The sequence below is a fragment of the Zootoca vivipara genome, chromosome 4, assembly GCF_965207765.1.
Source record: "Zootoca vivipara chromosome 4, rZooViv2.hap1.1, whole genome shotgun sequence".
Taxonomy (NCBI): domain Eukaryota; kingdom Metazoa; phylum Chordata; class Lepidosauria; order Squamata; family Lacertidae; genus Zootoca; species Zootoca vivipara.
The window spans coordinates 14036879-14108967 of NC_142587.1; the positions used below are offsets into that span (position 1 = coordinate 14036879).

The 72089-nt window shown below is 44.2% G+C and overlaps 1 long non-coding RNA gene across 5 annotated transcripts; it reads right to left on the bottom strand.

Moving 5' to 3' along the window:
* Positions 1–21413: 21413 nt before the first annotated feature.
* On the bottom strand, positions 21414–51388 carry LOC118085668 (uncharacterized). 5 transcript variants are annotated; one of them, XR_015949457.1, is made up of 7 exons: positions 49305–51388; positions 33357–33417; positions 32383–32470; positions 27388–28050; positions 25992–26094; positions 25606–25711; positions 21414–22823 (listed from the first exon to the last, which is right to left on the bottom strand). It is a non-coding gene; the product is annotated as an uncharacterized LOC118085668 (long non-coding RNA). The 5 variants fall into 5 exon arrangements; XR_015949455.1 differs by having other exon boundaries at positions 32324–32470; XR_015949456.1 differs by lacking the exon at positions 49305–51388 and adding an exon at positions 46011–48382 and having other exon boundaries at positions 32324–32470.
* Positions 51389–72089: the final 20701 nt, after the last annotated feature.

Consider the following 72089-nt stretch of genomic DNA (forward strand, 5'->3'; position numbering starts at 1 on the left):
GCAGCACAGCTAGTATTTATTTGGGAAGCAACGGAATTAAAGTGGGTTTATGTCAAAGACACAGCCCTGGTCTTTAAAATCATGATGTGTAAAAAGTCACAGGACCAATGTGAGAGAGCTGACAATAGCTGCCCGGAATAGCAACTAATTAAATTTTATCTCTATCGAGCCACTAATATGAGCACATATCAGTTCACATTTAATATTGGAAAAATGTACTCCATTCCATTTTTGCAGAGGCAGCTGTTTAATGATTTGATACATCAAAGTGGTGGTTGGGCAAAATGAGAGAAGTGGGAATTTCCATAAACCGAGAGGAAAGCAATTCTTAGAATCAGGTTGGATGGTCCAAAGCTGTAGGATGACTGTACTTGCATATGCATGGATTCCAACAACCAGGTTTCTTTCAAAGGAAAAGATTTCACAGATCATCATTAGTATCTTTTTATTTGATTGCTAAAAGCCTGCATGATGAGGATTACATAACGCAGCAATTTACTGTGTAACAATTAGTATGAATGTAGGAATGCTCAAAACATTGGTTCATGCATGCAGTTAAAAGCTTTTATAGCTGAATCATTTACCATAAATGACCACTATTAAAATCAGTCTATACTATCTACTTAAAAATGGGACAATTTAATATTACAGGCCCTGTTCCAATGGCGAGCTTCCACATTTGCTTTTGCCACTAAGAATGTAAGACGGTATAAATTTCCGTCCATCCCCATATTTGTCACATACAGGGCTGTTTCGGTTCTGCTGCAGTTCGGCTTCAGACAAAATTTACATTATTCATCTCACTGTCCACTTGGGTGAATTTTACATAAATAATGGCACAATTAATTATGTGATCATTACATTATTCCAAACCATTCATTTCGATGCAAGGGTTTCTGGTGACTTCAGTGACCAAGGCTTTCAGGTCTCATCCACAAAGTGCCTCCTGTTCTATTTAAAAAGAGGCACCCCAAATTCAGGGAGAGATGAGAGCTGCTTCCAGCACAGAACTGGACTAATAACAGCTAACATCTGTCTCGTGCTAGCCTAAAACAGCTTCTGTGAATCACACACAGTGCCTGATATAAACTGGAGTACAAGTTGACTGGTCTTATTTTTGTTGATTTCAGAACTCATGTAGACCCAGCATTATTAAGTTCACTTGTGGTGTCTCAGCCGTGCGTCCGCAATGGGTTGCAACCTCCCCTTTCTTTTCCAGAACTGGCCTGAGACATTTTGCTACCTGGGGCAGAGCACAAAATGCCCTCTGGCTAAGACCCTACCTGCCTGCTCATTGTCTCATCAGGGTGCTACAAGCTGGAGTTATCTCCCTCTTGGACTACTGCAATACTTTCTACGTGGGGCTACCTTTGAAGGTGACTTGGAAACTACATGTGGCAGCTAAACTGGTGGCTGGTAGTAGCTGTGGAACCATATAACACTGGTCCTGAAAGATCTACATTGGTTCCCAGTACATTTTGGAGCAGAGTTCAAAGTGTTGGTGCTGACCTTTAAAGCCCTAAGCGGCTTCGGCTCAGTATACTTGAAGGAGCGTCTCCACCCCATTGTTCAGCCTAGACACTGAGGTCCAGTTCCGAGGGCTCTCTGGTGGTTCCCTCACTGCAAGAAGTAAGGTTACAGGGAACCAGGCAGAGGGCCTTCTCAGTAGTGGCGCTGCCCTGTGGAACGCCCTCCCGTCAGATGTCAAGGAAATAAATAACTATGCAACCTTTCGAAGACATCTGAAGGCAGCTCTGTGTAGAGAAGTTTTAATGCTTAATGTTCTATTACCTTGTATATGTTGGAAGCCGCCCAGAGTGGCTGGGGAAATCCAGTCAGATGGGTGCAGTATAATAATAATAATAATAATAATAATAATAATAATAATAATAATAATAGTTGCAATGGTGCAATTCAAGATTTTCCCAGTAGTGATGTATGGAAGTGAGAGCTGGACCATAAAGAAGGCTGATCGCTGAAGAATTGATGCTTTTGAATTATGGTGCTGGAGGAGACTCTTGAGAGTCCCATGGACTTCAAGAAGATCAAACCTATCCATTCTGAAGGAAATCAGCCCTGAGTGCTCACTGGAAGGACAGATCTTGAAGCTGAGGCTCCAATACTTTGGCCACCTCATGAGAAGAGAAAACTCCCTGGAAAAGACCCTGATGCTGGGAAAGATTGAGGGCACAAGGAAAAGGGGACGACAGAGGACGAGATGGTTGGACAGTGTTCTCGAAGCTACAAACATGAGTTTGACCAAGCTGCGGGAGGCAGTGGAAGACAGGAGTGCCTGGCGTGCTCTGGTCTATGGGGTCACGAAGAGTCGGACATGACTAAACCACTAAACAACAACAACAATTCAAGATGTGTGATTTGCTTTACTTGCTGACACTTTTTGTGGTCAGATCCTATCCACTGGCCATTCCTGATTTGCAAAGTGCAATAAGCAGGGTTAAATGCTGGGAATGTTTAACTTGAAGCAAGCCAGAGCCTAGCAGCGGAAAGGAGGGCTCTTTGAACAGCAGTTTGCTTCAAGTAAATAAGGCTATTGTTTGCCAACCTAAAGGTTGCTTGTGAATAATTAATGTGCTGAGAAACCAAGGTTTGTAAATAGAAGCTCACAAGGTGGAAAGGTTTTGCTGAAATATGAAACTGAGCAACTGAACTATTCCCTTAAATGCTTTTATTAAAGATATTTCTTGGCCTTTGAGCTGTCCCATTGTTGTCTCGGGTTAGCTGGAAATCTGTTTGTTTGTTGTTTCTCTGACAGTTGTTGAGCGTGTTCCCCCCCCCCCCCAGTTAGGCTGCAATCCTCCAAGGCACAGTTTCTTGCAAGTAAGCCCCTCAGAACTCATTGAGACCCCTATGCAAACATGGTTTAGAACTGTGCTGTCTCACACACACACACACACATAGACACACAAATATTTTGATTCTTTCTGCTCTGTAACAGTTTCACAGAAACACATCACATGCAGATAGACTGAGGCTCGAGTCCTAGCTTTTCTTTTGTGAAAGCTGCACTTAAAACATAATGTTGCTTCTGCTATCTCCTTGCTTCCCTGTACAACCCCCCCAACACCCACTGAAAATCTGCTTTTGGAGGGTGCGGGATCCTTGGGAATAGGGAAGAGGAAGAAATTCGCATTCAGTTTGCATTTAAAAATGAAACAAGCCAATTTGGAGTCTCCAAATTATGTAAAGCGTGTATAGGAATTAGGGCTGTACACAGGCCCACCCTCCATGGACCTGATTTGTGGACCCCGGATCTCAAATCCGACAAGTATGCAGGGGGGGAAGACATCCTGTTTTTTTTACTCAAGAGCACAGTGGCCATTGTGGGTGCCACGATTTCGTGCCAAGATCTTACCCACCAAAAGCACCTTTTCAGTGCCCCAAATGCACCTTTATTGTGCAAGAGCATGCCCCCCCCCGAAAAATACATCTATTGAGCTACGTGACATCACACTGGTCACATGATTCACACAGGAGCATGACCCGGAACACACACATCCCAGTTTTGGGAGTCAAGATGTTGGAAGGTATGGGGTACCGATTCAGGGGTGGTTCACCCCAATTTAGTAAGTGGAGCTAAGAGCTTTTAAACCCTTATCTTTAGATGCACACTCATGACCCCAGACAACACACACACACACACACACACACACACACACACACACACACACACACGTGTTCTCAAACCTCTCTCTGCTCTTCATAGGCAGTTTCCATAGCTGTAGCTGCAAATCTTTAATCCAGCATTTAGGAAATCAAAGTGCATAGAGGAATATACCATAGTAAACAAATATGCATAATCAATAGGTTGTTAAAACTCCCCTCTCTACGCATACTGCTGGATGAAAACTGCTGATATGACTGATAAGGAATAGGTTGCCGTTTATTTTGAAAGAGAGAGAGAAAAGATATACAAGCAGTATTTCCTTTCTTGCGATGACCTGCTGTCCTGTTTCAGAAAACTGATACCAAAGATGGGGAAGCAGATTCTTAATACACAGGATTGATTATTAAAGGAAGTAAATCTTAGCAGCATAACTAATCGCCCTCTCCTCATGTACGGAACACTGGTGCCATCTACAGATAGCATACAAGCATAGATTAAATGTTATGTATTCTTACCATGTGGTCCCACCAACTGTGTTTGTGCTTTAAAAGGAAAGAATTGGATGCAAATAACATTTTACAGTACTTGCAAATGTCCCATTTTGTATGTATACTGAGGAGCTGATCCGATCCTTAGTGAAATTAGTAGACAGGGATTAATGCTGGGTGTATTTATGCAAATCTTGTAGTCCACTTAGTTGATTATGTGCTTTTGGATTAAGCTTTACTAATAGATTAGCGGATGACTAAAATACATATTGAACATTTGCAATACAAACAGCCATATCCAATATAGCAAAAAGCTTCATCTTCCCGTGAGATTTCAACAAACAAGGAATCAAATGCATGCAGCTTATGAGAAATGCTTTTGTAACCGAAGTAATAGGTAACATAGTAGTAGTTAAAATCTTTTGGTTGATCAATAAACTGAACATAATAGCAAGGTTTCCATATACCCTTTTTTTCAAGACTGTGCCCAAATTTCAGACATGCCACCCAGCCCTGGGTTGAGACATTAGCTGGCCTAGATTTTCAGCTATCCTTGGACAAAAAGAAGAAGTCTGAGGTCCTTGCAGAATCAGTTTTTGTTTAGCTTTCAGTAGCTTGACAATGCATTTACTGAGAAAAAAGCCTAATATTCTACTATTCTAGCTCATGTTTATTTACAAAAAAATAATGTGGGCTATGTGATCAAAGATTTATTGTTATTATGCATTGTTTAGCTCTAAGGCACACTGCAGAGATACATTTTGAACTCTCCCTAACACATTGTTATGAGCTTGTGGGTACCAGACTCCCCTAAATTTCTGGGTCCAGTAAATGTTGATTTCTCTCACTTTCGATTCCATATCATAATTGCAGAGCCCCTCTAAGAACCTCAAATCCTATATATGACTGACAACCTTCTTTGGAAATTAAACCCATGTCCAGACATTTACGATGGTTACGAACGCTTCAGGTTATGTTTTTCCGGGTTAGAAATATTTTTAACCCGGAAGTGAGTGTTCCGAGCTTTTCGAGGCCTTCACAACTGCCCGGAGCCAGGCCCCGACATCCTCAGGATGCCCAGCAGGTCGCATCCCAGCCCCAAAGTTAGGTAAGGAACATTTCCCTAAAGAAGACCAAGAGCAGCGAAGCTGTTAAGAAATCAAAGATGACTTGGACCAAAAAGCCCTTTACCAACCCTTGTCCCAATCCCCAGCTGTAGAAAGATGGGTGGCACCTAGCCAGGTAAGCCCACCTACCCTGTGGGAGGGGGGAAGTGGAAGGTTTTGGGATTCTGCAAGGGATTTGTGGATATATTTTTATGTGAGTCTGCCCTGTGCCTTTGTTTCTGCTTTGCTCCTTCGTTTGGGGGACTTCTGGGGGACTCTGCCTTCTGTCATTGCTTTGGGGATAGTGTGGAGCACAGTTCAGCTACTGGTTGATTGTGTGACTGCAGAAATGGATAAAAGCACCCCATCCAAACAGTGACTATCATCAGTACATGTAAGAGAAAAAATAAATGTTAATTTTTTCATCTACAATGCTGTCTTATTTAATAGTACAGTACATTGATTATTGCCTTCATTTTGTGGATCAATGGTCTCGTTAGACAGTAAAATTCATGTTAAATTGCTGTTCTAAGGGGTGTTTTTCATCGTCTGGAATGGATCAATCCACTTTTCCATTACTTTCAATGGGAAAGTTTGCTTCAGGTTAAGAAGGCTTCAGGTTAAGAATGGACTTCCGGAACCAATTAAGTACTTAACCTGGGGTACCACTGTACTTGCAGAAACTTATAGATGAATTAAAACATAATATTTGCAGTCACTTTCTTCTCCAAGCATGGGTTTGCAGTCTCTGCTTCTAACTTCCAAACAACTGTATTTTCCTTTTGTTCCAGACTTCGGCACTCAGCCTTCTGTATCTCAGTTAGGCTATGCCTTGCAGCTCCTGTGGGAGATTTCCACTTTTACCTTCTCGTGCATCCTTGCTGTATTTCAAGCAGAGAAGAAGCACTCCAACACTATTCACTGTGTTCACAGCGGATTCTAAAACACAGTCATCTTGCTTCACATAAAATGGAATCTCTCCTTCACTAGATACCTCCCACAGGGCCATCTCTAGGCCCGCGTTCGGTGGCACGGTGCACCAGGGCACCAGGCCACCAGGGGCGCCGCTGCGTCCGCTGAGAGGCGTGCCGGATGCAGCCCTAGGCGTGCCTCTCAGCTGTTTCAGCGGCTTCAGGCCGCTCTCTGGAGGCACGCGGGCCTGGGGCCACCTCCGCCGCGCGCAGGGGCGTTGCAATAGGGGGGTGGGCAGCACCCCCTAACCCAGGGCCAGCCCATGCTGGGAAACGGGGCGGGGGGGCGCCGGAGGGATCTGTCATGCCAGGGCACCAGGAATGCTTAAGACGGCCCTGACCTCCCATGTGACCAGTGGTAGCCGATTACATGAGAACAACTAGAAAACTCTTTGGAATTCAGTTCCCAACCTATCATATTTAAACACATAGTAATGCATATAAGCAATTACAATTTCAGTGAATTAAATTACTATACTTAATAAGGCCAGCATGGCCAATGGTCAGGAATGATGGGAGTTGTATTCCAGCTACATTTATTATGCAATATTATTTTCAAAACTCATCTGTAATTTACATTCTTTCCTCCACTGAGATGCTGCAAATGACCATAATTTAGCAGTTGATTTGAGATTTTATATATATATATATTCATCCAGGGAAGTACACTCATTTTGAATCAGCTTTGTACTTAACAACACACTTTGCTCCAAGGACATTTGTTAAGCGCTGTGGGTTAAACCACAGAGTCTAGGGCTTGCTGATCAGAAGGTTGACGGTTCAAATCCCTGCCACGGGGTGAGCTCCCGTTGCTCGGTCCCAGCTCCTGCCCACCTAGCAGTTTGAAAGCACATCAAAGTGCAAGTAGATAAATAGGGACCGCTCCGGCGGGAAGGTAAACGGTGTTTCCGTGCGCTGCTCTGGTTCGCCAGAAGTAGCTTTGTCATGCTGGCCACATGACTCGGAAGCTGTCTGCGGACAAACGCCGGCTCCCTCGGCCTATAGAGTGAGATAAGCCCCACAACCCCAGAGTCGGACACGACTGGACCTGATGGTCAGGGCCCCTTTACCTTTACCTATTTAGCATGGGTGACAACATACAGACTGCAGGTCCCATATGCAGCCTTCACGACTGCAAGGATAATCTTGCAAACCTGATTAATGAACATTTGACAGAAGAAGAATGCACTGAAACAGACACACCATTTCTCTGCAGCCTTATGGTTCTTCCAGGTGGGAACTTAGGATGCATCTGTGTTGCCCACACAACAAGTGATATGAAGGTTTACAATCAGGATGCTGCAGGTTTAAGGCCTTCCGGAAGCTGAGTAACAAGATTAGACAAGATCCGGTTTCCTTCTTCTTAGCAAATGATATTTAAGTTTGGAAAAGAGGGAGTCTTGAGACTCTTTGAATGCCATCTTATTCCCCTTAAAATACTAACTTTCCTAATACAAGATGAGCACGGCTTTGGGCTAGAGCTATAGTGCTTTTCAGCTTGTGCCACTGTGTCCCTAACAAGAGGTTAAAACACAGAAATTGAGCACTTTGAGCTTTTCTCATCACTTTCTCATTAGTAGGAAAAGCTTCAGATTTTAATTTCTGCATGTCGGATTGTTGGGAAAGGCAGAATACTGCTCTGAAAATATGAGATATTGGTCCCCATTTTAAGTACTAGCCCTTTTCAGGTGTTCAGTGAAGATAATGGAAGCTTCAAGGACATAACAGATGACTTGTAGCCTTTTTATCCTCTTATAACTGTATTTTAATTTGACAATTCTCCCCCCCCCCCAAAAAAATAAACTTCCCAGAGAGAAATATTAAGGATGTTTGTTCAGTTGTAAATAACACTGAATTCAATAGAACTTACATGCAGGCAAGTATACATAAAATCGCAGCTTCAATCTTCCATTGGTCCTACACTTGAGATGGATCTTGTGATCCCATTGAAGTCAGAGTAGATAAAGAAATGATTCAAGTACATGGGCTACAATTTATACAGATTTCAGCTGAATGGCTCCCTGCAAGGATTAATGAGAAGCTTTTAAAACGTACTTTATAGTATACGATCAAAAAGCTAGGAATTGTGTAGGGAAAATTGGGTAGAAAAAAATGTATACATTCCAGATGATATTCAACTAACTCATCGGCATGTTTTCTCTTTGTACCATGGAATTTTCCCCTCTCCTCCCCATGTGCACCCCTTAAATCAGTTCTGGGGGTTCCCCCCAACCATACAGAACAGATCTGAGGAGAGTGCAAGATAACTGTAGTTTGTTAAGGGTCCTGAGAGTTATAGGGACACCAGACCTTCCAAGTGTCCCTATTTTCCAGGGACAGTCCTGGATTTACAGATGCCATCCTGGTTTCTGATTTGATCCCGGAATGTCCCATGTTTTCTTAGTCCCTATTTTCATCGGAGAAATGTTGGCAGGTATGGGAGACCCTATTCTCCTCACAGAGCTTCAGTTCTCAGAGTGTTTTAGCAGTCAATCTCCTCTACCCAGTTCCCTGGATTCTTCGGAGGAAACCAAGACTGTTTAAAGTACTATGATTCGGCTTCAAATGTATAGTACAGGCGAGACCAAAACTGCACAGATAACATGTTTGATTATTAGCGCCAGGAGATATTCTGCTTTCAGTCTTCAACCATAGGGCAATATGCAGCGATGTCACTTCTTTATGGCTACAGTGGCAGAGTCCCTGACGAAAGCTAATGAAAATTTCAAGCTGCAAAGCTCTTCTTTAGGCCTTGTGGAAAGTGATGGGCCTGTCAGAAACAGGATCATAAACAGGTGTAGCTAAGTAAACCCCGAGAGGGGAAATGAAAGATGCTCCCTCCGCAGCTGAAATAAACTAGCTTAAAAGCCAAGCTTTAGAAAACAAAAGAAAACCTCTGTTTATTTAAAATGAAGCCATCTTCTCCTGCACTCAGAACATGTCTTCCCTGTGAAAGAAACGGCAAACGGCAGCAAAGTGAAAAACTTTCTGAAGGTCGGAAGGAAAGCCTTTCACATTAAAGATTTAAAAGTCTGTCAGGCTTGAAGAGAAAACATACAAATATAGATGGCATTCTGTGTCATGCAGCATAAATGCCTCCAAACCGGAGACATTTAGTTATTATACCAATTGGCCTCAAAAAGAAAGGGAAAAAGAAACCAGAGGTATAAGGAAGGAGAAGGGTTTAATTTTCATTCTGGTGATATGAAAGGGTTTAAATCTGAAATCCACATTAACAAGAAGAGTTAGGAATTTGAATCCCTAAAGCAGGGCTTTGAAATATTATCACACACACACAAAATGCCAGGGACTCCGGTAGCTCCAGTAATTGATTTCAACTATTGGGGCTCATGCCTTTAATATATTACACTCAAAGGCCTAGTCTTGGTTTTGCTTGAGAAAAAGAAAAACAATCACTGTGTTATATGGTACAGGACAGTTGCAGTTTTCAGCAGGGAATAGCTCACAGAAGTTATACATCCTCATATTTTTAGAACTGTTACTTATGTGTCCATCAGAGAGTCATGCCCAGAGCAAGGAAGGTTTATCACTGCACGAATTAAATCATGGATTATTGCACTACAAAACATTACTCTGCATATTCTGGATGTACAATAAAGATACAACAGTTGTGCTAATACCAGCCAAAGGAAGTGAAGGGGTTTGCTTCTCTTGTCTCCTTAAGAGATTAGAACAGAGGATAAGTTGTTTCCCAACTTCATGTGGCATCATATGCAATAGGAAGGTGACATTTATTTATAAATGTTTATTTAAAATTGGAAATGTTCACCGAAGAAGAAAAAAAGTACACAATTTAAAAGGGTTTTCCAAAATATATCTAGAATGTCCACTCAGTATCATACTTCAAATTACTTCTCACTGAAACAAACTTGAAAAATATGTATCTATGGATTTGATATACCACTTGCAATATGAATCAACTCCCAACATCTTCGAATTCTAGCATCTTTAGAAGTATACAATTTGAGAAATTTGGAGAGCAAACTGGCACATGAAGAATTTATGCTTTTGCCGCAGGGATTCCCAAAAGTAACAACATACCCCAGTCCCTCCTAAAGACAAATTTCTTGCTAGCCAGCTGCAAAAATAATATGGTTTATGTTGTTGTGCAGAACATTCACCTCCACCTCCATTCAGATCAAGCCCAAAGCTCTTTCAGCTTCTTTCCTTCCATCCAGGCAGGTGGGTATGCCACCCCCATCTAGCCTTGATTGTAATTGATTATTGACTGTTTGTGAACATATGCAATTGAAGTGCTTCATCACTTAAACGCTGGCGCTTTCCATAAATAAGAGCTGTGTGTCACAAAATATGGATTAGCATAGCCACGCCAAATTAAGGAGAGAGGCTAAACGACAGAAATCTGGGATTAGGAGAAACTAGAAACACTGTTGTCTTCAAATGTGATTTTAAGTAAATGTTGCCCTTTGGTCATTCATCAAAGATGATTAACTTCAGAGTCACTGACCCATGAAAATACAGGCAATTTAATAGGCTGATAGTTTAAGAGCAAGATTCACCCCCCCTTCCAACCTTCTTTGTTGTTTGCTCATCAGTGGAAATCACCAGTTCAAAGACAAGAAAAAAACAGTCTTCCACCATGGGATGCTTACTATATATTTTCTCTATTCTGCACAGCCAACAACAACAACAACAACAGCTTCTTCTTATTTATACCCCATCCAACAACGACAACAATTTATTATTTATACCCCGCCCATCTGGCTGGGTTTCCCCAGTCACTCTGGGCGGCTCCCAACAGAATATTAAAAGCACCATAAAACATCAAATACAGTGGTACCTCGGTTTATGAACACAATTGGTTCCGGAAGTCTGTTCATAAACTGAAGCGTTCATAAACTGAAGCAAACTTTCCCATTGAAAGTAATGGAAAGTGGATTAATCTGTTCCAGACGGTCCGCGGAGTACTTAAACTGAAGCGTTCATAAACTGAAGCGAACTTTCCCATTGAAAGTAATGGAAAGTGGATTATTCTGTTTCAGACAAGTCCACGGAGTACTCAACCTGAAGCGTACTTAACCCGAAGCATGGGTGTAATTGGTTCCGGAAGTCTGTTCATAAACTGAAGCGTTCATAAACTGAAGCGAACTTTCCCATTGAAAGTAATGGAAAGTGAATTAATCCGTTCCAGATGGGTCCGTGGCGTTCGTAAACCAAAAATTCGTAAACCGAGGTGTTCATAAACCGAGGTTCCACTGTATTAAAAACTTCCCTAAACAGGGTTGCCTTCAAATGTCTTCTAAAAGTCAGATAGTTGATTATTTCCTTGACATCTGATGGGAGGGTGTTTCACAGGGTGGACGCCACTACTGAGAAGGCCCTCTACCTGGTTAAATAAATCGGATCCCTTGTAACCAGAATGCTCTAATATACATTTTGTATCAGTCTTCATGAACTAGTAATCATTCCTCATTCTCTTTTATTGGATTCTTCCTTCCAAAGAGCTTGAGACACCATACAGATTCCCTCTGCACATCATTTTTATCTTACAATGAACCCCGCAAGGTAGGCTGGGTTGACAGATAATGGCTGGTTGAGTCATCTTCATAAGTGTGTATGGACATTAACCTAGCAAGGCTAAAGCTCATCCAAGATTTCCGTGTGTACTCTCTTTGGTATTTTAATCTTGCCCATGTCCTGAGAAGACTCTTAACTTGGTAATTCAAAAGGGTAAACACAAAATAGTTTAAAAGTAATGCAGATATAGATATATGGCTATAGATCAGCATTGTCCAACAAGTCGATCTGGATCGACTTGTAGATCATGTGATTGTTTCTCGTCTATCTTTCTCGATCCCTCTCTTCCCAAACAGCCCTTTCTGTCGAGGAGCCAGCGCGCAGGGCAGAGAAGCCTTGTGCACTGGCTCCTCGAGAGAAAGGGCTGGTGTTTTGTTTTGGAGAGGGAGAGGGGGAGAGAGAGAGAGAGAGAGAGAGAGAGAGAGAGAGAGAGAGAGAGAGAGAGAGAGAGAGAGAGAGAGAGGGTGCTGGACATTCCAGGATCCAGCCCTCGAGGAGAGGACTGCCTTGCCCCCTTCCTGGCTGCTGCCATCGTACCCACACCGGGAGTGTGTGAGTGTGTGTGTGAGTGTGTGAGTGAGTGTGTGAGTGTGTGAGTGAGTGTGTGAGTGAGTGAGTGTGTGTGTGTGTGTGTGTGTGTGTGTAGCCCTGCGCGCTAGCTCCTCAGAGAGAGAAAGGGCTGGTTTAGGTTTACTCGAAAGGAAGGGGTGGGTTGGATCCAGGGGAAAGCGCTTCTACAGGTTCTTAAGGTAGTGCTTGAAGGCTGTCAACTCTGCAGTTCAGTTTACCCAATTTCTGTTTCGAACTATGGAAGAAACCCTGACTCACCTGAAAAATAGCAAGAGTCCTGGGGTACTTCAGAGACTTGACACATTTGTGAACAACCATCTGTGCATCATGTTCTGATTATGTAGGACCCTATCCTCAATGTTATTTTCTTATGTTATTACTGTACAAGTATACGAAGTATGTAATTTTTTTTGAAAAATATTGATTTATGACAAACTTTGCAGGTTTTATGGAAGCGACTATCATTTGTTATTATTTTTATCATAAATATGCGATATAGGGTGCGGGTGGCGCTGTGGGTTAAACCACAGAGCCTAGGGCTTGCCGATCAGAAGGTTGGCGGTTCGAATCCCTGTGACGAGGTGAGCTCCTGTTGCTCAGTCCCAGCTCCTGCCAACCTAGCAGTTTGAAAGCACAAAATGCAATTAGATAAATAGGTACCGCTCCAACGGGAAGGTAAACGGCGTTTTCCGTGTGCTGCTCTGGTTCACCAGAAGCCCAGAGTCGTCCGCAACTAGACCTAATGGTCAGGGGTCCCTTTACCTTTAAGCCAAATATAATATGTTTAAATTGAAGAATGACAATGGGAGAGTGTGGGAGATCACTGCCAGTTTTTGGTATTGGATGGTAGATCTCAGGCTACTTATGGTTGGACATGCCTGCTATAGATAGTCCACTTTGCAGAAATAACGCTCAAAAACCGAGCTGAAAGATGCTGAGAAAATGTGTCTTATTTAGCAACAGCCCCACTGTGTGGCCTATGTGAGGAAATGCTTCAGAAAATATAATAAATAAGGTATGATCCAACAGCCTGTAATCATGTTTTCAGACCCAGCTTTTAACATCAACCCCAATCTAAGGCACATTTTCACTATTTTACTCTGTAAAATTTCCACTATTTCACTTTCTCCATTGCTGTCTAGAATGATCAGATGCAAAGACAGCTAGGCCTCTTTCTGTATCTTTAGCAGTTGAATTTTTTTAAAAAAAGGATTTTGGAAGGTCCTTCTACCTGAAATTTCTATGGAAAGTATTAGAACTTTGTCTATTGAAAGTAATAGAACTCTGTAAATCCTTTGCATCTAAGTTACCATTTCTATTTGCCTCTCTCTTTCTAAGAAGTATCTGGGGGGGGGGGGCAGTGCTCCAGCATATCTATGTGTACTAAAATATATGTGCAAGGTAGAGCGTGCATTAAAATGCATATTTTTGAGAAAACAAGATACAGAATTGTATTACGTTGAGGAAAGTATAAACACTGAGGGAAATATGCTTTTAAAAATGTGTAAGGCAAAATTTCATCCACAGATATGTGTCTCAGGAGAAATTCACACTGAAAGGACTATAAATTTTCTTGCCGGCTTGGAAACGTGGAGAACTGAATTTAAGATTGGAAAACTGGGAAGCTGAAATTGACAGTCACCCATCTTCACTTACACCATGTATTTTATACCGAGTTCCTGTTCTTTTCATACATCTGCAAACCTATTTACAGTATAAGCCTGTTGCTTCAATGGAACCAGTACTGTTACAGTGGTGCCTCGCTAGACGGATTTAATTCGTTCCACGGGTCTTTTCTTATAACAAAAAATTCGTCTAGTGAATCCCATAGGAATGCATTGAAATTTTTTTGAAATGTTTTTGCCCATAGGAACGCATTAATTGAATTTCAATGCATTCCTATGGGAAACTGTGATTCGCTAGACGAATTTTTCATAAAACGAATTCGTCTAGCGAGGCAACCTCCGTTCGAAAAATCCTTTCGTTAAGCGGAAATTTCGTTAAGCAGGGCATTCGTTAAGCGAGGCACCACTGTATTAGCATTAGTTTATTCATTAACATGGAGGCAGACATGTTTTTATTTGCACGTCTCTCTAGAGCAGCAGTACATCACGTTCATTTGCTCTTGGTGAACATTGCTGTGTTGCTTTTCAACATGCACCACTAGCTAGCCACTCACCTAAGGTGACTGTAATTACTTTGGAGGGGGTGCAGCCTTAGCACCACCTCATGAATAGTTAAATAACAACAATCCATTCCACCCCATTTGTTCCTGTGTGGATTTCCCAACGACGACAAAAATCCACACAGAAAATGGGACAGAGTAAAGCTTTCCCTTCAGTCCCATCCAAACCATTTGGGAGGATGTGCTCATCTCTAGCTGACAGTAAGAGAAAATGGTTTGCATGCGGCCACCTAGTGAACTGATGGGGACATTAAATCAGTTCTCATTGCATATGTAATGTGTAGCACAAGAGACCTCTAGCAACCTGTAGAGTCAAGAATGCAATGAATATATGAAGCAATAGTTTAAATCCAGGACAGGGGGAAAAAAGGTGCCCAGCACACATAACCCTTGAATATCTGCAAATATAATTCACCTGCTAGCATGACAAAATTAGACCTAGAAGGTCAATAATAATACTTTGTGTTTTGGAATCTCGCCAAGGAGCCTTTGACACTGTTTGCTAAAAGTAACAACAAAACATAACACTTGCAATGGGGTGGGGTAGTGAGTGGCGTGCCAAGTTTAAATACAGCAATGTCCCAGCAGAAATGATCGCTTCAACTATAGCGGGTCACAAAAATAAGTTGCGATGTTCCCGTGAGAAAAAACGGCAGTGCTGGGAATCTAGACAGGAGCAATCATATCAACAAGAGAGCTTGTTTCTCCTGCTGTCCTTTCCCAATAAGCAGAAATCAACCAAGGGTTGAAACAACAAATAATCTGGAGACACTTCACACTTATATTACAACTGACAGTGCAATTAAATCCACACAATTAACTGCACTATTGACAAGACAATTAAAGCTGATTTCTTTTTATATATATAAAAAATCCAAACCACAAACATCCTGTTCTATTAAGAGACAAATCACTTAAAAATCCTGCTTTGTTAGTGTCCTGCCAAAGAGGATCTCTGTTTACTATGCAATCAACTCGAGTGCCAGTCCAGAAATCAGGGCACGAAAGGGAAGGCTTTGTGATTTCAGTAATACCATCCATTTCTCTGCATAGTTCACAGAAAGCATGTGTAAGCAACGGTGGCGGCTGGTCCCCATTCTGACAGGTAGGGTGGGAGGCAGGGAGTCCAAACAGTAGGTGGAATCAGGGGCAATGACAGGGAGAGCCACCTAATTCTACTTTTTTCTCTACCCTCCTCCCTGCTGAGTTCTACAAGGGCAACACTGATACTAAAGAATAAACTGCATTCATCATCTGAGATCCTTCTCCGCATGCCACCTCCATGTGAGGTCTGGAGGGTGGCAACACGAGAATGTGCCTTTTCTGTAGCGGCTCCCCATTTGTGGGATGCTGCCCCCAGGGAGGTTCACCTGGCACCTTCATTATATATATATATTTTAGTCACCAAGCAAATATGTTCCTCTTCAACCAGGCTTGGGGCTGATCAATATTCTACAGCCTTTTAAATGTATCTGTGGGAAGGGGTGGTTATTGTTTCGGTTTAATTATTTGCTTGTGTTTTATCTTGTTTATTTTATTCTGCGAACCACCCTGGGATCTCTTGATGAAGGGTGGTTTATAAATTAAATAAATAAAGGAGGCAGGCAGGCAGGCAAGGTCTGTCTGAGGGCCAACGGAGGCTAGGGCGACAGCGTCCCATTTCACCAAAGGACCATCCACCACTGGTAACTAAATTCCTGCGGTAATCAATGGTATTGTAGAATTGACACACTATGCTAGCATTCTGTCAAAGTGCATTCTTGAAATGTTTGTTAAGCAAGAGAGATCAAGTGTCACTACCCACGACAATTAGAAAGGATATCACTCAAGGCCTCATAGAACTGTAGAGTTGAAAGGGGCCCCCGAGGGTCATCTCAACTGGAGCATCCATGGCATAAGATGAATTCAAAAGATCCTGAAAAGATTGAGTAAAGCACTGCCGCATGTCATTCAGGAAGAAGCCTTTTTATGCTGTGCTGTACACCAAAGTATGTTGCCTAGGTTCTTTTAACAACTACCTATACTGAGTAGTGAATTGTTTTGTTTTGTAGTTCCTTCCCAGGTGTTTTACAACGGGATATTTTCACAATGGTTTATAGTCTAAACCAGGAATGGGGAACACCAGGTTGGTGTGTGTGTGTGTCTTAAGCATATGCAGCGCCGGGGTGCAAATATCTGCCCGATGGCCCCCCCCCGGTTGCCCAGTCCCAGGCACACAGGAGGGCGGAGCTGGCCACCCGCCTCAGCGTCTCGCTGATTCAGTCCCCCCAAACTCACGGCGCAGAGCCACCCACAGCAGAAGAGCCCGCCGCAGCGCTCCAACGGACAGGGTCTTCCCTGGACCCAACTCTCGGGCCCATAATCTCAGCCTGGCGCCCCTGAGAGCCCGGCGCCCGGGTGCCCCGCACCCCTAGTGCCTATGGGTAAGTCGGCCATGCGTGTGTGTGTGTCTCAATTTGGACCTCAAAACTCTCCTCATGCCACACATCCTCCTGAGTCACACCCCTCACCAGCAGCCCTGTTCGTCACCCTCCCTGAGGGGCTTTTGTCCGACTGGAATGTGCCCTTGAACTCTTTCCCTCAATGGAAGTAGAACAGGTACAAAAGTGCAAAGAAACTAGACTATTTGTTGCTCTTCTCCCCACTGACCCATGACCCTCTTGCTCTTGCCCCCACTGACCCATGACCCTCATAAAGGACTGTGAGACCATTGGACCGAAAACATTGCCCCGCCCCTGGCCTAAACCTCTAATCAGGGCTGAACTAGCGGAAACTTTCCCAGAATGCCTCGCTCTGAGAAAGGACCCCCACCAATTTTAAACCAAGGAGGGCTGAGAGGGTGAAGTGTGAGGACTGTGGCGGGCCCTATGCAGTGTGCACTCTGGAGAGTTCTTCGGGTGAGTGGCCGGTGAGTGCAATTGGTCCCAGGCCCTGCATTGCCATCCTAATCCCCTGCAGACTCCTGCACACAGATATGCAATGTAAGTGCTCCAACTTAAATCTAAACCAATTCCTTCCACTCAAAATATATTGCATTTCACAAGATGACTATGTTTTTTTCATTTTCAAGGGGCAGCATTCCAAAGACAAAGAATTACAGTTAGCAGTGATCCTCTCTCTCTTTTTTTAAAAAAACAACCTATCTGGTTTCCCCATTACCACTAGCAAAAAGAATAGCTTAGTTTTCAATGCACAAGTTAAAAGCACACCGGCAAGTATTTGGGTGGGCTGGGTTCACACATTTCCCGTGTTTCAGGAACTAAACCTCTGAAGGAAAAATGCATGTTTGGGCCAAGAGTCATAGGGTCTCCGCAGAAACAGCCAGACCTTGCTAGCATGGGGAATTAGCAGCAAGATGAGGAGTAATCAAATAACTCGTTTGTGACAGAAATAGAAAAATCAACTGAGGATGTTTAGATTGGGCTGACAACAATTTGGTTGAATCTATAGAGGGGATCAGGACAGATAGGACAAGAAGGACTAGCATGCTGGTACTATAATGAGGCTGGAGAGGGAACAGTGTCATGTGGGAACAGATTTTTGTCTCCACCTTAGCAGAGTTCAGAGTGAAGTGAATCACAGCAATGACAAGAAAATGCCCACTAGGGGTGCTGAAGGTTGTAAGATCTGCTTCCAGTTCCTAACACTTAACAGACCATGCTAATTTAGGCATTAAAAATATACCTTATAGATCCACATTTTATGGCTACGCGACATGACATTAACTCAATACGTGTGAAACAAGACAAACTAATTTGAAACTAGTTTCAAAGTGTTGGTGCTGACCTTTAAAGCCCTAAACAGCCTTGGGCTCAGTATACCTGAAGGAGTGTTTTCCACCCTTCATCATTCAGCCCAGACACTGAGGTCCTCCTCAGAGGGTCTTTTGCTGTTTCCCTTACTGTGAGAAGAAAAGTTACAGGGAACCAGATAGAGGGCCTTCTCGGTAGTGGCCCCCTCCCTACGGAACACCCTCCATTCAATGATGTCAATGAGATTAAAAACTATACAACTTTTAGAAGACATCTGAAGGCAGCCCTGTTTCAGAAAGTTTTTAAAGTTTTATGTTTTTATATACAGTATGCTGTAAGATGCCCGGAGTGGCTGGGGAAACCCCGCCAGGTGAGCAAGGGAAGGAGGAGGAGAAGAAGTCAGTCATGAGCTTGGATTGGCAACATTTACAAACTGGACTGTAGAATGGAGAAACATTTAAATTCCACTTAATCCAGGGGTAGGCAACCTAAGGCCCGTGGTGCTAGATGTGGCCCAATCGCCTTCTCAATCCAGCCCGCAGACAGTCTTGGAATCGGCGTGTTTTTACATAAGTAGAATGTGTCCTTTTATTTAAAATGCATCTCTGGGTTATTTGTGGGGTATAGGAACTCATTAAAAAAAAATTCAAAATATAATCCGGCCCACTACATGGTCTGAGGGACGGTGGACTGGCCCACAGCTGAAAAAGGTTGCTGACTCCTGACTTAAACATCTGAAAGGATCTGAATAAACAAATGCCGATTTTGTCCATTAGGTGGCAGCCTAATTCCATTTTCAGGCACCTCTAAATCAGCCGGGTGCAGTTTTAGGTTTGTTCCTATATGCTTTTATAGCACCTGTTCCTTGGCAAATACTCAGCCAATGACGACTGCTCAGTCCAGGAAAAACATCACATGAGCCTCCGGCCTTCAAGTGGTGCTTCAAAGAATGAACTGTTTCAAGGGAACTGCGTATTTTCAGCTGCTTTGTTACACAAGGGAGTAACGCTTTGCTCGATTTGCTGGTCATCAGAGGTGAATGAAAGCTTTGCAATTGGTTTGATCATTCGGCAAACCAGATTTTCAACACCATCCTGGGACGGTGGCCACAGAGCTCTGGGACATCCTAAAGTGTATATGAACTTGGACAAAGATACCGAAATGGGAACATGTGGCTACTGTGGACTCCAGTTTAAGCTGCAGCACTATCACTGAAAATTGTCTTTATTATACTATAATATTAAATATATACATTTTTTTAAACCTATAGAAGACAACTGCAGGCAGTCCTGTATAGGGAAGTTTTTAATGTTTAGTGTTTTATTATGTTTTTATGTATGCTGGAAGCCGCCCAGAGTCGCTGGTGCAACACAGTCAACCAGGCAGGGTATTATTATTATTATTATTATTATTATTATTATTATTATTATTATCATCAAATCAAATCTAATACAGTCTCCACAGTTTATGAAATTGGTGGGAGAAATTTGCTACTTCCCTTACATAAGAAAAGAAGGGGACTGGATGTGTCTCTTTATAACACCTTTTGATACCCTAACTAGAAGCCTTTTTCATAGGGGAAAGGGAGGACTTTTGAGATATTGGATGCAAGATTTTGGCACAGCCCTAGCTACTAATTGCAACCACGGCTTGTGCTAGAATAAAGCTTTGTTAAGCAGCATTACCTTGTTAGAGCGTGGGTAGAACTAGAAAACTATCAGTTGTGTAATGATCTGATTACTTTGGCCAGATGAGCCTCTAATCAGTCATAATGGGGTTTTCAGTATCACTGGGCAGGTTTCTAATGGGCTCTATGTCACATTTTATGACTCAAAGAAGGTGGAATTTGCATACCCCAAGCCAATTTTGGAAAGAGAAAAAAGAAACTTGAAGGTAAGAGTATTGCAGTGATTCCAATATGCCCAGCTAAGGAGAAATGTTAGTAAGAACTCACATGAGATGGGCCAGTTACAATCTCTGAATTGACTGCATTTGAAAGTGTATTTTATCTCAAGTCTTCTCTCAAGTCTATCTATAATTGTTATCATCAGATATGAGAAAGTAAGCATTTTAAGTAGAGCTATGAAATTATACTTCCGTTCCTACCCATGTCTAGTGAACAATTTGTATCAAAGATCCTGCATTCGATTGTGCATAATCAATATGCAATGTTTTATCGTCAAGGTTTTTAACACTTCTACAGTATAACACTTTGTGAATTAAGTGTGCAGTTATAGAAAGGAAGGATCTCTCACTTCCAAACCCCCACCAGAGCAAAAGGTGAGATTGCCTCCCTCTCTCTCTCTCTCACACACACATACCCAACGGGCTGCCAACTTCAATAAAATATTGGCGGGCCCAGGTAAACCCCACCCTAGACAATCACATGATGTGTTGCACACACACCACTTCAATGGCAATGATAAGCATTTTGGTGAGCGGCGGCCCCTCAAATATTTTATTGGGGGAGCAAAGGGACCTAAGGAGCTGGGTCCTATGCACCCCATTTTGGTTATTTTTTGCAGAAAGACCAAAAACCCTCAATTTGTTCCAATGGAAATTAGTTGTGCGAGCTCCAGACTGGTATGGATGACCCCCCTCCCTCAATTCTGGGTCCCCCAAGAGCTGAATCTGGTGGGTATCCTTCACTTGTCATGCTGCACTACCACTTGACAGGGATAGCCTAGCTTCCGTTGTTTATGCTCTGGTTGTTGGCATTGGTCCACTTGGAGAGATGATGGAGTGTGCCTCCAGGGGAGAAGTCAAACTCTGTAGTGACCTCCCCGAGACACAAGCCTGGGCAGTGTGTATCAAGGTCTGAAGCTCTCACAAAAACCAACAGGACAGGAATAGCTAGCATTTCTACCTTGGGAGCTTTTAGTATCTGTGTAGGAGATGGGAATTCACCAAGTGTGCAGATTGTCATGCCAGAGGTTCAGCGGTTTGAGAAACTGCACATACCAAAATTCTCACTGCTACACAATGTTAAAAGTTGAGTGCATGTTGGAAAGCTGCCAATTCTGCCAGAGAGAATACGTTTAAATCAAGATTATGATAGAAGAAAAATATGATTTCAAAAGAGGCCAGCAAGGAGGCTGGCTGAAAAATGGCAGCAAAACAATTCATACATGTTTTATCTCTGCTAAAGGGACTCCAGTGATTTTCCAGAAATTTTTATTTTCATATATAGTATCATAGCTATATAGATATGCACAATATTCATTTTGTCCCTTATGTCATTTAGTCATTCTTTCCAACTTTATTCTGCGTAAATTATTCAACCCAAGTACACCCAAACATAGGAAAAATTTTAAAGTCCCATTAATCTCACTGGAAGGGGTACTTCCAGAATAAAAGAATAAAAAATCAAATAAAAGTCAAAGTAATCAAAAAGCAAAAAATAATCATAAGCATCTCCTGAACCTCCTTTCATGAACTCCAACCATCCCTCTGCTCCCTAACCCACAATGGACCCCTGTACTTGGTAGCTTTTAAGAGAGAAGCAAGAGATGTCACAAAGGAGGGCAAATCATTCCTACCATGGCAACCCATCCACCTTGACCCTGGGCCTACCTTGCCCCTCCTGAGCTGTGATGCTTCTTCAGAACTTGGGGGCACCTGCTGTTCCATCTGCAGGTTTGCTGAAACTTCTTTAACCTCCTTTCACCAACTCTAACCACGCCTCTCTCCTCTGACCTCTCCGTACTAACCCACAATGGTCTCCTGCAGCAGGTGGCTTTTAAGGGGGAAGCAAGAGATGTCACAAAGGAGGGCAAGTCTTTGCTACCATTGTAACCCACCCAATTTGACCTTAGGCATACCTTGCCCCTTCTGAGCTGCGATGTTTCTTGAGAACTTGGAGGCACTTGCTGTTCCATCTACAGGTTTGCTTAATCTTATCTAACCTCCTTTTACCAACTCCGACCACCTCTCTGCTCACTAACCCACAATGGACCCCTATACTTGGTAGCTTTTAAGGGAGAAGAAAGAGATGTCACAAAGGAGGGCAAATCATTCCTACCATGGCAACACACCCACCTTGACCCTGGACCTACCTTGCCCCTCCTGAGCTGTGATGTTTCTTCAGAACTTGGGGACACCTGCTGTTCCATCTGCAGGTTTGCTGAAACTTCTCTAACCTCCTTTCACCAACTCTAATCACTCCTCTCTCCTCCCTAACCCACAATGGAGCCCTGCACTTGGTGGCTTTTAAGAGAGAAGCAAGAGATGTCACAAAGGAGGACAAATCATTGCTATCGTGGCAACCCACCCACTTTGACCCTTGCCCCTCCTGAGTTGTGATGTTTCTTCAGAACTTGGAGGCACATTGCTGTTCCATCTTCAGGTTTGCTGAATCTTCTCTCTTGAGGTTCACACCTTCATTTCAGCCCATTCTTCATTCAGCCACTTTTCTAAAGGGAAACCATCCCCATGTCCTTTTAAATATAGTAGAAGACTCCCAGGTCTAGGGGTGTTCATAGCACAGGATTCAGCAATCTGCTATGCATGCAGGTGTTCAACCCAGGGCAGCAACTCCAGGTGGCAAGGGTGATGTTCACTCCCCCATCTGAAAATGCAAAGGAAAACTGTTTATGTATGTGACTTCTTCAGCGAGAGGAGTAAAAGGTAAAGGTAAAGGGACCCCTGACCATTAGGTCCAGTCGTGACCGACTTTGGGGTTGCGCGCTCATCTCGCATTATTGGCCGAGGGAGCCGGCGTATAGCTTCCAGGTCGTGGCCAGCATGACAAAGCCACTTCTGGCGAACCAGAGCGGCACACGGAAACACCATTTACCTTCCCGCTGTAGCGGTTCCTATTTATCTACTTGCATTTTTGACGTACTTTTGAACTGCTAGGTTGGCAGGAGCTGGGACCGAGCAACGGGAGCTCACCCCGTCACAGGGATTCGAACTGCTGACCTTCTGATCAGCAAGCCCTAGGCTCAGTGGTTTAACCCACAGCGCCACCTGGGCCCCAATATGGTGTAAGGAGGCAGTACCCACGAAGGAGGAGTGGCAGTTGAAATTGATGGAACATGCAGAATTAGCAAGTTTAACTAGTAAAATCAGAGAACCAAATGAAACAGTTTTCAAGGAGTATTGGAAAATGTTTCTGGACTATTTAAAAAATGATTGTAAATATGTAAGCAGGCTCAGAGGTTTGGACTAAGTTCAGAAGTAAAAAATTTTGTGAGAATAAAGTTGAGATAAGAAGGTATAGATTAGTTATAATATGAAGTAGTAAAAGATAATCATGAGAAAACCATGGAAGGGTGACGGGGAAATCAACTTTTTAAATGAATATGTACTGGGAAATGTTGGATCAATTGTATTTTAGTTGTGAAAATTTATGAATATTTTTTTTAAAGAAGGAAAGAGAGCTGTTGCCAGTCATTTTAGATGGTGCTGAGATAGATAGGTCAATGGTCTGACTCTGTCCAAGGCAGTTTCCTATGAATATTCCCCTTAAGTAATTTAGCTAAAGACGAACAAGTTAACCACAAGACTGACAGTTCCTTTTTTTAAGAGACAATATGAAAAATCCTGGATATGAGGCGGCGGCAAAATTCCTACCTCTGTAATAAAGCCATATAGGCGAAGTGACATGTCCTGATGGACTAGAAGACACTTGAGGTCCCTTCCAACTGTACATTTCTATGATGTCAACTGCAACAGATGCTCCAAAACTACAAAGGGGGAAATTTGAGCATCTGAATGCAGCTGCACCTTATTCCGAGTTCCTGCACAAGCCTCTGTAGGCCATATCCTGTTGTCACAAACACAGAGCAAGGGTTATTCAGAGGTACCCCCCACACACACACACCGAATATGGAAGCTCTCAAATTTATTTATTTATTTATTTATTGCATGTATATATCACCTTTATCTTTCAAGGATCTCAAGGTGGTTGACACAGTTCTCCTCCTCCCCAATTCATCCTTGCAACAGCACTGTGAGGGAGGTTAGGTTAAGAGATGGCGACTGGCAAGTAGCATAGCTAGGGAGGGGTGGGCCATTTCAGGTATGGGGTGGGCCATTTCAGGTGGTGCTTTTTTGTGTGTGGCATCACCTCTGCAGCAGATTTGGAAGTGAGCAATAAGCACCAATTTTCAAAAGAAACAGGCGAACCCTGAACATCACCACAGGAAAGGAGATCCCATCCCTACCCTCCGCCGTTTCCTCTTCCCGCCCCCCATTTCAGAGGCAAAACAGTTGGCCAGTGCAGTGGATATGCACCTAGGGAGCGGAGGGAGAGGGAGAGGGAGAGGGAGAGGGAGAGGGAGAGGGAGAGAGAGAGAGAGAATGAATCTGTGAGTGCACACTTGGTCACGAGGGGGGGGGCTCACAGAGGGGAGACTGTTCTCCCAGAAAGTGGGGTTTTGCGTGCTGTTATGAAAAGGTAGACTAGCAGGGGCACCAACTTGGGCCCCAGACTGTAATATATTGTATTGTATTTCCCTTTATGTTATAAGTGGACAAGCATTAGCAAAAAAGTGTCTGACTGGTTTCAGATCTTGTGTCTATCATTCACCATAGCCAAGGCAGATTCTGTGTAAAAGGTGTCAAATTTCCTATAGTGAAGGAGGAAATAAATCTCTTTCACAGGGACAGAGAACCTGTGACCCTTTATATGCTGCTGATGGCAACTTCCAACTGCTTTGTTCCCAATCAGTAGATAACCCACAAACTTCTGCTAGAATCCCACATCTTTTTACACCACAAATGTTCTGGTTTTGTTGCACTATAATCCCTCCAGAGAGCAATGTACTGTAATGTCATAACATTGGGGCAGCTTTGCAGAACAAACTAAAGCAATTCACCACTCATAAATGATGATTGTGTCAAGAGCATATTGCAAAACACAACCGCAAAAAACACAGCAGCCTAGAGGGCCCTTTGTATCAGTTCAGGTATGACTGCAGCCATGCAAAGCCATCTGTCCAACTCATGCCCCCTTTGCAAGAAGAATGGATTGAAAATATGGGTGAAGTAATTTTTCAGAAGTTAATCCTTTTGAATTCAATGAGACTTGCTCCTTGATAAATGGGTCAGGATTGCTGCCTTTACCTCTTCACTGCACTACAGCAATGTTTCTCCAAGGCATACAAACTTCTCCCACAACAACCCTGTGAGGTTGGTTAGGCGAAGTAAGAGACAGTAACTGGCCCAAGGTCACCCAGTGAGCATCTTGGTGGAGTGGATATTTTAATCCTGGTCTCTCAGGCCCAAGGCCAAAGCTCTAACCACTACACCACACTGGCTACTAAAACTCCATGCCCTCCATGCCCCCAACATCCCCTCCATGCCCCCAACATCCAGTTAGGAAAAGGGCAAGCAGAGGAACTTACTCAGTTTTTGTGACCTGGGAAAAGATAGAGCAGATTCTTGGCCAGGATGGTTCAGTCCATGGAGGGCATCTGGCATGGGTTGATTTTTCTCAATGGACTGCATGACCTGCAATGCGGAGGAGAAGAGTTCAGAGCAGGGCATCCCTCCAAAAAAGGGGGGGAGGATAGTATCCTGGTCCAACTGTACAAAGGAGGATTGGCTCCTAGAACTTCCATGCACCTTTGCAATAGACTACTTGTTCATTTTCTATTAAATAAGAATTAAATAAGGCTGACTGAAAAATAATAATTAAAAAAGGCTGAAGCAACATCAAGAGTTTTGCTCTCCAGACTGAGCCCTGCAGAAGAGAGCTTGGCATTGCTTGGTCAGCCTTAGGAGGGCATACCTTCTGGAAGATCTCCAGGCTGCAGTTGGGGGCATGTTTCTTGATATCTTTGATCAGCTGGTGAAGATGGATCTATTTCAGGAGCTTCTCCAGGATACATTATCTAGCAAGGCAACATGAACATATGGCATTTAGGGGTAGGTGAATCTCTGAAGTGTTGGTTTCTCTCAGTTCTTCATTTTTCTAAGAATTGTCAGCTGGCAACTCTGGGCAGCTAATGCTAAAGCAGCAACTGAAGCTGCCCTGGGCAGCTTATCCAATGGGCCAATGAACAGGGCTAGATGACAATTTGAGACCAGTTTACCTACAAAATCATCTTACCCCATATCTGCCCGCTCCACTGCTTTGATCGATGGAACTGGCACTGTTATAAGTGCTACATAATACTTGTTTGGCACATACACACCATGTGCATTTACGTGTGCACACACACAGAATGGAACCCCTCTGAAGACTTCACCCAGAGCAAAAAAAAAAGTGGCTAGCCCCCACACCACCTTGTAGCTATGGCTCTGCTCTAAACCTCTTGTTGACTAGCTGAACATGCATGGATCTGTGTACGTTAAAATAAATCAATTCATTTAGGATGGGGGGTAATCCCCCTCCTTTATCCCAGGCCTCTGTTCTGTGCCATTAAGATGTGTGACAAGCAGAAACCCAGTAGATCAGGGATAGCCAAAGAAGTGCTCACACACCCACACACACCCCGCTTTGGACAAAAATGCTCATCTTCCCTGGTTATTTGCCATGCTACTTAAGGCTGATGGGAGTTGTAGTACACAACACCTGGATGGCACCATCTCTGTGGTGGAGCTTGGTTGGTATTGTTGTTGTTGTTTACTAAATTTATATACTCCCCTACATCAAAAGATCACAGGGCGGTTCACAGATTAAAAACATGAGACTCTTAATCTCAGGAAGTGGGTTCAAGTCACAGGTTGGGCCAAAGATTCCTGCATTGCAGGAGGTTGGACTGGATGACCCTGGCCCCTTGCAAGGCTTTCAAGGCAAAGGAGCTGTGGGAAGGGGGTGGTTTGGGAAGGGCTCTGCATCTCATGTTTCAACAGCAGCCTCGCAATGCCCCTTCCCTTTGCAGTGTCTCCGCCACACAGCAGCATTTCCCCCACCAACTCCTCCTCCCTGTAAACCGGAGATCACCCGGCAGCAGCTGCAGTTGGGGAGAGAGCTGCAGTTGCCTCCAAGGATATTTCCATCTCCTCGCTGGAACTGAACGACGCAGAGGGTGGGGAGGAAACAATGAAACAGGGCAGCAGGAGGAAGCCATGGCGAGTGCTGCCGGGGAAACAGCTGCGCCTCTGCTCGTGCAGGAGGAAAGGAAACCAAGTGCGCACAAAGCTTAAAGGAAACAAACAATGGACGGGATGTGGCGACCTACCCTTCTCCATTTCTCCAACGACAGCCGGCAGAATTCCTGGCGCTTTACGCTGCAACCCTCATAAACACCTTTCTCTGGGAGTGAATCCTGCTGAACCAGTCAGGCTTTACTGCTAAGCAGACGCGTGGAGGATTGCGGTGCAAATACCAACAAAAAAGTGCACGCACCACCTTACAGCTCCAATGCAAAGTGAAGTTTGCTTTCCTTAAGAGTTTCTTTTGCTTTCTCCACCCCCGATTCCGATAGCAAGGAAGGAGCCCAGGCAGGACAAAGACAGATAGTGAGATGCAGATGGAGCAGAGGTGTGGCTTTGCCTTTTGTCCTTAAGGAAGCTAGATCAACCGAAGGCTGGCACTGCATTTTTCAGTGCCTTGAGGAAGGCTTCTCTGAAAAGACTCAGAAATGACTTCGCTTTCTTGGGCTGAAAGCAGTGTCTCTGCAGGGGAGTTCCATAAAAAAAGCTTTCTTCTGCCTGCTCACCAAAGTATCCATAGCAGTCTCTCCACACTGCCAGTGAATTGCTGTTGAAAAACTTTCTGAACTTTTTATCAGCTTTGCAGGGGATTTCCTATCTTTAAGTGTTTTCATTGCTATTCCCAACAGGCATCCATTTTTCAAACTGTCTTGACTGCTTGTTCCAGATTTTTCTCTCTTCTTCTCTGTCTGCAAGGAGAAAGATTAGCTCACCATTTGAATCTCTGCACCTCTATGTTCCTTGCTGCCAAGGCAGAGCTGATCCTAACAAGACACCCAGTTTAGCCGCGGCTGCTCTTGGAAGTTTTGTTTTCTGCAAGCTACGCTTAATGCTCCTTCTTACCTACAGCACCCTTTCCAAAAGGATCATCAGCTGCAAGAACCGGGAGAAATATTCTTACCTGATCACCACATCCAGACCCACCTCCGTAGTGTCTGAACGCTTCACTTTCTAACCCCCCTCTGCAAAACTCCTCCCTCCAAACAGATTGAAAAGTAACTTTAGAGTGACTCAAACCCCATGCTTTTTAGATGGAAGTTTTATACCCACTTCCAAATCAATGTAGCCTTGCACACAGCCTCTGCCTTTCTTTCATTTATTTATCGGAAAGTTTTAAGTAGCCTTTCAAGACAAGAGAGTCCTCTTGAGACAGATGGCATAAAATGAATTATATATTATATATATTATCAACCCCACACTTAAAAAAAATACACCTTAAGATATAATTCTGGAGAAATAGCTGCCAGGTTGCCCTTGGGTATGCATCATTAACTGTAATTGGATTGAAGAAATATACTTTGGTTTTCAACTAAGGCTGAACCATGGGCCTAAGATTTATTTTAGGGGGGAGGCTTTAAGTTAGGAAGGGCAGAACTGAGTTATCTGCAATATAAATGGTCAGTTAGTTAAGCTCAACAACTTTTTGAGGCAATCTTCCCTAAACACACACACACACACACACACACACACCGGATCCTGGCTATGCCCATATAAACTGATAGCACTACAATGTAAAAACTGGCAAAATAGGTTTCTTGCCATTGAGCATCTTTATTTTTTAATAAACAAATAAATAATAAAAACAAATGTTGCCAATGTGTCATAGTGAGAATAGACTCAATGAAGTCCATTTATTTCAGTGGGTCTACACCTAGTATGACTAACAATGAACATCACCCATACTGGCTATATATGTTATCAGTGTCTCTCTACATATGCCCAGATCAAGAGGCCAGCCTTTTAGGAAGGTGAAGTCCCTTTGACTATTCTAACAGTTACAGTATCAATATGTTATCATGCTTTCTCAAGATATGTGCCTCTAAATATTTCTGTGTGTTCAAGAACTAAGCCATTCTATTACACAGTGTTTGGGGAAATTTAACACAAATGGGATGATAGGAGAAAACTGCAACTCTGACCCTAAACCACCAGAGGACAGCCTGGTATCACTATGGTGAAGTCTAGACTTTCTTGTACTGCACGGGTGTCAAACACAAGGCCCGGGGGCCAAATCCGGCCCGCCAGACCTTGTCATGTGGCCCGCCGAGCGCCCCAGCCAGCGGGACCCAGCAGCGGGACCTTGCTGCTGAAGCGCCGCGCCGACAAAGCGCCGACAAACAGCTGGGTCCAGGGGGGGTAAAAAGGCGGCAAGAGCAGCGCTGCGTGGAGCGCACCGAGCCACAGCAGGAGAAGGAGGAGGCAGCTTGCCGGGTCAGCGCCCGGCAGCGCCGCACGGAGAGTCCCGAGCCTCTGCGATACAGCAGTGCTCTGTAGCACTTTGAATCCTCCTCCTCCTGCCACGGCTCGGCGCCTGGAAACGGCTACGGCTGCTGCTGCTGCTGAAGCACAGATAAAGCACCCAGCAGCGCCGTGTGGAGGAGGAGGAGGATTCAAAGTGCTACAGAGCACTGCTGCGTCCCAGAGGCTTGGGACTCTCCGCACGGCGCTGCCGGGCACCGACCCGGCAAGCTGCCGCCTCCGCCTCCTCTTGCCTCACCTCCTCCTCCTCCTGCCGCGGCTCAGCCTCATGAACGTGAGCTCAGCAGCGGCTCAGCCTCACGAACGTGCAACTCTGAGGCTTTACGCACTTCTCCTAAAACGGACACCCGCTGCCTCACGCTGCACGGGAAATGCTTTTTGCTCCTGGGTCCCTTCGCGCTCTTTACTGGCGTTGAATCAAGGCGGCGACCCCCCCTTCCCTTTCTTCCTTCCTCTCTCTCGTTCTTATTCTTTCTTTCCCTCTCCTTCCTTCCTTCTTTATCTCTGTCTTCTCTCCCTCTTTCTTTTCCTTTCCTTCTTTATTCCTTCTTTCCTACTCTTCTTTCTCTCACCTCTTTCCTTCCTCTCTCCCTCCTGCTCCCTCTTTTCTTCCTTCCTTCCTTCCTTCCTTCCTCCCCTCCCCTCCCCTCCCCTCCCTCTCCTCAGAAACAAAGGATGCTGCTTTATACTTCTGGCCCTTAAACCCTGGAACCAGGAGAGCAGCTCCAGTGAGTCAACCTCAGCCAGTCCCTTTGGTGAAGGGTGGTGGCTCACTGGCAGAACATCTGTCCTGCATGCAGAAGGACCCCAGCAACTCCAGGTACTAGTAGCTCTGCAAAGGTCCTGCATGAAACCCTAGCGAGCCTCCACCACCCAGTGCAGTTACCAAAAATCATTTTTCAATAAATTGTACAATAATTGTACATTTGAATATCTACTTGCCATTATTCTGACTATGTTTCTGCTTTCAGAGCTAGTTATTACTTACATTATTACAAAAACAGTAATAATTGAATGCAGTGACAATAATTTATGATAATAAAGAGTGGACACATAGTCCTACAGATACAACCGGCCCTTTGAGGGTGACCAAACTGCTGATGCGGCCCCTGATGAATTTGAGTTTGACACCCCTGTTGTACTGTATATGAACCAAAATACCTACAGTAGTGTGGATAGGCATTGTTTTGTGTGGGTGTTTTGGAATGACCTTACTCAAGGAGCATTGGAGGTAAGTCAGGGTCTTTCTAGAATGGCACTCCCTGAAATAGTAATAGGACAGCAAGTAACTGTTCAATGATGAGGCTTTTCTAGAACAGTCACTTGCTTTTAAATTCCTAATCTGAAAAAGCCTATACCTACCTTTTATCCCAATCTTTTTTATCCTACGAGTCTTACATCCAAGTATGTCTTGCATTGGATTATTATGAATACACATGACCTATGCACAAGACTTATGCCAAAATATGCAGCAGTTCTCATGTCTTAAAACAAATCTTGACAATATATTTCAATTTAACATCCAGATTTAAATACAGATTTTGCAAAATTGCCATGAAAATAAGCAGTTTTCACCAAGTCATATTTCACATCATAATTAATCTTTAGACCTTCAGCTTTTGCAGCCTTCAAATCAATTTAAGTAAATCTGTACTTGCAGCAAATTCATTAATTTTCAATCCTGTGCAAGTTTCATTTCCGTACTACCTACTTAGACTGACAAATTCAGATATAATGCCAAAGTGGAAGTGTTATATTAAATCTGTATCGCTGACTGAATAATAATCGTGTTTAGCAAAGAAAAGCAACACCTGTGAAACTCTGGAGCCACCAGCTGTTCATATTCTGCAACAGCTAGTCTGCTTTCCCACTCAATAGCAGTAGATACAGCAAACATTTAGACGTTAAGGCTGATGCCTTAACAGAGGTGCTTTGCGATCAGCAACAATGTCACAAACTGCTTTCTTAGAACTTACCCACTATGTGCCCACACTTTTCCTTGATCTTTCAGGTCAGGCCCAAATCCAGAGAGATTGGTCTGTGTCCAGAGAGGATGTCCTATATTGCCCTGGTTCACTGTTGCCTCTGACACATCTGGGCCTCTAGACCCATGATTGTTTGTTTGTTGCTTACATCGGTAGCTGGAAGAATAGATCAAGAAGTGGAAGAGAGCCCTTTTCTATTACTCACTATCCTTATCCAGAGCCAAAGCTACCATGGGGGGCTAGCCAAGCTTTTTGCCCCAGGTGAAGCATCTAGAGGGGTGCCATTGAGGCTCCCAACCCGTGTGTGTGTGTATGCAAATACGCATGGGGTGTGTGCAAACTGGGTCTTTGACCCGGGTGAAATAAAGCCTAGTTTCACCCCTGCCTTATGCCAGTTTACTACAGAGGTGGCTTCTGTGTGGGCACTATAGTAAGACTGAATCACATCATCACTTCATCTGTAAGCCGCCTTTCCATAGTTCAAATCATGGTCAAGGTGGCTTACAACACTGAAAAGATCATAAGCGATAAATAAAATACATCAAAAAGTCCCCACTAAAATTGATCTATTTGCACATAAATCATTATAAGATCCAAAAATAAAGATACAAATATCAATAACAGCAACAAAAAAATTCCCAGCAAAACCCCCTAAAAACCCCAGCCCACGTTTTTCAGCAGTGTCAGCTTTTGCAGCCGGAGTCACTCAGGGACCCACCCTTTCAGGTTGGGTGGGAGAAAGTCAGCAAAGCAGGGAACAGGTATTCCAGAACTCACAGCCAAATGGTCTCCGACTTCTTTAGCAGCCTTCGCTTTTGTAGCTAGAGAGAGTTCAAATTTCTTATTTTAGACTTAGAACTGCTACCTGAAAACAAGAGAAAAATAATTGTTCACTACCATGTTGAATTTTCCACTGACTGATAGGCATCTACAAAACATCTAGGATTGTTTTGTAGACTCAGGTGATAAAAGGGAATGTGCCCACTGTCACCTTTTTCATTCGTTATACTATTACCGGTATACTATTATCCAGTCCTGGAGTTTACATTAAGACAGCCCCAACCCTTTAAGAGCCACCACCAGATGGCCAAGGAAATGGAAATGCATTATCAATGGGGATTCAAAAGGACCCAGTCACGTGTGTCACGGAGGCCTGTGTATTCCCTCAGTGAGGGACAATTGTCTTGTTAGAGGCATGTGATGTTTCAGATTGCAATTTATTTGGCTGAAGCTTCCAACATAACAATTGCAGGTGACTTCTGGTCCAGCACAAACAAGAGATCACACAGTAGATTCTCATTTTTAGAGATGGAGCTGTAGAACTGCAGCTCAGACACTCTTCCCTTTGGATCCTGACACCTTCTCCTGCTGCAGGAGCAGTGGGGGAATATTTATCAAGTAAGGAAGGCCCTAAGTATATTCACAGCTATAACAGTTCCCCACCCCCTTGTAAGACTAAATTAGCAGTAACAGTTGAAGAGGAACATAAGAGAATACTGGGAAGACACAAATTATTCTCATCACTGTCTGTATGTTGCATTTCTACACTACAGTGAAAATATAGTTAGCTTGAGATTTAGACATGCCTTGATGCCAACAGTTCATGCACACATTGAATCCCAAATGAATTATTCTTCCATGGTACCAATCACTATGTCACACGCACACACACACACACACACACACACACACACACAGGAAAGGAGGGGGTACAGCAAAAATTCACGCTCTATAACATTAAGGCCACTCACCCAATGGCTAGGAAGGATTCAGATTTCACCACTTTCTTCAGGTTTTGTCCTCTCTGGTTTACTGCATTTATTGGCAAAATATATATATATATGATTTTGTACTTCAAACTGTACATATACCAGCTTTCTGAATCACACCCACTGAATCCAGAAATAGAGATAATCTAATAGCATGTCTTGTACTCATAGTTTTCAGTTTGCAAATACAGCTATTCACATAATGGTATTCCAATCTGTGGCTGTGTTCAGTTTGTGAAGATGTTACTGCCACAACCCAATTTTCTAAGCTGTTTGCCCTTGCTGCTTTGTGCATGTGTGACTACAGGTAGAGATTAAAGGACCCTAATAAAAAAATCTAGGCGCTAATGACTAGCACATTACAAGTTGTTTTGCTTATTATACAAGTGCTTTAAACTCAGTTTGTTCTCTGCCAGGACACAACGTACCATTAGCATGAAGGAGGCTTTGCTTTTCGTGGAAGCTGGTGTGCATTGGGACTGGTAGGGCAGAAGGCAGGGAGCCCAACAGTAGGTGGCACTAGAACCAATGACTGGACAGAGCCAAGTGATGGTAGTTTTTTGCCCCCTCCTCCTTCCTCCTGAGATCTAGGAAGACATAACTGACACCGAGGAGTAGGAAACTGAATGCCAATGCCATGCCCAAACTTAAGGAGGCAATCAGGTGGGAGCTGGCTGAGGAAAAACTGGTGATAGTGGGGCAGCACCCTATTTGCCCCCATGGACCACCTCCATTGTTTGCTTATGGTTAATGAAACCAATTTCAGCATCTTTATCAAAACTAGACTGACAATATTGCATGTCTGTGAGGGACAGGGGATATCGCGAAGTCCCTCCCCTCCTGAGTTCAAGCCCAGCCCCGAGCACAGGGGAAAGCAGAGGAAGCTCCGATTCCAGCGGGGAAGCAGGAAGTCGGGTCCGAGGCTCAGGCAAGGTAGCGGAGCCAGGGTCCCAGGTGGAACAGGAAGGGGCCAAGAAGGAGGGGAGACCCATCCCCCCAACTCCAGAATTACGCAGGAAGAGGAGGGGAAAGAGGATGGGGCTTCCAAAGCTTTTGTGTTGGGGAAAGACGCGCCAAAAGTCATTCGGAGGTTCTGAAAGCGACTGACAACATCACTCTGTGTAAATAGCAATGAATTCCTCACTGTAAATACGCAGCACCAATAAAAGAATAAAATGCAGAGCTGCGTAGCGTCGTTACTCTGAAGTAGCCTGATCCAGCCACTGTGACAGCAACCTCCGAATCTTTTTTTGGGCTACTTTGGAGTTGCCGGGATGAGTGCATCAGAGGCGGAGAAATGGCGGCAGATCGCGGAGAAAGCCCAACAGGACCTGCAGCAGCTGACGTTGGAGGCGCAGGGGAAATTAAGGGCAGCTAAAGAAGAAACCAAGAAACTCCAGGACGACCGGGTACAACTTGCGGAACAGGTGAGAGCGCTCCAGGAAAGAGAGCAGCAATTAAGGGCGGTGGCGGTAGACCTCCAAAACAAACTGGATGCAGAGAAAAACAAGGCGGGAGGGGCACCCCCAGTCCAAGTGCTGCCAGGAAGGAGAGCCGGGACCCTAGTAAGCAAGTTCAATGGAGACCCGAGGGAATATCATGGCTTTGAGACTGAGATTGTGTATGCTCTTGAGCTGCACCATGATGACTTCCCTGACGATGAGCACAGGGTAGCGTTTATTGTGGAGCACCTGACCGGGGCAGCCAGGGAGTGGCTAAGACCGTTAATCGCAACAAAGAATCCTTGCATGAAAAATGTCAAACTCTTTCTAGAAGGTTTGAAAACGATGTATTCGTCAGATAGTCATATGGACCAGACTAAGGAGGAACTGCATAATTTGCGCCAAGGAAATATGACAGTCCGCGCATATTGGGCGAAATTCACCATGCTGGTGCACAGACTGGGGTGGGAACTGGAATCAGCTCCAATGCAAGCAGCGTTCTACTTGGGTTTGAGTGAGGAGGTGAAGGATGAGCTCTCGAGAGGTCCAAAGCCCAGTAGTATGGATCAGCTGAGCAAAGCGGCTCTGGCGGTGGGGGTGAGACAGGAATCCCGGTGGAACGACAAGCAAGCAACGCGCGCAAAGCGGGCTTGGTTCCCACGGTCGCAGGAGAAGCCACTCCCCCAACAGCCCCTCCAAGCCACGCCTGGAGCCAGCCAGGACCAGGAACCCATGCAGATTGATAGCGCGCGCGCGCGGGCTTTTCAAACCCCAGCGGCGCCAAGACGCAAGGAGGGAAGGGGAGGGAACTGCTTTCTCTGCAACTCCCCCCAGCATCTCGTCAGAGACTGCCCACATCGCAGGGAGTGGCAAGGAAAGGCGGGAACGGTGGTGCCTTCCCCCACTGACGCAGCACCACAGCAGGGAAACGGGAAAGCCTGGCTGCAGGAGACAAGGGGCGGCAGCCAGGCACAGTCAGCAGAGAACAGCCCCAGCCCACCCACCCGCACAGAGAGGAGCAGAGCCAGCCCACCCCTCCCAGAGCAGGAGTGGTTCTAGAAGTCACGCTAACGCTCCCAAATGGCTATCCCCTGACCGTCCTTGCCTTAATTGACAGTGGTGCCTCAGCGAACTTCTTCTCGAGGGACTTTGCAGAAGCGCACCAGATCCAGCTTCTGCAGCTGGATTTTCCTCTGCACGTGGCAACCATTGACGGCCGAGAGCTGCTGGGAGGGGCCATCACTCATCAAACCCCCCCCATGAGGATGACAGTGGGAAGGCACTCAGAGACACTGGCTTTCAACGTCACGACCATCTCAGACCCCCCCATCGTCTTGGGCATGAGCTGGCTGGCGCGCCACGACCCCTCCATAAGTTGGCACCAGAGATGCATCACGTTTGGGTCGGACTTTTGTCTGGAGCATTGCATGCAGCACCAACCAGGGGAGGGGCCTCCAATAGCCACGGTGGCCACCATGCACGTCAAAGGGGGTGAGGCGATACCCAAGCCGTACTGGGACCTGCAGGAGGTCTTCAGCGAAGCGGAGTCCGACCACCTACCCCCACACAGGCCTTTTGACTGCCAGATCAACCTGGTGCCAGGGGCAACGATACCCCCAGCCAAGCTGTACGCCATGTCAGATCAGGAACTGGAGGATCTGCGCGCTTTCATCGACAAAAACCTCAAGCGGGGGTTCATCAGAGAAAGCAAGGCAGCTGGGGGCAGCCCGGTCTTCTGGGTGGACAAGAAAGACACGCAACAGCGCCGTCTTGTGGTGGATTTTAGACGGCTGAATTCGGTGACAGAGCCAGTGGCTTTCCCCATGCCCAGAGTGGACGATCTCCTGACAGCGGCACGCAGGGGCAAGATTTTCACCAAGCTAGACCTGAGGGGGGCGTACAACTTGATCAGGATCCGGGAAGGCGATGAATGGAAAACCACGATGTTCACGCCTCTGGGCTCTTTTGAATATTTGGTGATGCCCTTCGGGTTGCAAGGGGGCTCAGCATGCTTCCAGGCCTTCATGCACCACGTCCTGGGGTCCCTACTCTTCAGGAAATGCCTGGTATTCCTGGATGACATCCTTATCTACTCCGATGACCCTGTGCAGCATGTGAAGGATGTCAGGGAGGTGTTGCAACGCCTGAAGGACAACCACCTGTATGTGAAGCTGGAGAAGTGCAAGTTTCACACCAAAGAGGTGGACTTCCTGGGCTACAAGCTGTCAGACAAGGGGCTGGCGATGGACAAGGACAAGGTGCAGGCCATCCTGGACTGGCACAGCCCCAGGACGCGCAAAGACGCCCAACGCCTACTGGGCTTCGCCAACTTCTACAGGAAGTTCATCAAGAACTTCTCCCGCGTTACGGCTCCCATCACGGACTGCCTGAGAGGCAAGCAGAAGTTCAGGTGGACACCGGAGGCGCAGGCAGCGTTCGAAAGCCTCAAGAGGGTGTTCGCCTCAGACCAGAACCTGTTCCACGTGGTGCAGGATGCGCCCCTACGCATTGAGACAGATGCTTCGGAAAAAGCTGTGGGCGCAATTTTGCTGCAACTGGACGCCAACAGGGAGTGGAGACCCTGTGCCTTCTTCTCCAGGAAGCTGACCCAGCCAGAGAGAAACTACACAGTGTTTGACAGGGAACTTCTTGCGATCCACGCTGCGTTCCGGCACTGGAGACACTTCCTGGTGGGCGCCAAGCACCCCATCCAGGTGTGCACGGACCACAAGAACCTGGAGTTCTGGAGAACGGCCAGGGTGCTCAACCAGCGGCAGATACGGTGGGCAGAGTTCTTCTCGAACTTCAACTTCTCCATCCACTACATCCCGGGGGAGCAGAATGTCAGGGCGGATGCCCTCTCCCGCAAGCCAGAGTACATGGAGGAGGAGGCGCCACCAGCACCCAGGCACATTTTCCCCCCGTCAGCATGGTCCTGCGGAGCAGCAGTGGTGAGCGAGGCAGAACTCACAGCACTGACGGCAGCGGATGAATTTGCCAACCGCATCTTCAGAGAACTGAGAGGGGGGAGGGAGCAGGCAAAGGACTTTGCAGAACGCAGGGGGCTGCTTTTCTACAAGGGTGCACTGTACCTGCCCACCACCCAGCTTAGACGTACGGTCCTCAAGCAGATGCACGACAACCCAACGGCGGGTCATTTTGGAAGGGACAAAACCGCTCACCTAGTCATGAGACACTTCTGGTGGCCAGGGGTGAGGGAAGATGTTCGAGACTATGTACGGGGCTGTGACACCTGCCAGAGGGCAAAGGTGGTCAGAGCAGCGCCAGCAGGATTGCTGGAGCCCTTAGCCACACCACACAGGCCGTGGGAAGTGGTGTCCATGGACTTCATCACAGATCTGCCTTCTTCCAGGGGCAAGACCGCAGTGTTGGTGGTGGTGGACCTCATGTCCAAAATGTGCCACTTTATACCGTGTGCCAGGGCGGTCTCTGCAGAAGAGACAGCCAAACTGTTTGTTGATCACGTATTCAGACTGCATGGATTACCTTTAAGAGTTATTTCGGATCGTGGCCGCCAATTTGTTTCCAGGTTCTGGCGGCGGCTCATGAACCTCCTGCAGGTGGAGGTCAGCTTGTCGACGGCTAGACACCCGCAGACCAATGGACAGGCGGAGAGGGTCAACGCCATTCTGCAGCAGTACCTGAGATGCTACGTCAGCCAGCGGCAAACGGACTGGGTGGATCGCCTGCCACTGGCAGAATTTGCCTACAACAATGCAGTGCACGTCTCCACAGGGGTGTCGCCCTTTAAGGCCAATTACGGGCGCGACCTCAGATCTTTCCCAGAGAGGGAGGGGGAGGAGGAGGAGGAGGGCCCACAGGCTGAGGATTGGGCAGAGGAACTGGAGACGGTGCACCAGCAGCTCAGAGAACACTTGGAGAGGGCCAAGGAAGCGTACAAAAAGGGAGCGGATCGCCACAGGCGACAAGGGGAGGTCATCAGGGTGGGGGACAAGGTTTGGTTGTCCTCGGAGGGCCTTCCCACCAGAGGGAGGTGCAAGAAGCTGGCACCCAGAAGGTTGGGCCCCTTCACGGTCACGCAACAGGTCAACCCGGTGGCATACAGGCTGGCACTGCCAGAGGACATGAGGGTGCATCCAGTGTTTCATAGATCGCTGCTGTCGCCGTACAGGGAAAGCAGCAGGCTCCGAGACAGCGAACAAACCCCCGAGGGAGGGGGGGAGAGGGGAGGCAGGGAGCAACTCAATGAGGCCACGGCCATCCTTGATTCACGGAGAGGGGTGGGGGGCCTGGAGTACCTCATGGCATGGGAGGATGCTCCACCGTCCCAGAATGAATGGGTCCCAGCCACTCAGATACAGGAGGAATTCTTGGTGGAAGAATTTCACGCCCTCTATCCCCACAGACCCAAGCCCTGGCACATGGAAAGGGAGGGGGAGGAGGAGGAGGCAAGGGAGAGCAGCTCACCATGGCGCTGGGAAGCGGAGTTTGAGGATTCGGGAGACGAGATATGGGTGTCACCGAGATCCACACAGTCAGAGGCAGAAGCAGATTGGCAGCACATTTTTACCCCCACCAGCTCGGACGCCACGGAATTTTTGGGATTCCAGTCCTCCCAGGCGGAAGGGGGGGGCTCGCAGGACTGGGGGGAGGTGTTCACACCAACGGGCTCGGAAAGCACTGAGTTCTTAGGCTTCCAGTCGTCACCGACACCTGGGGGGGACCTGGGGAGGGGAGAAGGGGAGCTTGGAAGGGGGGTGGATGTGAGGGACAGGGGATATCGCGAAGTCCCTCCCCTCCTGAGTTCAAGCCCAGCCCCGAGCACAGGGGAAAGCAGAGGAAGCTCCGATTCCAGCGGGGAAGCAGGAAGTCGGGTCCGAGGCTCAGGCAAGGTAGCGGAGCCAGGGTCCCAGGTGGAACAGGAAGGGGCCAAGAAGGAGGGGAGACCCATCCCCCCAACTCCAGAATTACGCAGGAAGAGGAGGGGAAAGAGGATGGGGCTTCCAAAGCTTTTGTGTTGGGGAAAGACGCGCCAAAAGTCATTCGGAGGTTCTGAAAGCGACTGACAACATCACTCTGTGTAAATAGCAATGAATTCCTCACTGTAAATACGCAGCACCAATAAAAGAATAAAATGCAGAGCTGCGTAGCGTCGTTACTCTGAAGTAGCCTGATCCAGCCACTGTGACAATGTCTTTTTTAAATAGTCTACTGTTTACATATGTAAAGACTTTAATAAAATTGTTTTATATCAGAAGCCTAAGGTTGACGATTATTCTGCTTAGTCACTGAACTGAGGTAGAACATACTGATTTGGCTTGCAGGGTCGGACTAGGACTAGATTGCTTGCTAATGGTACATCCCTATTCTCAGATAATTATTATCTGAAGCTCTTAAAGACCTCCTGGCTTTGGAGCAATTACACAAAATTGGGGGGGGGGACAGCAATATCTGATTAATTCCTTTGAGAAGGGCACATTTCCCAACCAGCTTCCCTTGCAAGGAAGATGACTTAAGAGTATCTTTTTTCGTTATAGCTCTTGCACGAGATGATTTTTCAGCTGCACTTTCTCTTCTCTCTCCACACCCCAACAAGGTAAGTTTTGATTTTGTGGTTAAGAACTACAGGTTGGAATCTAAACTAAAAGCGATCATCCTTGTTTTTATGTATATTCTCACAATTAGGCTTTATGTAATTAGACCATTTAGGAATGTGGCACTATCCAAAAAAAATCACTAGCTCCACACATTCAACGGTATATTGGCACATAATTCTTATTTAAGAGGAAGAATTGAATTTGGAATGCTTTGTTGTAAACTCTTGTATGCTTGTACAGTATATCAAGTCTTAGGAGCACAGATTCCCTCTGAGAGTGTTAACAGACTGATCTGCAAAATCTATGTGCCCCATTTCAGAGAATAGTATTTGCAGAATGCCCTTCAGCTCCAGGCAGTTATACTATGGAGTGTTGCAAGGCACAATTTTATCCCTAATGGTTTTTTACATGCTGCTGCTACCAGCATTCATTAGATTTGGGGCAGGGTGTCAACAGCATTCTCAGCTCTACTGAGAATTCTCAGCTCTACTGAGCATTCTCAGCTCTACTGAGAGCCCCAGAACATTCTCAGCCCCACAACATCTGAATCAGGAGAAATCCTTGAATGTTATGGAGAGATGGATGAGGGAAATAAGCTGAACTAAAGTCCTTGGAAGACAGGTGTTATAGGTTTCCATGTCTGGCATTTTGGCAAATAGCCGGCCATGGAGATTAAAATTCCCCTAAAGGAGCAGGCTTATAGACTGTGGTGGGGCATTCCTGTATCATTTTGCAACTGGAAGACTAGGTCACCTTGCTGTTTATGAGTGCCTTTTATCAGCTTTGGCTGGTACAACAGCTCTAGCCATTTCTGGACTGGGAGAACTTGATCATAGTAGCCCAGGCAATGGTAATTGCAAGATCGGATTACTGAGGTGCACTCTACTAGTTAAGTGTAGAATGCTGCAGCATGATTGCTGACAAGAGTAAGACTGCCAAGCATCTTAACATCCCTGCTCAGAGATGTGCACTGCCTGCCAATTTGTCACTGGGCCAAATTCAAGGTATTAATAAAGCCCTTAACAGCTTGAGACCAGTTTACCTGGCAAGACTCTGGGGTTCAGTGTGGAAGATACAAGCTTTATTAAAGACTGCAACTGAAATGTGATTCCACTGTTTCAGTAGGTGGTACTAATAGGGCCTTTCCTTACCCAAATGATCCACTTGAACACTTGAATCTGCAGAACTAAGTGTTTTTCAAGTGCCACATTTCTGTATTGCTTTTGTAAGGAAATGAGTTTGACAGCACCTAGTCTGGAATTCCTTGCCTATTAAGAATTTTTGCTACCTGCTTTTAAAAAAATCTTAAACACACCTAGATTTACAAAGTGGGCATGCATTTTATTATGTAATTTTAAAACATATTTTAATTTTTTAGGCGTTTATTGAGATTTTTTCCCTATTCATTTATTAGTAGTAGCAGCATACATTTACCACACTTGACTGCTCACCAGAAGGCACCTGCCTCCTGTTAGGCCATGACATACATAATTGGCTGGATTATAATTTGCTAGGTGAAGTCAGTTAACGCTAAATTTCTCGAAGGATCAGTTTTTGCCACTTCCTCAGTGCATCAAAATCTGCTCTGGGAAGGATCCGGCACCCTCCAGAACAATGCAGGAATAAGTTTACAGAGGCAAATCAGCAGTAATTGCCTTGTTTTTCTCCACTGTATGCAACTGTAAAGTGCGGGTACAACCAATTATATATTACCTACCATTGCTGTTTTGATGTATTATGCAAGTAGTTTATTTCTAACATGTTTGATTAGTTGATTTACTTTTATCCTATAACTTCCTTACTAAGAGATGTGTGCTTCGGAGTTTTGCTACAATCTGGTGGCGCTGTGGTTAAACCACTGAGCCTAGGGCTTGCCGATCAGAAGGTCGGCGGTTCAAATCCCTGTGACGGGGTGAGCTCCCGTTGCTTGGTCCCAGCTCCTGCCAACCTAGCAGTTCGAAAGCACGTCAAAATGCAAGTAGATAAATAGGAACCGCTACAGCGGGAAGGTAAACGGCGTTTCCATGTGCTGCTCTGGTTTGCCAGAAGCGGCTTTGTCATGCTGGCCAAATGACCTGGAAGCTATACGCCGGCTCCCTCGGCCAATAATGCGAGATGAGCGCGCAACCCCAGAGTCGGTCACGACTGGACCTAATGGTCAGGGGTCCCTTTACCTTTAAGATCACAATAGGCCTGAGCTGTTCAATGTACATTAAGCCTGAACTATATTCAGCTACATTGGCAAATCTTTCTTAAATAAGTCTTTCATATTTAACGTAAGATTTGCAAGCATTCAACCCAAGTTGCCACAACTGAAGCAAAGCTGTAGCAGCTTGAACAGAAGGAACCAAAGCAATTGCCGTGATTTCAGCTAGTTTAAATTTACCTAGGTATTTGCCATTTATACCCAATGGTTGGAGCCCCAAGTAAAGCTCACATTCCATCCCAGATTGCCTCCCTAAAATTGTGCAGAGGATTCCCGCTTTCCCCATCCAGCAGGTTCCCACTGACCATCAGAAAATTGCTTTTCCCCCAACCCTATACCTGTATGTCAATTAACTGGTGTACTATAAAAATGTTTGAGTGTTTGGTTTAAAGCACAGCACGCATCTTCTTAGGATGCTGGATACTGATGCGGTGTCGAAACACTTATAGCTAGGTATAAATTTAACCATTTTATTAAATGTTTTTTCTTCAGTAAAAACCTTTAACTACTGAATAAATTGTAGCAATGATTTGATGGCAACAGAACCATTTGGAAATTTGTCTTTTCTTTAGTAACATGTCCAGCAGCAAAATGGCATGGCTGGCATACCAGATGCTGACTTTGACCACAGCCTGAGCACAAGTTTTACGTGCATGAGGTTCCAGATTTAATTCCCAATATCTCTCGTTTAAGAAGCATCTTAGCAGAGCTGGAGTATAATTCTCTGCCTGAGACTAGAGAGCTGCTACAATGGAGTAAAAAGTACTGGGTTAGGTGAACCAATTGTCTTAATGTAACACAACTGTGTAGTTTAAAAATACCTGCCTACAAATCCCTTAAACTGAACCCATTACGATCATATATGACATTATGAATGCTTTTTTTTAACACAACACAAATAAGGAGGGAATTCAGCGCGAAGACATATATATTTTAAGTTTCTATTGAATAAGCATTATTTTGTTAGTAAATATAGCCCTTAATTCTGAATTTATATTGAGACATTTAGTGGTCAATAAAGTGAACTTGCATAGTTCCTTTGCCTGACTGAAAGTAGCATGAAAGCTCTTTATCTGCAACTAGAGTGCCTGGTTGGTTACTTGTAGCAACCAGTTAAATGCCCACTTGTTGAAGTTTCTTTCTTTCTTTTGATTTAGAATCAACATCTTACTAACTAGCAACTTCCCTTTGACTTTTTTCAGGGGGACATGCTAGCAGTTAAAAGTACACTGGTACCTAGGTTTAAGAACAGCTTAGTTTATGAACAACTTGGATTAAGAAGACTGCAAACCCATAAGTATGTGTTTTGGTTTGTGAACTTTGCCTTGGAAGCTGAACATGTTCTTCCTCTTGTGTTCCATTTGTAAATTGAGTAGCCCGCTGCTATGGGAATGCATGCCTTGGTTTAAGAACGGATTAAGTTCATAAACCAAGGAACCACTGTAGAGTTTCACTGGTCATAGCATTGCCAAGATAATCTAACAGACATGCGGACAGTAAGGGACAAAGCAGTGTCATACTGTTGCAATGCCACTTTTTCAACTCCTGTTTTTGCCAGAACAGTAAGTAAATACAGTACAATGAGTTACCAGAGTACAGTGCTGCCTTAAGCTAGAAATCTAGGACTGCTCATACATAAACCCAATAGGTAAAAAAAAAATGTTTACTTTTAAATCTTCTGTAACTTAAGCATGCAATCACATATTTTCTATTAAAGGAAAGTTTATTTCCCCTCAATTTAAATAGCATAATAGCTATTAGAATGTTATAACTTTAACAAATGTAGTTGTTTCAATTAAATTCAACAAAGATACTTTGCCGACATATGTTATGTACAGCAAGAGGTGATAGTTCATATTTTCATACTGAAAAGGAATTACTTTATGTATTCTGTATTAGAGAATACCCTTAATCCAGTGTCAGGTTAACTACCACTGCATCTGCTTCACTTGCCCCTACAGATTGGACAGCAAAGAAAAGCACCTTTTTCGTCCTTATGTTTACCAACTAAATAACTAGTGAACTACTTTCCAAGTATGCTGCCATTTATTAATCCTAAAACTAGTAAGGATACTCAACTGATTTATGATTTCATACAAAGCCATTTATTCACATCACAACACTTATCCAGCATCCCATTTAACACTCTGTACCTTTGCCACACATCCTGCGATTTTGCCTTGAATGCTTATCTTGCAGCAAAGCTCCAAACCACAAATGACCTGAAGTCAAGATGCAGTTAAGGATGCGTAATATAAATTTGAATATTAGCAGCAAGGTCAAATTATAGTTGGACTGTTTTAGTAATGCTCCCAAACCTATCCAATAACTTGCAGTCAATACATGAACATTCTGCATGGCTAGAAAATTGTGAGAAGCAATCCAATCCTAAATAATTACGGAAAAATCGTGTGTTGCATTAAAAGATCAGGGGGGCAATCCTGATCCAAGAATTGGTGGGAAGTTTTAGGAAGAAGTGGATTTTAAATTGAGCTGGAATGCTTCTGGCTCAACTAGCATCAAGTCTCCAACCCTGGATTAGTGAAAGATACGTGGGTGTAACTTGCTTGATCAGCCACAGCAGAGGCTAATGTAAGCACCTAAAAGGGGACATTCCAGGGGAAAGGCTGGATCCTAGGTTTGTTCCAACTCTGTTGACGTGACACTGCAACTCAGCATTAAATACTATGCTAAAATCTAAAAGCTTGTTTTCCTTCTGCAAGGTTTAGGTGGAACTGCAGCAAGCAACCCCACTGCCGAGCAGGGTTTTGATCTGATGTAAGAAGTAGCTTTACACAAGCTCGCTTTATGGCAGTTTTTTGTGCGCAAGTTTGCACTCAAGTAGCCTAATACACATCTAAGCATACCTTATTTCAGTGTTTTTAATTGCAAAGGAAAATGTACTTTTAGTAATCAAGAAAGCCTTAATTAAGAGTAATTAAAAATTCATTGTAGCATTTAAAACTACTTTGGACATGGCTTCATCTTTTAGTGTAGTTATTAAATTAAGCTTACATACCTGGTAAATTTTATTATTTGAGGTACTCTACATAGTCTAAATTGTCACTTCAGCAATTTAAATTTTGGCTGATGGTAACTATGGTTTTGAGTTAAATTTACCAAGTTCCACAAAAGTAAAGGCCTCTGACAGTTTAGGACAATACAGCATCAGATATAACAAAAGATATAAAGGATGACCAGTATTTGCAAGTTATTAATTTTTCATGAAGCTTGTAACCAAAAGTTAAAGCACTTTTCTGCATATATTATGGAATGCATCAATTATGGAATTTAATTATATCCATGCAAATATCACACAGCATGTAATTATTGACTAAATCTTATGAACCCATGTGCTGAGGCAGTGGCTTCTAACAGCCATATCAAAGAACGAGAGGATATTTCATACCCCCATCCTGACATTCTCTCCTCACTCTTGACATAGGAAGGCTGCCAAGCATGTGCCACTGCTCACATGTAATGTGTTTTTGTGGGTGCTTTGAAAAACTGGACTGGAAAATGTCTGATTGTTTCAGCTGCTGTGGCACAATATCTATGGTAGATAATACATCAATTAAATTTCAGTAACAAATAAAAAAACACCTGTTTTGATTTTCAAGTACAAAGTTGGTGATTTATTTAACACTATCATTTACAGGTTATGCAAGTTGCTTTGTGTGGCAAAACTTTACTGATTTTACAAGAAGAATTTTGAAAACAGTAATTGGTATACTAAAAACATGGAACAGTACAACCATGTTACTCCACTCAAACACAGCAAGCAATGGGAAACTATTCCATTGCTAACTGTTCTCTGTTGCTCCAGGACCATCAGCTGAGAAGGAAAGTTGTTCCAGGCTCTAGCCCCACCAACCTCAACAGGCCGGGACAAGTGCAATACCACTGACACACACAGCATTGCAACTTATCCCAACCTGTGTAGAAAGGGGTACAACCTATCGCTTATTCATTGATTTTTCACTGCCACAGTCAGTTTTGCATGGATTTGCACAGCAGAGTATCATACAGCTGGATGCAAACCTGCAAAACTAACCAGAGTACAGTGTTCAACAGACACATAGAAAAGCAGAACACAGGAAAAATCTGGGTGAAACTGAGGTTCTACAGCTAGTAGAACTTCAAGTGCTCCTAATGCAGTAGATTATGAATCACTACCTGCACTATAAGCACTTTAGCACTACAGAAGCTGTTTTGACTGCTCTTCTGGAGACCTATGTTAACTTAAAAGTGAATTCATTAAAATGTTGATATGTAGACAATAACAGGCCACAATCAGTTTTGCATAGATTTGCACAACTACATTCTTCTTGTAGTGCAACTATGCAAAACTAACAGAGGACTGCAAAACATTACTAGATTTTTTATTCAGTGTGAATGACTAGGTGAAAATACAACTTCTTATGCCAGAAGGAGCACTTAGGGCAGTAGATGCTAATCTACTTCACTATCTGCACTAGATGCACCTTAGAACAAAAAGCAGTCACCATGTGGCGGCCATTACAGAGTAACTTTCCAAAATCTTTGCTGCAGTTGCCAGCATATTGCTACAAGTGCCTTCACTGCAGTAGGTTATATATATCACTACCTGCACTGTAAGCACTTTGACATTACTCTGGCATGAAGATGTTCTCATTTCGAAAGCTTCACCTGGCAAAAAAAGAAAAAAAGTTCCATTAATATCCAGTATTAGCAGGTTTTTCAATAACAGTGGTAACAAATCTGCACCAGGTGAGGCCTACTTCTGTTCGTTTTTCATCTACCACTCTCTAAATTACTAAATGATCATGAAGAATAATTCAGTTACCAAGATTAGAACTATGGCCAGCATTACATGTAAGTAAAGTGGAAGGCTAAAAAAGTCACTTTCAACTTCCTGCTCAAAGTGAGGATATGAAATTATTTACACCTTACCATTTGAATTAAGCTGAAGCTTTTTTAAAGCAGTTGGAAGTCTGTAAGCTATAGTTTTCTCCTCTGGTCTTTTTATAAAGTGTATCTCTGAGGATCAGCACATCTGTGTCTTCGATAGCACAATGAAGCAAATTCCCTGTCTTGGACATGTGCATGTTCCATTTCTCCAAGTACCCAGAAAGATGCAGTGAGTCGAAAGTTACCCCCTTAGACAAAGGGAAACTTTACTCTTGGGAGGGCGGGAAATAAAATGAAATCAAAATCTACGCCCCAAACTCCTCCACAGGCCCGCTACCGCAGAGAGCGCAAACAAAGCAACCTTGAGCACCCAGAGAAAACAAAACCAAGGCTCACTTTCCCCGTCGCGTGTTTCCCCTCCCCCGCCCCACAATGCGCACACGAGAGCCCGGGTCCTTTCTCGCAGAACTACCTGTTGGTAAAAAGGCGCGGGAGCCGCCGAAGGAGCGCGTCGGGAGCAGCAGCCGCGCGGGGTCCGCGAGGGTAAAGGTGGCGGGAAGCAGATGGGGAGCACAATGGCGCCCCCGAGCCGGGCCCGCGGCTTCTCCGGAGCTTGCACGTGCTGAGCCCGCGAGGTGCCTGGGCCCAGCAGGGGCGCCAGGGGGCGCTGTGGCGGCGGGTCAGGGCTCGGCTACTGGAGCGGCGTATTTTCCCTTTTCTCGCGCGCCCCCTCCTCCTCCTCCCCTCGCGAGCCGGCCAGGCCCGCCGTCCTTTTACTTCCTTTATGCCCCAGGCCTGGGCCGCCCTCGCGCTGCTCTCCTCCGCCCCCTATTCCCGAGGGGAAACAGCACGCCCCCTTACCCCGCTTCTCCCCCCCCCGTCCCGCCTCTTGGTCTCTCCCTCTTCCCCCTTGCGGGTGGTGGCGGCGGCGGCAACGGCGGCTCCCACATGGCCGCGGCCTAACTGGGAACAATCGGCCTCAGCACGCGCAGCCGCCGCCATGTCCCGGCCCCGCCCCCCTCGGCAACATGGCGCCGCCGCCGCCGCGGCCCCGCAAGAACCGCCACCACCGCAGGGCGACTTCGCAGCGGGGGAGGAAAGCCGTTCGCTTCCCCCCCCCACGCCGCAACCCTCACCTCAAACGCGCGCCCCTTCTCCCACCTTTTTCGGCGGGAACAGAAGGGAGAGTGGTGATAAATAGCGCGAGAGGGAAAGCGGCGAGGAGGGGGATTAAGCCGCCTCGCACGCAGCCCGGGCCAAGGCCCCGCTGAGGCAACGGTGCCGTCCCCGCCCCTCCCACAGAACAAAAGCCCACGCGGGGAAGGGCCCCCCACCCCACCCCAAACTTTTGAACCGCGCTTGAGGCGGTTAACGGCCGCGTGGTGAGCTCGGCCGCTCCCCCTCCTCTCTCCCCCATGTGCCCGCTTTTGTTCCGAGGAGTTGCTCGGCCCGAGCCGGCCGGGCCGCCTCCTCCTCCCCTCACCCGCCACTACCTCCATACGCACCTTTCCCGCTTGAGGTCCTTCCTCGCCCGCCGGACGCCCTATGCGAGCGGCGAGAAGGAGAGGCGGCGGCGGCGGCAGTTGCGAGCGGCCGCCGCGCGGCCTTTTCAAATCTCCCTCATTCCGGCCCCGCCCGCCCCCGTGCGCGCGAGCGAGAAGCCGTCGCGCGGGAGGCGCCGCCGTTACGCACGCAGAGAGGGGCGCGCGCGCGCCGCCTTGCCATGCGCTGCTGCTTCTCCCATCGTCGTCGTCCCCGCCTCCCCCCACGCTCGTTCGTTCCCTCACGGCTGCTTCTCCGGGCAGAAACCCACCTCTTTCCAGTCACGGCCAACCTCGAGCGACGCGCGCCAAGGAGGCGGAGAGCGCGCTTTCTCTCTCCCCTCACGAAGCCGAAGAAGCGGCCGCCGGAGTAGCCGCCGCGCGGGCTGTGGCGCATGAGGGGGCTCTCGCGTAAAAGGTGGTGGGTGGAGTGGGGCGGGGAGGAACACCTCGCGACCAACCAACCGCCGCTCCCGTCTCCCCGCCCCACCCCCCCTCCCCTCATAGAAGTGGCGGGAAGGAGGAGGAGGGCGGCGGCATCAGGCGAGCGGGGGAAGGGGGGGAGAGGGAGGGAGGAGAGAACCATGTGGATAAAAGCGGAGGCGGGGTGGGGAAATGAAGGGCGGCGGCTCCCGCCTCAACGTAAATATCCACAAGCCTCCGCTCCGCCCTCATTAGCATAGAAAACAAAGTGCTTCCGAGCGCCGCGGCGGCCAATCGGGAGAGGCTGCCCCGCCCACGCCCGGCGAAGCCACGCCCCTCCCTCCCTCCTGTTACTACTTGCTACTATTATCGCCGCTGCGCCCGCCCTTCCCACGCTAAGGCGGGAGAGGCAGAAGAAGGCTATTGACTGCGCTCAAATAGCAGCAGCATCTTTTCTCTTTTTTTGCTCCAGTGCAACATTCCCCAAGAAACGTGCTGGTTCCATGAATGAATACAGATGCAAAAAAAGAGAGAAAAGAATAAAGCCTAGGCACATTCCGATCAAGAGTTGGAATCTGGAAATCGCAAGCCCCTCCAGTTTTGTTTCCGCCCTATATTTTATTTATTTAATAATAAAGATGCTCGTGCTCCCAACTGCCAGCGATGCTCGAGCTTGAAAGCGTGGGAAAGGGCGAACTCCTGGCTTTGCTGCAACATCTTTGCAAGAACTAAGTGACTTAGGGGAGCTGCTGCTGCACCTCTTGCCCCGAAGCAGGCCCTCCTGGGTTAACTTCGCAATGGCTTGAGAAAGGCTTGCCAGTGGCCCGCAAAACTTGCGAAGGCTGCTGTCCAGTTGCTTGAGTATAAAGGTCCTTCGGCGCACAATGGCCTTGCAAGCACGACCCTAACTACAAGGTGCCAAACGCTACTTTTAACTCCCCGGAAAGTCCATGAGGTTAGAGGGAGGGGTAGAGGTGGCTAAATCCATTTGTCCCAATGGCGCTGGGAATCAGCCTGCATAGCATGGTTTCCTTTTTGAGTGTGCTTTGTGTCCGAAGTTTCTTTTAAAACACACACCCATCGAATTTGCCTCGTTTCTTGCAAAAGCATGGGTGGCTACAGCACGTAACAATGCAGCGCCAGGAGGAGAAACGAGGTTACCCCGGAGTAAGCTCCTTTCTGGGGTGGGGTGGGGGAAGAAGAGGCGGGTGGTGGTTCTTTATTTGGTGCATGGGGGGCGGGGCGGAGGGGCTCGCTAAGCTCCTGCAAGAGGAAGGCAGGGAAGCGGGGGGAGGGGATGCTGAGCGGTGGTGGCTCTTTAGCATTGAGCTCCCACCCCCTTCCTGTTGTGTTTGCTCACTCCCGTTAGTGGCCCATTCACTCTTTCACGGTTGTTTTTGTTAGATTGGCCAGGACGAGGAGGAGCCTGGTTTGGGGGGGGGGGCTCGGCCCTCCCCCCACCTCGCTACGAACTCACACCCTCTCTCCCTCTCTCTCCTCGGCTGCTTACACGCACGGTTAGCGTTTCATTGTAAGGCTTTGCTTACCTCCCCTGACTGCAGCAATTCGGTGCCTTCATTAGATCACGCAGAAAGTGACTCTGCGCGAGCGTTACAAAGAGGAGCTGGAGCGCACAAACAGATGCGAGCGCGGGGGGCTCGGTCTCTCTTCCCCATCCCCCACCACTCTCCAAAACAAAGTGATTGTTTTCCCGATCGCATCAGCTTCCCATCCTCACTTTAAAACACACACCCCGAAACGTTTCATAGTTTGCAGCTTGCAGGAAACTCGAGTCAACTGTTAACCTTACATTAACACTTAATCCAGGGAAATCCTCATTCTGTGGACGCGCATTTCCAACTTCCAATGTCATGCCGGAGAGCTGGAAAGAATTACGCCAGTCTCGTGTTTTGTACCATTAAAGAGTTTTAAAACATCCCGCTGGCTTGAAACGGTCCATTTTGATTGTTCGTGTACAAGTTTCAAAGCCCACCGAAGTTTTACGATTTAACAACAAGTCTCTGGTTTTATTTGCCGAGCATTTCCATCTCTTTTAATATTATAAACTGCTAGAAACGTGTGCCCAAACTAAAGCGGATTCTTAAAAATTAACACGATGTTGTAGTTGATTTTGATTTTTAAATGGTTACCAAAATAATCACTAGCCACGCATTTTTCATTGTATTTTTAGCACTGACTCTAAAGCAGGGAGGAAGATGGCCACCAACATTATACACACTAAAGCAAACTGTTGATCTGGGCTCAAGTGCCAGGATTACCTTTGAGTCTGTATAGAAAACATCTTTAAAATAATAAAAAAAAACACCAAAAGGAAATAATGATAGCTAGCAAAGGCTGACCATTTGAGAAAAATGGAGAAAACGTTAGCATTCCAAACATTGCTAAGGTATTTTTGCTTAACATTCTTTTTTGTGCTGATGTCACTTAAATCCGATGAATAAATAAGATGACTTAATTTATTTTACACCATTTTACAGATAACAAAAAGCTTATGTGCAAAGTAAATGTAAATGTTGCCTTGTATCTTGGTGAGCATTTCTACTTTCTATATCCTAAATATGTTAACATGACTTCATGCAGTTCAAAGAAATTCCTGAGGAATATTGTTTCTAAAAATAGTTTCCATAACTTTAAATGGTATTTTTAATTTTTCTGGTAGTAAAGATATGTAAAGCAGTGAGTGTTTAAGATGCAACCATGATAAACTTTCCTGGGAAGGCACAAACTTCCAAGTCAACATGCATCAAATTACACTGCACCATAATATTACTAGACTGGAACATTTTCTTCTACCTAAGTGGGAAAGAAAGTTGAGGAATACTCTAAAACTGCTTTCCATGGTGTCCCAGTACTGTATAACAATTTTTTTTTTACATGTGAGCTAGTAAAAAATTAGGTTGACCACTAGAATATGTGCTCACTTTCAAAATAATCATTGGTCCAAAAACATATCTACTCAAGGCTGAGATCTTCCAGGCAGTAAGTCCAATTGAAACCTGAAATGATGCAGCTGTTAGTTTTTGCTCCTAAGTATATATATGGACCGAAGCTAGCCATGTTTACTCATAAGTAAATCCAACTGATTTCAACACATCCTACTCTCAAGTAAGGATACAATTCTATACACATTTATCTGAGAGTTATCTCAGGATACTCTCCTATAAGTGCTACTGAACTCAGCGGGGCTCAACCTCAGAGTAAACATAGGAATACAGTGGAACCTCGGTTTATGAACACCAGTTTACGAATTTTTGGTTTACAAACGCCGCGGACACATCTGGAACGGATTAATTCACTTTCCATTACTTTCAATGAGAAAGTTCCCTTCAGTTTATGAACGCTTCAGTTTATGAACAGACTTCCGGAACCAATTACACCCATGCTACGAGTTAAGTACGCTTCAGGTTGAGTACTCCGCGGACCCGTCTGGAACGGATTAATCCACTTTCCATTACTTTCAATGGGAAAGTTCGCTTCAGTTTATGAACGCTTCAGTTTATGAACAGACTTCCGGAACCAATTGTGTTCATAAACCGAGGTACCACTGTAATTGGATTGTAAAGGTTTTAACTTGTGGATGCAGAGTTGAGTAAGTGGTGACTGCAAATACACAGGAGGTAGACCTATTGTTGGCAACTGAATTTTAAGAGAGGACCTATTTTCAATGGACAAACAAGTGATAAAAGGTCAGTAAAAATGGCTCTTCCACACGTGTTTGGTCACAGTCAAAGGGCTCTTTAATACCTTCTTTAAAAGGACTTTGACAAAGCTCTCTTCACTTGCTGTTCAGTATATATCCAACTGCACAAATTCTTTCCCATTCAAAAAATACAAGTCCTGTTACATGTAGCTAGCCTAGCCTAGTATGCTAGACAGCCCAATTCTCTTCAAGTGGATTTTTTGAAAAATGATATGGAGGATCCATATCTGAACCAGTCTGAAGTAGTACTGTACAGTAAAAACATGTTTGCCACCTCAGCTGCTGTTTGTACAAAAATAGGTTCCTTACGTGGGCTTTTCTTTGTAGAAGTCTGAGGGGTGTTCTAACTGTAGCGTAATTATGTTTACTTGTTTATTCCGGAAGAAAGCTACCAAAAGTACTGTACCTGAAACACTGGAATTAAATACATGTAAGTTTGTCTGTGAATCCAAGCACGCATGCTTGTAAGGTTCTGCTGGAACCATTATGATGTGTCATCAATATATTTAAATGCTCCTTACATTCTTATTTCTATATTTTCCATGGGCAATGTTAGAATACAATAAAGACTACTATATGGGTGACAGTTATTTTGTATACAGGTATGTGTCAGAGTTGCTTGCTTTTGTATCCTGCCTATCTCCAAGGAAGTCAGAGTGAGGTGCATGGGATCGATCCTCACACATCTTAAACTGAAATAGTGATTTGCCTAGTACATCCAAGCACCTTTGCTGCTGAGTGAGTGTTTGACCCAAATATTTCTCATTTTAAATTCAATACAACCCCACTATGCAGCACATGCAGGCAAAGAGAAGAACCATTGCAAAGAGCTGTGTGAAAAATGAAAGCTTATTTCTTTTTCAAGAAATAAGGGAACCATGTCAACAATTTTTCAGCTATAAACATACTCTTGTGTACCTCTTGAGCTGGGCTAATCTGTGTCCCTCCAGATGTTATCCTAGAACAAGCATCCCCAAACTTTGGCCCTCCAGATGTTTTGGACTACAATTCCCATCATTCCTGACCACTGGTTCTGTTAGCTAGGGATCATGGGAGTTGTAGGCTAAAACATCTGGAAGGTCGCAGTTTGGGGGTGCCTGTCCTAGAAGCTGTTTAACTACAACGCCCAACATCCCTCACCACAAAGCCATGTTGGCTAGGACAATGGAAGATGGGAGTCCAAGAACGCTGGAGGGGCACATGTTGCCTTCTGCTGCAGGAAAACTCACAATTAGTCAAACTTACCACAGTGCTTCTGATTCGTAAACAAAATTATTACCATTTCAAAAATTAACGACCATGGCCAACAGTGGTACACAGGATACATACCACCCAACATTTCACCAGTGAAAATAGGGATGTCCTATTCCATAATAATAGTAATAATTTTATTATTTATACCCCAACCATCTGACTGGGTTGCCCCAGCCACTCACGATGGCGTTCAACATGTATAAAAACATAACGAAACATTGAACATTTAAAAACCCTCTTCACGTGTCTTCTAAACATTGTATCTCCTTGGACCAGGGGTCGCATAACTCCATACCCCTCAACTTTTCTCCGATGAAAATAAGGATGTCCTAAGGAAAAGGTTCAAATTAGAAACCAGGAGAGCTTCTGTAAATTTGGGGATTGTCCCTGGAAAGCTGGGACACCAAGAGGGTCTGAGGTTATCCCATATTTTACAAAAAAAGTGATATTCTCCATTTGCTTGGAAAAACAATCAGTTCCAAGAGTTCTCTATGGGGAAATTTCTACCCATAATGCAGGAGGGTTGAGGAATCCCTGAAAAAGGAAGCTGAGTGAAGGCTGCAAAGCCAGAGACCACCACCACCAAGATGGAAATGGTCTCTCTGCTCCAATACAATCTCATGAGCTTCTATAAAGCAACTTGAAGAATGATTTGGGCAATAGGATGAAAGTTGTAAGCTGTAGAAACCCTCTTTCCATTTCATCTTCATCCGGTCATTGAAGGGAGTTTCCTTCCTGTCTTCCTTCCTCACACTTGTCCCTTTGACCCTCTGCTAGTTTCCCTCCATTTTCTTGTTCAAAATCTACCTTAAAATGAGGGCACGGTGCTGTTTAGAAATCACCGTCTTCTTCAGCTAGTTGCATGACACAGCATTCTTTATCTTTGAGCTGCAGAAGAAAATCCCACTTCTCTTATCTTCGCCGCCTTTTGACAGGGCGGACAAATATGGGCAAATGAAGTCAACAGCTTCTGGCAATCTAACCACCTTTTCCCTTGCTGCCTCTCACATGTTAGGAATAAGGGAGAAATGAAGGGATGTAGCCAGATTCTTTTTTATTTTATTTATTTTGCTTGTTTAAGATGCCCAGAAATAATGATTTAAAAAGATTCAAGAATTGCCCCTGTAGAACAGAGTAATGCCTTGAAGACCACTGCAGTTCTTCAGGGCGTCTTGTCCAGAAATGCAAGAGGGAAATGAGTTCACAGTCTTGTTGCCACAGTCAAGTGTCAATATTTTTGAATGTAATTAATACATTTAACCTTGTAGATTGTTTTGCCATTTGCTGCATCAATTCAGCAAAATGCGTAAAACATCAAGGGGCTTACTGTGGTCACATTTTAATCCCGGGTATCTAGTGACATAGTTGTAATGACTAAATACTGTATTGCAGAAAAGGTCAGGAATAGCACTTTCGTTTTTAGAGCGGGATGATAAAATCACACGATGTATTATGTTTCTGCAAAACAACCTGCCCCTTTTAGAAGGGGTTGAAATCCATGTATAAATTTATAGCCTCAGTGTTGTGAATTCTACATCTATCCAGGAGTAATCCCATTGAAATTATGTAAACGGTTATCTGCAATCCTAGACACAGTTATCTGGGAATAAGACCCATTGAACTATTGCTGAGTAGATATGAAGAGGATTCTACTTTTGTTTAATTGAATTTCTTGAGTAAAAACATTTTTATTGACAAAAAAGATGCTGCTAATCTGTCAGAATACTTAATTTAAAAATCAGTTTTAATACAAATACTTTAAACTGGGTAGCACAGTTCTCAAGAATACCTTGGTTTTTATTTGTGCAAAGAGAATATTGTTAGTGAAATTTGCGTCTGCTCAGAAGTTAACTTCATTGAGTACAATAGCACTTGAACTCAATAAAAATGTAACTTTAATTAAATTGCCTCTTTTGCAACTAGCCTGCAGGAAGATATCGTGGCAAGAAATTACGAGACCTGACAGCAATTTTCTTCTGTATGATTAAAGGTTGGCAGTATAGATTTAAAATATCTATAATGATTAGTTTAACACTATTCTTTCTCATTGGAAAGCAAGTAATAGTTTGCACTTATAAATACTACTTTTTTAACTCCATTACTCCAATCAGATCTGAAATTATCTGCAGCAGAGTGCCTCTTGGTGAAGTCATACCGGAAACACCAATGTAAAATCACGGTGAGAAAAAACTGTATTAATGCAATAGTCAATATGCTCCATCCTGAGCATATATTCACTGGAGAGAAAAAGCTCATAGCCAAACTACTGATCAAAGCATTCAAAAAGCTGGTTGCTTAAGTGGGCAATGTAGTCACGACTACATTGGTTTAAGTTGGTGAATTGGTTAGCAATTACCGTAAGCATGTGGTCATATGTGGTGGTCTTGTTGTAATGTTAAGCTTACTGGGAAATGATATAGTATGAAATGAAAAGGATGTTTAAAATAACCTTTGTAAAAAAACAAACAAAAAACCCCAGAAACTTTTCGGTAGTGGCACCCACCCTGTGGAATGCCCTCCCACTAGAGGTCAAAGAGAACAACAATTACCAGACCTTTAGAAGGCATCTCAAGGCAGCCCTGTTTAGGGAAGCTTTTAATGTTTAATGGATTTCTGTATTTTAATGTTTGATGGATTTCTGTATTTTAGAATTTCTGTTTTGTTGGAAGCCGCCCAGAGTGGCTGGGGGAACCCGGCCAGATGGGCGGGGTATAAATAATAAATTATTATTATTATTATTATTATTATTATTATTTTCGTTTGGGAATTATAGCGACAGAACTACCTAAATTGTATAGAAATTTATTTACTGTACGTATGCTACTGCAGCAGCAAGAAGGCTACTCGCCCCCAAATGGAAAGAAGTAGAAGTACATGGATACAAAAACTTATGGAATATGCAGAAATAGCAAAACTTACCGTAATAGTTAGAAATCAAGATAACAAACCTTTTATAAAAGAATGGAAATGGTTTATTGAATATTTACAGATAAATGGCAAACAAATAAAAACATTGGCAGGATCATTGTAGTGACCTGCAGTTTCATAAGAGTATAGATTTAAAGAAGGTGAATAAATGAGTAAATTAAGTGAATTTGGATATGCAGAAGATGCTAAAAATAACTTTAAGGAACTGCAGAAAGAGGGGAAGGAAGTCAGGTTTTGAAATGTTACAATGATTGTAAAATTAATGAAATGTATAAACCTGAAAAGTATAAATATATACAGGGTGAGTCCTTTAAAAGAGGCCCCGTGGATACAGAGTATACGTGTTCCATGGGGCCTCTTTTAAAAGATTCACCGTGTGTGTGTGTGTGTGTGTGTGTGTGTATAAACATGTAGTTCTTACGCTGAGATATTCTACTATTTTAGAGTGAAGGATGTGACTTTTGTCAATATTCTACTGCTTTGTATGGAATCTCTCCCCTGCCATATCTGCCATGCGGAAGATTCATTGCGTTCACGCTGAATAAAGTTGTGTTATTGAAGTGGGCAAGGCTACAGATGGAACGATATAGGTTTTGGTGCATGTGTCCTTCTCGCCTATTCGTAATGAATGCTCTGCTAGAGTTCTGCCATGTGTGGAGGCACATCTATCTTGATTTTTTTATCGCATTTATCTCCCACCTTTCTCTCCGACACACTCAACGAGGCATAAGTTTTGTGCGCCCCCCCATTTCATCCTCACAACAACCCTTTGAGGTAGGTTAGGCTGAGAGGCAGTGACTGGCCCAAGGTCACCCCCAAGCTGCATGGCTGAGTGGGGATCCTAGTCTGACACTCTAACCATTACACCACACTGCCTCATTAAACTGCATCTGGTAGCTGCTGTAGCTGGGCTTCAAAATCCTATATCCCTATAAAATCCTATATCCCAACAGTCACGTGCTGCATTTTATACTTGGTAGAATATATTTTGTGCACGGATAAAGCAATGGTACAGTCATGTTACTGGCTGCTAGTCGGTCAGTGGGAGCCAGCTGTAGCTATTTTTGCTAGCCTTGCAGCTCATAGGATCTACATGTAACAGTGCAACTAAGGAAACTAGAACGGTCTGATGCAAAGCAATTTTGAACGCTGCTGTTTTTGCATTTCCCGCATCTGCAGTTTTAATGAAATCTATCTGCATTGGCTATAAATCAGCGGGGCTCAATTTAAAAACAAGTAAACAAACAAACAGCTTCTCCTCCTTCCTATCCCCCATTTACAGCATTCACAAGTAAAGCCATCTGTACTTTAAAAAAACACGCACACCCTCAAACCAAAACAAAGAAATAAATCCTAGTGAATTCCTTTCAAGTGCTGAATTACGCATTTAAATCCCACAGAAAGCAGGCATGGGCTAGGGATTCAGCTCTGTGAATGTTCATTTCAGTTTCTAATTTTTCTAGTCTTCCGTTTGGTTCTCCACTTTTCCACATCAGTTACAGTGGAACCTCGGTTATTGGACATCTCCGTTGACGCATGTTTCGGCCTTCAAACGTTGAAAACCCAGAAGTAAATGATTCAGTTTTAAAACAATTTTCAGAAGCCGAAAGTGCCATGTGGCTTCTGTATTGAGTTTCTTTATTGTATTGAGGCTTCCACTCAGTGGCGTAGCTTCATGCTCTGGCATGGGGGGGGGGGTTGGAGAGCAGGTGGGGCTGGCGCACATCTTGGGGGCGGGGCGCACAGCGCGGGGGGCAGCCATGATGGAACCCCACCAGGATTGCGCTGCCGGGGTCAGTGCGCTCCCCCTGCACTCCTCTTCCTCCGCCAGTGCTTCCGCTTTCACTTTTGGAACGTTTCGGAAGCCAAACTGTCTTCCGGAAAGGATTACATTCGAAAACCGAGGTTCCACTGTATTTATTTTTAAAAGTCTGCATGAAAATTCTTCAGCATTTTACTATGCTTATGTACACAGTTCTGTAGACAATTTTGCTCAGTCAATCAATCAATCAATCAATCAATCAATTTATTGTATATAGTCAAAGGTCTTTACAATCTATAGCAGGGGGTAAGAAAAAGGCTGAAATCACACAACACAACCAGCTTCTTAGAGGGACAAGTGGCATTCAGCCACCTGAGATTGAGCAATAACAGGTCTGTGATGCCCTTACATGTCTGGGGCTGAATGTGTGTTACATTGACAGGCTCAGTGTGTGTCTATTGTACGGGTAACCCGTTGAACCCCATTCATGAGGGGGATCGGGGATTGCCCTTTTGCTCAAAATGCACATTTTAAAAGACCAATGCTCCCAAATATAAGGAATTTTTGTATATTATTTTTATGCTCATCTTCACCATGCATTTTCTTTTTTTCTTTTTATTAGGGGCTGCTTCACAAAATTCAGAGATGCACGAACTTCAAAGGATAGCTGTGTTTCGATTCGTGCATTGCTTCAGAAAGCACAAATTAATGCAGTTTCATTTTTAAATGCGAACTTAACAGAATTTCCCTCCCCTCCCTTTTCTGAACAACTCTAGAAGCCATCCAGTCCAATCCCGCTTCCCTGAAGATCGCTTCTTGCTGTGTACTCAAGTACAAAATACATTTGCAATGTGTCAGTTTTGACAGGTGTGCACGGGAAGAAATCTCCCACTTTTCGTTTTAAAATATAGTGATCAGGGAATCATGTTGCCACCAGCGGCTATTTCGACATGATGACAACTTTTATCTGTTGATGTGCCCAAGGTATATTTTGTATTTAGGTATCTGAAAGCACAAAATGTAAATGTAAGAACAGGTGCTTATGGAACTGGTGGAATGACTCTCTTGAAACAAAATTGGATGGTTGAAGCACACCTGATTGTCAGGTATTAAACGGGAGTTAGAACAGCATATTAGTTTGATTGGGATGGGGAAAGGTTTCATGGCCAACCCCAACATGGCGATTGGGACATGGGAACAAAATCTATCAAGCTAGTTTTTCCTTCAGAGTATATTTTCATATGCTGTCAGTGTACAGAAGTGTGTTGTGGAGGGAACAAAATATACAATCTTCCTTCCTCTACAACACACTACTTTTTTAATAATAATAATAATAATAATAATAATAATAATAATAATAATATATTTTTATTAACAATTTCTTGGTTTGCAAAAGTATGTGCAATGTCTCTTTTTTCAAGTTACATTTTCTACAGATCAGTTTCATTTTCTACATATCAGCCAGTGTGGTGTAGTGGTTAAGAGCGGCAGACTCGTAATCTGGGGAACCGGGTTCGTGTCTCCGCTCCTCCACATGCAGCTGCTGGTTGACCTTGGGCTAGTCAAACTTCACTGAGGTCTCTCAGCCCCACTCACCTCACAGAGTGTACCGGTATGTTGTGGGGGAGGAAGGGAAAGGAGAATGTTAGCCACTTTGAGACTCCTTCGGGTAGTGATAAAGCGGGATATCAAATCCAAACTCTTCTTCTTCTTCATTTGTTGAGACATTAGTGTTACATTAGGAAGAAAAGGGGGGAGGGAGAAAGAGGTGAGAGGTTGAAATTGATGGCTGTTAAGCATGTGTACTGTGCAAGGGCTTACAGAACTGCAGCCTTAAAATGCATCTTTAAAATTGTATTTTGTTTGTATGCCAAGAAGAGGAGCACAAAATGAAGCTTGCAACACGACTCGCATTCTGCTCCTCCCCACCCATGACCCTATTTGCACAACCAAATTGTGTATAACCAGTGTCAGTTATAACTGATAACACAGATTACTCAACCTTCTTAAATTGAGGCATGTGATATTCCATCTTTCTCTTTCTCCCCAAATTGATAATTTCTGTCTTTCTCAGGCATTTGATTCCTTTCTGGTGATGCATTGCAGGAAATGGAAGCCAGGTGCATGATGGGCGGAACCCCATATATGGGCAGGAGGACAATGCTATCATTTGTCTCCAGAAAGGTGATGGATGTTGGAGTGATTTCTGGGTGATATGGGCAACTTCAGTGTGCGCAGACAGTGACAAATGGCACACATTAGATAATAAATGCCACCTGCTTATTCTCTCAACTTGCACACTCTGAATGCCGTAATTAGAGCCGGTGGTGATATAATGAAAAGTAAATTATTATCAGTAGACTATTAAACTTAATTGCAGAACATTTTAAGGTGAGCATATTCTTCAGTGCAAATTTAAGAGCTTGAGAACGCTTATTAGAAATGTTTTACTACATAGCACTGCTTCCTCTCCCCAAACCGTCAGTTATCCATTAGCGCTACTTATAATTTTTCATCTTACAGCATAGCTGCCAAGTTTTCGCTTTTCTCGCGAGGAAGCCTATTCAGCATAAGGGAAAATCCCTGTAAAAAAGGGATAACTTGGCAGCTATGTCTTACAGTCATGTCAAAAAGTATGTGACGTTATAAGGAGTTTAAGCATTGAAGGATAATGGTAGTTCATAAAAAGGTTGTGCTCTGGGGGGTGGTGGTATTGTTTGATTTGTTACTATGGTATGTATTTTGGTGTTTTATATTGTAAACCGCTCTGTGATTCTCAGATGAAGGGCAGTATAGAAAGTTAAAAAAATAACTTAATTAATTTATAAATCGCAAAAGATGGGCTGGAGTCTTTTCTTCCCCAGCTGCATTAAAGTCCATTTCCAAACCCTTGTAGCGAACTCTTTCTCAGAAGTAGGTCTCACTGTCTTCACGGGTCAGTGTTCGTAGGATCACACCTCAAAGCTCATAACTTTGATGTTACAACCGAATAATTAGTTTGGGGAGATGCCAATGAGAAGAAAAGAAAAGAAAAGTGAGCTCTTAATGCACTAAAGCAGGCACAAACTGAAAAGTGAGAATTTTAATATATATAATATATTGGCACTAAACAAAGATCATCAGTCAGTGCAAGAACAGTACTTTCACTGACTGCTGCTCTTTGTGTTTATTCAGAAACAAGTCCTGTTGAGTCCAATAAGGATTATTCCCCTAGCTAGCCTAAATGTATTTATTATATATATATATATATATATATATATATATATATATATATATATATACTCTGCCTATTTCTTCCAGCATGAAAGTTGCATGTGGATGTGGTTCCTAGGTGGTGTGACCAGGAAATACAAAGTTCTGTTAATTTTAAAATATCAGTAGCAAATTGTACTATCTAAACCTCAGTCCTATAACTGAAGCATTGGAGGGAAAGCAATATTCACATTTTGTGACTCAAACATATACCCTTGGGACCACATTGACACATTTGTGGAGTTGCCCACTTTAAAATAATTCCTAACAACAACAGCAATACACACCCTCTAACAGTGCACAGGTGAAAACAGGGAGACACTTGTGTGTACACACCCCTAGGCAAATAAAAAAAAAAGTAGTATAAACACCGACAACTGGGAAGAAGAAGAAGAGTTTGGATTTGATATCCCGCTTTATCACTACCTAAAGGAGTCTCAAAGCGGCTAACATTCTCCTTTCCCCTCCTCTCCCACAACAAACACTCTGTGAGGTGAGTGGGGCTGAGAGATTTCAAAGAAGTCTGACTAGCCCAAGGTCACCCTGAATCTGCATGTGGAGGAGGTTCACCAGATTAAGAGTCTACCGCTCTTAAGCACTACACCACACTGGCTCTCACTGGGAAACACTGATCTGCGAGCGCTGCAATTGCAGAACAGCCTTTACCAAAGGTTCCATGGGCTTTGAAGATGCTCAAACTCAGGATGAAAGGGAGAAATGTGCTAAGAGGAAGGCACACTTGGCAAACCCTCACTGTGGTTAACTCCCATCCAGAAACCTCTGTCCTTGATCCTTATGTGTGGATCAAGAATTGGCCTCCACAGTCACTTATGGACCCACTGTTAAAACTGTGTTCATGGAAGACAATCTTACTTGGCTACGAGGGATCGCCAAAGAAAGAAGAAAGGTGGATCTCTACACAGGAAAAATGCAAAGCAGGAATAACAAAATCTAACACATACTCTAATTTGCATACAACTCTGTCAGTGTCCAGAAGTAAAACTTTAATGTGAGACAGGAGTAGACTTAACCTACAAAGGAGGAGTGGCAGATGAAATTAATAGAATACAGTCATACCTCGGTTTAATTACGCCTCGGTTTGAGTATTTTCAGTTTAAGTACTCCGCGGACCTGTCTGGAACAGATTAATCCACTTTCCATTACTTTCAATGGGAGTTTGCTTCAGGTTAAGTACAGACTTCCGGAACCAATTGTGTTTGTAAACTGAGGTACCACTGTATGCAGAATTAGCAGGTCTAACAAGTAAAATGAGAGAACAGGAAGACACATTTTAAAGAGGATTGGAAACTATTTGTAGATTATTTAAAGAGTCATTGTAAGTATGTTAAGAAACTAAAACGGATTGACGTAAGATCAGCAGTTAAAAATGTTATGAGAAAGATTTGGATGGAAGAATGATTAGAAAAATTAGAATATGCACCAGTAGTAGATAATTTGAGGGAACCATGGAAGGATGGAAGGGAAGTTGACTAAAATTGGTTGATTTAATGTACTGTATTTTCTTTCTTTTCGTTTGTGTGTATTTGGAAAACTATAAATGAAACTATCAAAAGTAGACTCAAAAGAGCTTCCCATCATAAGGTAGCACAGTTTTTCTGCACTATAAAGTTTCCTGCTTTTTTTTTAAATGACAGCTATTCTCGAGAGTGAGCTGGTGCCTTGTTCCTGTTTGTGGAAGAGGATTGTGGTTTTCCTGTTTCTGGAAGAGGAGCCGCAATCTTGCACAAATCCCTTCCTTCTGCATTTATTTATTACATTTGTATCCCACACTCCCTCCGAGGAGCAATGCACTTTGGACTCCACGCAATAATCCTATAAATTGGATTAATCTGGGGTGGGGTGCAGGATGGAGAGGACTCATAACTAGTAAGAGCAGCTCTCAGAAAGGAAGTGCAATTGTCACTGAGGAACTGAAATGGGGAAAATTCTTTTCCCCCTCCCTCCACTGCTGCAATCCAAATTGCTCACTGCTCTGCCATTGCAGAGGTTTCAGGAAAAGCAAAACGCCAGAAGCTTTCTCAAACAAATTAAAAAATAAATCGGCACAGAACATACTGATGCAATTGTTAATTCCAGCTATCACGGTGCATCATATCTCATGAATGTCTTCATAGAATCATAGAATTGCAGAGTTGGAAGGGACCCCAAGAGCCATCTAATCCAACCCCCTGCAATAGGAATCTTGCCCACAGCTGTCCCTGGGTGGGCTTCTTTCTTCCGCTTATCAGCCAGACCCACTGAGCCACTATGCCACAGGAGAGCACTTGATACATATAAATTTATTATTTCAAAAAGAGTTCTTCATAAAAAAAATATCATGCATGTAAATATAAACATCTATGACTACACAGAAGCATTTAATCTGATTTATTAATTATGTGAGATAATCAATCCCAAAGAAATCAGTTCGCAAAGGTCAATTTGTAACTAACCAGAAACATAGTATTTGCTTTGTTAAAGTGTTAAGATCCCAGAAAATCATACTCCGGAAATCTTACTACGAAAAATGGTTATAAAGAAGTTTTCTTTGATACTTTGAAACGAGGCTAAGACTTTTCAGATTGTTCTGAAAGGAGAGGAGGAGGGGAAGAGGTGGCAATTTTTATTAGAATTACCCCGAACGTAACACTCACAAACTAGATAAAAGAACCAAAAACTACATCTTTGGAATGGGTACGATAAATAGCAAGCCCTTCTTACTGGGTGGCACATAAACACCTTAAAAATACATTTTAAAAAGAAAACAATATCATAGAAATGAATTTAGACAATGAACTATTATTTCCTCACCTAGGATGGACAAGATAACCACCAAAAAACATTCTTAAGAAATATTTCTTGAGATTTTCTCTGGGTTTTTTGATAGACACCTGGAGGACACTATCAACCTAAGGAAAAATAATGTCAGGAGACTGACCCACAGTTTCTCTCATTCTACATGTGGGGTTTTTTTTGGGGGGGGGGGGAGAGAGAGAATGAGAAAGCCATCACATTGTGGCCAAGCAGTGATTTAAGACTCAAGTCTTCCTGACCCAAGCTTGCCGCTCTCTCGACTTTTCCATTGTGGCTCTGAGCTCATGTTACACAGATCACATGAGGAGGTGGCTTCGGGCTCTGATAAAATGCTCTTTCTCACCCAGCTCTCTGCTAGGCCTTTTTTCTGTTCAGTCTTCAAGTTGCTTTGGGGCTTCTGCTGTGACTTCAGCTGTGACAAACATGATACTCAAGTCAGGATTTTGATTCACAACTCCACCACTTGTGAGTATCGAGCCTGCACTTGATACTTCATGACTTTGTTCAGAGATCGTGGCTCAAGTTTTTTCTTTCCCCTCTCCAGGCTTCTGTTTCCTTTAACAATTGCTCCCCTTTCCATTTTGCTTCAGTCCCAAGAAATCTTCATTCTCACTGCATGTAGCTCACTCATATCCCCACAGCCCAGCAGGACTTTAAATGAATGGATTCAGGGTCCCTGTGCCATCTTATCATTCCTTTGAGGTCTTCAGGGACAGGCATTTACCCCAGTTCCAGTCCTACACTAACATTCCCATCAAATTTTGGCCAAAATAAGAATAATCATTCACAATAACAGAGAATTGATGACGTAGCAATGTTCGCCAGGCTGCATGGAGAGAAATCTTTGATACACAGAAGATCACAAGTCAGGAAAATTCAGTCCGAAATTGCACATTTGCAACCAGCACTTTACAGAGTTGAGCTAAAACTACCTGTCTGGGAAAACAGCAGGATTAAACAGTCTGCAGATGATAACTGTAACATCATGTAACATCATGAGCTCTCGCAAGAAACTGCAGCTCTGTTAATTTAAACTCATGCAATGCTGTTATATTGATGCTGCCCTCTAGTGACTATTTGAAGCTGTTAGTCAAACGGAATGGCATTTATATGCTGGAGTTAGCCACAAGAAGCCCGTAACACCGCTCTTCCCAATATTTCACATAAGAAAATAGAGGCATTCTTTAAATACTCCTGCTTCCAGCACGGCCAATCATTGCTTGAGCATCACCAACTGTTACACATTGCTAAAGTCTCTTCTGTGTCTACTGTATTCATTAAGGCAGCAATCATCTATTTTGCAATGATTAAGAAGCACAGATGGGAGTTAAACATGCATGCATACCGGGTAATGGCGTTTGGCAGTTGGTAACGTTTTGGTTTGGGTAGGGCTGCAATTTGCTGTTTTAATCACAATAGGACTTATACAGCACTTATTTAATAAAGCGTGTCATTGCCCATGTGCAGAGTGCCATCGCCTCTGAAACAAAACAAAACAAAACAACCTTCCATCAATGATCCTCTGCACATTTATGCACAGGGAAAGAGGTTTCACAAAAGAGGGTCCAATTATGGTTTTCAGAAAAAAATTGACTCCACACCTCTCCTTTAGAAATGAAGCCATATCAAATGATGCTGTAATAATAATATTAATAGTAGTTTTATTATTTATACCACACCCTTCTGGATGAGTTTCCCAGGCCACTCTGGGTGGCTTACAGCATATGTAAAAACATAGTAACATGTGTTAGATTTTGGCTACATGTATTGTTAAATCCTACACATTTGTTGCCAGAAAACTAAACACAAAAAAACTTTTAAAATGTGAGGGAAACATGTGCCCAGTTACAGGTAGGTAGCCGTGTTGGTCTGGGTCGAAGTAAAATAAAAAAATTCCTTCAGTAGCACCTTAAAGACCAACTAAGTTTTTTATTTTGGTATGAGCTTTCGTGTGCATGCACACTTCCTGGTATCTGAGGAAGTGTGCATGCACACGAAAGCTCATACCAAAATAAAAACTTAGTTGGTCTTTAAGGTGCCCAGTTGTATGCAGTTTTCCTACCCTCCAAAAAAAGCTCTTCAATATCCAAAAAACCCACCACATTTTTTCTCTACATTAAAAGAACAAAATATCCCAATCAGTAGACACACAAATAAAAGTTTCGTTTGAGTCAGAGCACATCAGAACGTATTTGCAATTGATGTTCGAGTCCTGAAAATGTGAAGTAATAATCTCTGCTCATGTGTAGAGTTCATTATACCAGACAAATCACAATCAGCCTCTCTTATGTCTAGGATTTAGGAGAATGTCTTCCAAGCTTGTTGAAGGACATGGAGTCATATCCAGACAGACACAGAACCCAAACTCTTATTTTTAGAAATTATGTAACAAACCAACAATGAGCAATGTAGATATTACAGTGACAACTTTTCCTCCATTGTTGTGCATTCTTGTGCTAACAGAGGGGCTTGCTGGAAGCAGATCCACACACCTTTTCCTGGAAAATATACTCTGGAAATGCCCATGATCCCAGATCTGCTTGATCTGCCCTTTCCCGTCCAGCTGCTGCTGCAGTTTTTAATGACCGATTGGAGGGAAATTTCCTCATTCAGAAATTAAATGCAAAAGAAAAATATCAAATCAGATCAAATCAAATTTATTAAAATGGTCACAGACCAGTTTCATAAAAGAGAAATATATATTTATTGTAGAAAGCGACTTCTGCGCTTGCTAGCTCGCTCCGTAGCAAACTTCACAAAACAAATATTAAACGAAACAAGCAAGCAGGCAAACAAACAAACAAACAAACAAACAAACAAAGCCTGCTCTCCCTACATTACCATGGTCATAGACTAGGAAATCAAATGACACAGATGAATGCAGAGTGTTGAAGAATACTGTAACTCTCTTTTTTTGCTCTTGCCAAGCAATCAAACAGAATGCAGCTTCTGAATCCTCACAGCCAACTTTCTCCAGCTCCAGTTTCAAGAAATTAGCTGTTTCCACAGTAGTTAGGATGTCGTGGAACACTCAGGAGTATTTTAAGTGCTCAAGTCGGCAGCGCATAGGCTTAGAAAAAGATAGAGCTGTGGTATGTTGTTGGGAAGGGCAACTCTGTAGCACATGCTACCAGCACCTGGGGCAAGGCAAGGACTGCAACCTCTCATGGGCGTAGACAGGGGGGGGGCAGGAGGGGGCAGCTGCCCCCCCCGGAAGCAAAAAAATATTGTATTTTATAGACCATAACCAGCACTTCCCCCCTCCAAAAACTGAAGTGGAAAGGGCTTTGCTTTAGCAAGAGCAGCTCTCCACTTGCTGGGGGCGGGGGGGGGGGGAGGAACACAGCTGTAACAAAAACACATCAAATAAATAAAGCAAAGTGGCTACCGGTACTTAAGCAGTTAAGACAATGGAGCAGAATATCCCTTCAGGCAAGGTTCACCCTATTCACCCTATTATTCATCAGTGGGAGCTGTTAATGAGCATTCAGGGATCGCATTAACAGTTCTATTGGCGATTTAATGAGGGTGCAGAGGATTCAATATGACTAAGGTGGCCCTGCAAGGCTAAAAGGAAGTGAATAAGAAAGGGGGGGCTGTAGCTTTGATAGACACAGTGATGTTTATAAAAAGCAGTGGTGTTCCAGTCTGCCCCTCCTCCTGCATCTGTATACTGTAAATCAGGGGTGGCCACCTCCCAAGAGACTCTGATCTACTCACAGAGTTAAAAACTGGGAGTGATCTACCCCCTTTTGGGGGGTTCAGGTCAAAGCTGTTGAGTTTTTTTAAGGAAGGGAAGCCCTGTTTTTTTTGGGGGGGGGTTAGGTCAAACTTGTTGAGCTTCTTTTAGGAGGGAGGGAGGCCCATTTTTGTTTAGGGCTTCAGGTCATACCGTAGTTCAACTTTTTTTAGGGAGGAGGAAAATTTTGGGTGAGCTTTTTTAGGGGTGCCAGTGACCTACCAGTGATCTACCACAGACATCCAGTGATCTACTGGTAGATCACAATCTACCTGTTGGACGTGCCTGCTGTAAATCAAGCAGAGAGAAAGCTGCTTACAAGGCTCCTGTACAGGCGTACCGGTATCTTCCTCTTGCTGCAGAGTTCCAGCATCACAGCGTCACCCAGTGGCACCCACAAATATGAGTTATCCCTCTCTCTATTTCTTCCTTCCTTCCCTCCCTCTTCCATTCTTAATAAAATACTGGGGGGGGGGAGATAAGCCCCACATAGAAAGCCCATCAACATGGGGGGGGGATGACTCTTTTAAATACGGTATTAACTAGTAATTGGGGGGGGGAGAGGCACCTAGGCCTCTAGGAGTTGGCTGCTATGCCTAGGAGTAGGACAATTCAAGAAAGCAGAATGATGCATATGCTATGGCAATATATCAATAGAATCATAGAATTGTATTCGGAAGGGACCACAAGGGTCATCTAGTCCAACCCCCTGCAATGCAGGAATTTTCCCCTAAGGTGGGGCTTGAACCCACGACATGCTTGAAATATTATGCTGATATGCAGCAACGCCTCGGAGCTGTCGTGACTGCGGCCGTGCCTTGCCTTGCCCTCGCCCACCCTGTCACCCCCTCTCGCCTGCCCGACCCTCCCGTCCTCTCCAGCCAAGCAGGGTAGCTGCCGCCGCTGCCAACCCCAGAAGCACAAGGTGGCCGCTGCCGCTGCCGCTGCCGCTGCCGCCACAATGTTGTCAAGCCAGCTGGCCCTGTAGCCCCGCCCACATTCCCACTTTGTGGCCCCGCCCCTGAACGACCATGGCTTGCCCCCCCCCTAGTTTTGATCCTGGCTACGCCCCTGCAACCTCTGACCTCATTGTTTTAAAATTTAATTTATACTTTTCAGGTTTATACATTTCACTAAATTTACAATCATTTTGACATTTCAAAACTCAATTCCCTTCCCCCTCTTTCTGTGGTTCCTTAAAGTTATTTTTAATATCTTATGCATATCCAAATTAACTTAATTTGCTCTTTTATTCATCTCCTTTAAATCTTCTGTATACTCTTATGAAATTACAGGTTATTACAATAATCCTGCCAATGTTCTTATCTGTTTACAATTCATCTGTAAATACCATTTCCATTAATTTATAAAAAGTTTGTTATCTTGATTTCTTATTCTTCCGGCAAGTTTTGCCATTTCTGCATATTCCATAAGTTTTTGTATCCATTCCATAGCTGCCAAGTTTTCCCTTTTCTCGCGAGGAAGCCTATTCAGCATAATGGAAAATCCCTTAAAAAAAGGGATAACTTGGCAGCTATGATCCATTCTTCCTTTGCTGGGACTTCTGCTTCTTTCCATTTTGGGGCGAATAACATTCTTGCTGCTGTAATAGCGTACATGGATAAGTTTCTATAAAGCTTCGGTAGTTCTGTCCTTATAATTCCCCCCAAAAAAGCTGCTGGATTTTTTTGCAAATGTTATTTTAAACTTCCTTTTCAATTCATTATATATCATTTCCCAGTAAGTTTTAACCTTACTACAAGACCACCACATATGTTAAAAAGAACCTTCTTTCTCTTTACATTTCCAACACTTATTTGATTTAGATTTATACATTTTTGCCAATTTACTCTGTGTTAGATACCACCGATATAATTTCTCTTGAGCCATAACATGCTGTAAATTTTGTATCCATATTCCACAATCGTTCCCATGCTTCCATGTCTATATTATGACCAATATCTATTGCCCAATGTATCACTGAGGATTTTACTTGCTCATCATTTGTCTCCCATTCCAATTATATTCTAGACATTTTAGCACCACTTTTACATTACCTTACATTTCAACAGGTCTCTCTCCAGTTGTGATATTTGTTCCCCAAACCTTCGTATCCTATCTTTCCTATATATCGGTACTTCATTCAAATGATGATATTGTTTCCATGTTTCAGCTGCTGGCACTCCTTGGCGGGCTTGGCAGCTTCCCACCAGTGCTGGACTGGTAGGAGTTCTGCCCACAGGAGGGCATCCCTGTGCTGGCTGCAAGGAGAAGGAGGCAGTGCCGCAGCCCTTAAGGCCCAGCCCAGCTGTGGCTCACCTCCCCTTGGGTCTAACAGGCAGCAGCCATGCGGCCTTGGTGAGGGAGCCTGTCGTTGGGGTGCCGGGTTGCACCCCCTCAGAATTCTGTGCCCCGGCCCATGGCCTTCCACGCTATGCCACTGGGGAAGAGATGAAGAGGGCCAAGGAGGCATCACTTTTGCAGCAGGAAAGGGATTCCTTTTCTTCCCGTGTAACAGATTTTCCTCCTGGCAACTTGAAATATACTCGGAGTCACGTAGTGATTCCATGCTCTTGACTGCAGCTCATAAAACAGTGAATGAATTCCCCCCAAAATCTCAGCCTTTATATACATTATTTACACAACGGGTCCTGTCTGATTGGCCGATTGTGCTTCCCTCCTGGAGCCTGATTTGGCTGCTCCTGCAGGTGAATCAGGTTGTTGCTCTTCTAGGATCCAAGCTTAGTACATAACACAACCAAAGAGCAAGTTTGGCTGCCTAAATCACATCTTGTCCTCCCTAAATCCTGCTCCGAGATGAAGAAAGAATGGATGGTGGTTGATAAACCTTCAACTGGCTCTGGATTCAAAAGGATTTGATTTATTTCTCTTAGTTTATGTGCCACATAGCATAAGCAATCTCTAAGCAATGTACAAAGGAAACAAACCCCCCCATCCACAAACATTCTCATAAAAGTAGCACATTTTTTAAAAACCGAATGAAAATTTCAAAGTAAAATGCCAATAAAATATGAAGCAAAAACTGAGCAGTGATGTGAACTAAGTACGGCATTAAGTTTCCCAATTTCATACTTGAAAAGCAACATAGATTGCTACCTCTAGATGGCATTGTATTACAAGAAAAATTGCTAATATTTTGTCAT